The sequence below is a fragment of the Tachysurus fulvidraco genome, chromosome 25, assembly GCF_022655615.1.
Source record: "Tachysurus fulvidraco isolate hzauxx_2018 chromosome 25, HZAU_PFXX_2.0, whole genome shotgun sequence".
In the NCBI taxonomy this organism is placed as follows: domain Eukaryota; kingdom Metazoa; phylum Chordata; class Actinopteri; order Siluriformes; family Bagridae; genus Tachysurus; species Tachysurus fulvidraco.
In genome coordinates, this window is record NC_062542.1 from 10,527,802 (window position 1) to 10,599,890 (window position 72,089).

Consider the following 72,089-nt stretch of genomic DNA (forward strand, 5'->3'; position numbering starts at 1 on the left):
TATACACTCAGTAACCATAGCACCTGCACTTTCATGCAATTATCCAACCAGCCAATCTTGTTGCAGCAGCACATGATATAAATGGTGCAGGAACAGGTCAAGGTCATCAAAGTTAAAGTTCAAATCAAACTTCAGAAAAGAAGAACAAATGTGATCTCAGTGAGTAAGGCATGGTTATTGATGCCAGATGAGGTGGTTGGAGATCCTTGATGATGAGAGAGGTCAGATCAAAATGGCCAAAGTGGTTCAAGATGACAGGAAGGCTAAGATAACCCATATAAACACTCTTAACAACTTGAGGAGGTGGAAAAGCATTTCAGGACACACAACATATCAAACTTTAGGGCAGATGGGCTACAGCTGTTGCCCACACTGGGATCCTCATGTCTGCCAAAAACAGGAATCTGAAGCTACACTTGGCATGGAGATGTGTGTCCGGTTACATACCTAGAAAAGCTGTAATGAGACATGATACCTTTTGCATGTTTTATCAGCGGTCAATAGTATCATCAAAGCTCAATCTCTTAACATTCTGAGTGGGTGAAGAGCAGCGGGAAGGTTAGTAAACAACTGTGTTGGGAGTTTGAAGGTAGCAACATCTTGTTTAATAGCAAATAACATGGGAAATTTTAATTTTATTGCAAAATTTTCAGGTTCATTTCAGACCTTTTGTGTGTTTCTTAGGATGCAGTTGGGCTTTAAATTTTGCTAAATCATGGCAACCATGATCAATGATATTAGTTCTTCTGTGTGCACCTAACAACAACAACAACAACAACAACAACAACAACAAAAAAAACACCTTAAAAATACATTTGTAATAATTTACATTATTTTACATTTACATAAATTCAGATTCTGGAAATTGCTCTCTGTGCACTCCCTCTGAAATGAAACCCACAAGTGAGAATAAAATCCAGAGATCAAAATTGAAATGGTTCAACCACATGTGCAGGATGAACACCAGCTGCCTACCATACAGTACATACCTCTGCAGGCAGCGGCTGACACAAAGTGGCTCAGAGACTGTGGTGGTCAGCAGCAGGACATGAATCAAACCAATTGAAAATGACCCAAGAAATCAGACACTTATCTTCAAAGAAACCAACATGTCACTTTGATCACCAAGTGATCCAAGTACTGTCCAAAATCCTGTGCCACCTACAGCACCTGGGTCTGAGCTCACCCTCATTCAGATGCTGGCTAGAAACCAAAGAATAGTAAGTGATTTAATCTCAAATTCAGCTCTTAGTAAATATGTAGAATCTTTAACTAGATGTTCTTGGTTGGCTTGCTTTTAAATCAGGTATCATTTTGTAAAGATAAGCTACAATCCAACATTGTGGCGATTGTACTTTTTATACAGCCTTGTTACTGTGCACTTTTGATGGCTATTACTATGACTTGAAATTAATTGGCACATTATATATGTGCTGCTCAACCAGGCCCTGAGGCAGCACTGCAGTCCTGTAACATTATCCTTCACATCCACCATGTTCGCAGTTGGAGCCATGTTCTATTGTTCCATCTGTGGGCTGGATCATCCTGTGAATGCCTCCCGTGAATGCCTCTTCTGTTTCAATATTTTCTTATGACAGACTCCTGAATGTAGATATTATACAATGCAGGTTTTCATCAGATCCTTAGGTGCCACTAGAGCACTTTATTATGTGTGAGGCTTTTGCCATTTCACTGATCTTTGTAGGAAGCACACATCTAGGGGGAATAGCTATGGCAAAGAATTCTTCCATCTGTAAAGCACTAACCATTTGTGGAGGCCTTTATAAATCCTTTTGTAAAGATTTTTCAGTTCTATGCTTTTTGACAGATTCACCTTCTCTGAAACCTCTTTTGAGCTATATTTTTATTGAACATCACAACGCTTTCTTTTTGCATCATAACCTGATTATAAGAGATCAATATAGTTTATCATATTTTCAGAAATGTGTTGATGCATGTTGACACATGTATGATGCATTTTTGTTAGTTGATAGCTTGGTATTTATACCATTTATAAATTGAAGGTGAAATAAAATGAATTTTTTTTTTCATTTTTAGCTGTTTGTCAAAAGTCTGGTGTATGTTTTACCAGGCCAACGATCATAGCTGAAGTCATATTTAAACAGGTAAATTAGCTCTGGTACTGTACATTATGACATTAATACTGTATATTACTATATTTATATATAGAATTTTTGCAAACACTTCCTGTTTGCATTCTGAAAAGCTTTCTTTGGAATTTTTTTAAAATGAAAATGCAAAAAAAAAAAAAAAAAAAGAACACACAAAGACTTGCTGGTTTTATTTATCTCTGTCTCTCAGTGTATTTCTCTATTGGTGGATTTATATTATTTTGTGCACCAGAACAACCTGAATATTTAGACCCCAATTATTAATTGTTTGGGACTCTTTTTACAGTCTGTTTCTTTGTGCAATTTGGCCCAGTGTCTCAGTAAAAGGTCATCGATGGCCAATCTGTAATATGTTACTCACTCATTTTGCGTCAAATAAATTTCCGAGACTAATTACAGTTGTGCATTAAGTTGACGACCCTACAAGATTTGTTAATGAATAATTTATAGTTTTGTTTCCAAGGATCTGTGCATTAGATATTGTACATGCCATAACTGTTTATAAGGCATGGAGTGTGAACAAAGCTGGATTTGTTCCTTTAAAAAGAAAGACAAAATATAAGTGAACAGTAACTCTTCACATTGACCAAATAACTAATAATAAACCAAATAAGCCAAACTCTGAACATCTGAATTTACCAATGTTAAAACTATGATTGAGTTAAATGAATGATGGATATGAACCAGTTAAAATTCATAACTGAAGAGAAATAAGTAATATTTTCTACTGGATACCAGAGTTAATTAAGTTTTATTTAATTTGTGTTAATGTGTGTATAATTATTTGGTCTTTAAGTTAAGACAATCGAATCATAAGTTAAATGTCATAAATTAATGTGTGTTATGTCTTATATTATCGTCTACTCAGAATGTGTTGATGTCTCTGACAGTAATCATTGTTGAAAGCAAATAACAGGGTTATACAGCATGAATGCAATACTTAAATATGATATTCTTTATATAATAACAGATCATTCACAAGGATTTGTTTATGCAGATAATCGATGTAACCCAAGAGTAATAGTAAACATGAATAAGATGCTTAAGAATGATAGAACTTTAAATCACACACGCAGTGATATGGCTTATTGTAGGAAGACATCTGTTAAAACATTTATACATTAGTTTGTAGGTTTTATCCCATTAGAGCATCTTGAGGACAGGGAGAAGGAATGGATGGAGCAGTTTATCATTAGTGGGGCTTCATTCACGGTTCATCGAGACAGCTTAGCTATCTGCCTGTGCTATCTGCTGCAGGTTATCATAGACAACCCATCCAGAAACTTCTTCACAGTCTGGGAACTGCAGAGAAAGTGTGTGTTATGGCTGTGTGTGTGGGCATGCATGAACATGCCCAGTTTCCATATTTGCACTCTCTGTTGGATTTGTATCTCAACTGTAATGGCGTTTGGTATTCACACAGAATGTAATGCTGATGGTAAATTGGTAATTTACAAACTTCTTTTCCTTTAAGTATCATTCATTTCGAACATAGTCACTATCATGTATGAATAAAGAGTTTAATAGTCTTATTTACGGTTCATTTTATGCTGTTTTCTTTACAGCTTTATATAAAATGTGCTATTTTAAAATAAAAACATTGACTAATAATTTTTGTATGGACTGAACCACACATGACTGTAACAGTAAAGTGTTTTTAATTGCAAAGAATATGCATCTATACTGTAATAACCACTTTTTTCTTTCCACTCTGACAATTATTATTGACATAGATGTTAAAATCACCTTTGTCATATTAAGTCTGGAGATCAACAGAATTACAGAAACACAAAAAATTTGGATCGTTGTTGCAGGGTACATCCTCATTTCAATTGAAGTACATTTTCTTTTTTCCATTTAACTTCACCTAAGGCACATAAAAGATGCTATTCCTACTGCCTTCCACTGCATTGATTATTTCCTGTGAAGGTCACTTTGTCTGTCAACAGCAAAGTTTTCACGACTGAGAGTTCCCCAAACCCTGCAGCACCTCTGTCATTAATCTCACAGAACAGGCCCATAACTGAGGCTCAGAGCAGGAGGTGGCAGACTACAGAGCGCGTCATGGGACAAGCTGCTCTTGTGAACTGCCAGAATTACTAATGCTTTTTAAAGGCACGCTCATCTTGGCTAATGAGCATTAGTGGGTATGATGAGCTTTTAAAAGCTCTGCACGCTCCATGGGGCTGCTGTAATGAACTCGGCTCCACTCTTTTTCAATCCTGTGTGTACCCTCCTCCTGCTGCACCATCAGACCTGCTGGTGTCCTGCCAGATCCTACTGCAAACACTGAACAACAGCACACTAATCATATCAGTAAAGTTTTAATCACTGGAGTTTTCCTAGTAGAAGTAAGTCAAGGTAACTGAACATGATTTACGAAAAATTATAAATGCTGATTTATACTTGCTCACTATATAAGTGTGTGTATGGAAGAAGGCTGCTGTATGTATCATAAGTTTGTTTGATGCGTCACCTTTACTTGTTCTGAGTAATGTTTATGACTCCGGTAACACCAGTAGCCATGTGACTAATCATATTTACAAATCGCATACTGAAACTTCTTGACCATTATTGAATACTAACACTGACACTTTTTATGCATTAGTCTTCTAACAGTAGTGAATTGGCTTTCCAGACTTTTTTCAATTTGACACACAGATCATGCTTATGTAAGAAAATGTAAAGATAAACATCTCGTCGGTGTGTTTAACATCGCTATGCATTAGATCTATAAATGTTACAGTTTGACTTGGAAAGCAGATGGATGTTTTGGCTCTTTTGGATGTTGCTATTGATCCTCCAGATGTACATAAATACATAAGCACGGGTGTGAACAATGCCATAGCATTAGCAGCTGTATGTATGTGTAGTGAAGTTGAAGTACTTTATACACTATTTGCACCTTAACACAAATCCAGCATGCTGAAGTGATGAACAGCTTTAGCGGGTGCTGGACTGCTCAATACTTAACACAGAACATTATGCTGTATTTGGGCATGCTTTTACGTCAGCAACTGGTCAATGATTATGGGCAAATCCCACTTTTAGATGTTTATGGTAACATTTAATGTTCCATGAAGCAATTCATCACTTACAATGGGCAGTAGAAGTTCAGTGATTAAGGCTCTGGGTTGTTGATTGGAAGTACTGCCCCAGTACTGCCAAGCTGCCTCTGTTGGACCCTTGAGCAGGGCCCATAACCATAGCGTAAGATGCAAAGAAAGAATTTAACTCTAGTGTAATGTACATATGACAAAAATAAGGACTGCTTCTTCATTATAACAGATATTATTACATTCTCTTGAAGTTGATGAGCCAAAAACTGCACGACAAATACTTGTCATGTTACTGAGATACAGCAAAACCCTCAGGAATTTTCTTTAAGAATTTCCTGTGTCAGATGAGAATGTAGTGACACTAGAGACTGTTTGAATACATTTAGGTACTGATATTTTTTGTAGGTTTTGTTTTGTTATATTAGGTTCTTCATTTAGCAGTGCCCCAGTCCAGGGTCTCCCTATGTTTATACCTTATTTATTGAAAAAATGTATGTCCTATATGGGATTATGCATGTTGATGTCACTAAGTGGTATTGCCCAAATAGAAAAGAAAAGAAAGTTCTGTAATGTTAAAGGTCCATGACTGTTGTACGTTTTTATTTTCTATGTTGGTGTTTATAAACCCAGTTGACTTTTTTTTCTACTCACACTGGTAAATCACCCACTGCTAGGTTCACCTTGGTGTTGTAACAAAGCCCTAATGTTATAATTATCACCTTCTTATTGTTCAACAGTGCTGTGATATAAACATCTTTATTTCACAATACAAACCAAGTGAGTTCAAAATTAAATACAAATGAATATTTTATTTGTCACATATACAATCATCCACACTACAATACACAATGGAATGCTTTTCATGGCTGTCCTTATTATAAATAAATAAATAAATAAATAAATAAATAAATAAATAAATAAATAAATAAATAATCACTCTATATTCCATCAATAGCAGCAGTCTCACAGACTGTCAAACAGAAAGACAGAGAAAACAAAATCATACAGGAAATTAGTATAAGGACAGTTTTCTTTTGTCATACTGTACACACACCATGTCTTCTGACTCTGAACATGTAATCATTAACACAAATGTTTGTATTTATAAGCATGAACAAAATTGTTATAAAACTATACAAGGCACCACAAATTACCTACATTTAGTACAGTACTTTGTTGCAAAGCTGTTGTTGGCAGTTAGAGCTTGGAGACTACAGTAAGAATTAATTAGCTTTTTGCAGCATTTTGGTGCAATTATGCTCGTTCCTCTTGGCAAATTGTCTTCAGTTTCCCAAGCATACAAGGATCTCTCTAATGGACTTGCAATTTCAAAATAAATAAATTTAAATGCCTTTTGGTGTTTCCTTCAGTGTCAGAATCAGCCCCATGTTATGAAGCCAGTGCCTCTGTACTTCACTATATACACAATGTTCTTCAGATCACATCTAATGCTTTTAGAGACACTCCACTTTGCCATCTTGTTTTAAAGACTTATCGGGAAGGGCAGGCGATGTTTGTGGTGCAGTTTATTGTTTTTGTTGTGCTTATTGTGTAACTGTTGTTCCTGCTGCTTTCCTTTCACACTGATACTCTTTTTAAGTGACCTTCATGATAATTAATCTGTGATTGACACACCTGTCCAGAGACGATTAGTAGAGGTTAGATAAACTTTCCATCTGCATTTGTGAACTTCCATCTGGGATTATTAAAATGATCGATCTATCTCTATAATTGAACCAGTTGTACTGAAAGAGATGTTTAAGGTCTATGGTATTACTCAATTGCTGTTTAATAATGTTGTCCCTGAGAACTAGAAAGCTCATCCATCTCCCTCATAATTAATATTTGCTGTATTAAATCTTCCCAAGCAATGCCATTATCTTTTATAATTATACAAGGTTCAATTTTCTGCATTTATGTTGAGAATGTAATTTATTTTTCTTTCTATCTATCTATCTATCTATCTATCTATCTATCTATCTATCTATCTATCTATCTATCTATCTATCTATCTATCTATCTATCTATCTATCTATCTATCTATCTATCTATCTATCTATCTATCTATCTATCTATCTATCTATCTATCTATCAGGAGTGTCCCAAAAGGTTTGAATCTCGACAGCATTGCAATGACCACCTTTGCTAGGTGAGAAGATTTGAACCTGTCAATGCTCAGCAAGCTGTACTTGGTGATCATTTATTTAATCTGCACACATCACCATGTGAAAAGCAGATGAGGCTCATATTCTTCTCGCACACTGTTATTAATCAAAATAACACTTTGTTCAGCATTTATTTTTATCTAGGAAATATTCCAACTAAAAAAAAGACAGCATTATAGAGACATTACTGCAATTAAGAAAACAAACAGCATGTGAGGTCAATGAGAGTAATTTGTGCACATTGTACCTAAGTTGGCAAGATGTGTGTGCTATTTGGGGAGAAACATCCATTAATTATCCTTCAAATGTGTGTTTGTTAATGGAATTCAAAACTGGTTATGAACAATCAAGCTGAGATTAGCTTGTGGTTTATGGGCATAACCAATCAAAACAGCAGCTGTTGACCATATATTCTGATGGAGCCGGATGACATTAATAATGACAAAAGAGCTAATTCAAGAGACGATCATACTTCACTTAGTAGAGAGTCAAGAAAACATAAATGAACCTAAACAAACCCAACTAGGTACACTAATATTTAGCAAGAGAATAGATACTGGCTTTGTAGTCTGGCCTAAAAGCTAACGCCTCCAGCATAGATCACAATCACAAACTCAAACATGATTGCCTTAATTGCCTAAACTGACATAACACTCATTTCTCCATCACAATAGTTATGACCTCTATTTGTCAAAGAGCAAAGAGCAATTTTTAAAAAAGTATATTAAATTAATTTAAAATCGATTGATGGTGTTATAAAAATTGGAAAGGTTGTGAGTTCAAATCCCAGGACCACCTATTTACCACTGCTGGGCCACTAAAAAAGGCCCTTAACTGCTTAGTTGTATAAATGACTTAAATGTAAGTCACTCTGGATAAGGGTCACACCATGAAGGTGTGCAATTGTTGCATTCTCCATGATGATATCGAAGCATGTATTACAATACTGTAATATTGGATTGCAACAGAGGTGAACAAATCAGTAGCTCAGGTAATTGGGGCAGGCAAATTTTTTGCTTTTGTTGTTCATTGACTTAGACCAACAGGTTCAGCAGTCAGACAAAAAAAAAAAAACCCTACACATAAATACCTCACATACAGTGGTTAAGTCAGTAGAATGAATTAACACCTATGGGTGAAAATCTCAGAATTAGGAATATACTGTATAACCAAAAAGAAGCGAAGTCCAAAGTTGCAGTCATAAAACTGCTTGAGCTTGCTCATGAGCTTGCTGATCTGCAGGCACAAACATGACAACTAGCCTGTCATGTTTAGCTTGCTAAATATTACATAGAGTTAGCAACCAATTTTTAGATGAGATAAGTACATTTTCAAGCAAAAAACTACATGTACAGCATACATTTACAGCACAATAAAACTTACACCTCCCAGTGGGTGAGCTAATAAATTTAACATATGTCCACTCCTGCACTATATTGTGTAAATGATAATCCCCTCTGGCCGAGTCGTCACAGGTGGCCAATGAAGCCCTTTTGTTTTTAATATCTCTGCTAAAAAAATTGGAAAAATAACAAGATCCCTGAAGCCATAATATTTGGGTTTGAATGGGAACCTTCATGTGTCACCTTTGGAATTTGTGCTTTTAAATGTCAGATGAAAAGGATGAACTGCCAGTGTTTATCTTACGGAAAAAGCCGGTTCCTTTGTGCTCTCTTACTTTCACTGCAATTAATGCAAATCTGCCTCACCACCTGTCTGTGTATGTGAGATCCTGTTTTGACTTCATGCTTGCAGGGAGACATTATGCCTGTCTTCAGATAGAGTCGTTTTTCTCCCACATACATATAAATTAAAACAAATTCCTGATGTGTCCATTGAACATTTTGGCAGGAAAATTATTAGCTTCAAGCACCAAAGTACAAACAACTCAGACACAGAATACAAACATAGGATTATTTATTCTATTATCGGCATGGTTAAGAATTTTTTTTCTTCTGTGTTTTAGCTGTATTGTTGTTCGTACTGCTGTGCATCTATCCATTAAAGGGGCTGTGATTGTCATTTATAAATTGTTAAAATAACCAACAAGAGAGTTTATGCTAAACAAGATCACATGATCAGCCATTAGGACATTCTAGTCTCTTCGTATGGTTTTTGAGCTTTGAAATTTAAACAAAAATTCAGAGATAAAAATGAGCCACACTATCTTCTTTCTTTCTAGAGTGACTGATATAGGGCTTTGTCACTGAAACAGATGAAAATTGTGCATTGTTGTCAGACAGAATTATTATTAAGTAAAATGCTGCGGAAGAAAATAGATCTTGTAGAAAGCTAGATCTTCCTAACGTTCGAAAATACTACAAAAGATTTGTGTCATTTCATAAGATCATGTTCTCGTTCTTATTATATGTATGAAGTGACAGCTGAACATGAAAATGAAAGGATAAAGAAAATTCTAGCAGTAGCTACAGTATGCGTCATGGTTGTGAAATCACTGTACAGTCCTGTCCACTTTGAGGAACACTTGTACAACTGCACATGCATTTATCTCGGCAACCAATCATGTGGTAGCAGCGCAATGCAAAAATCTTGCAAGAGCTTGATGTTCACATCAACCTTTTTTTTTTTGCTTCTGTGTTGGAGATGGTGGAGGATTTTTCCCACCTTACCTCGACTTCTGGATGTGGGTCTGGCCACGTCTTGGCGACTGTTGTCATGTGAACTTTTGCTCGGCTGTGGACATTGCTCGGCCCTTCTGCTCGACTGTGGATGTCGCTCTGCCCTTCTGCTCGGCTGTGGACGCCGCTTGGCCCTTCTGCTAAGCTGTGGACGCCGCTTGGCCCTTCTGCTCGGCTGTGGACGTCGCTCGGCCCTTTTTCTCAGCTGTGGACATCGCTCAGCCCTTCTGCTCATCTGTGGACATCGCTTGGATCTTCTGTGGACGTTGCTCGGCTCTTCTGCTCAGCTGTGGACATTGCTTGGCCCTTCTGTGGACGTCGCTCAGCCCTTCTGCTTGGCTGTGGACGTTGCCCTGCCCTTCTGCTCGGCTGTGGACGTCACTCGGCCCTTCTGTGGAAATCGCTCGGCACTGCTGCTTGGCTGTGGAAATTGCTCGGACATTCTGCTTGGCACGTTATCCCTGCATATAGGTCTGTATTTTATCCGTGACGACACCCCTGACTCACTGAAACTGGAGATACTTTGCAAAAAAAAAAAAAAAAACAGACTACAAATTAACAAACAAATCATGAACTAATGCAAAACAGGTGAACACAAGTAGGTAACAGAGAAATGACATGACAAGGGTGGAAACAACCATCAAAAATGAACATGAGGATTGTTGCTTCATTGAAGCAAAATGGAAAAAACTACAATTATTTGGATAGTGTTAAATATTAACATATTAGTGAGGTATGCATAATGAATTGCCTGGGATGAAAGGTTTAGAGTTCACATTTTGCTTGTGATTGTGTGCTTGATTCAAATTCATATGGTGTACAGCAAAGCCTGTTTTGTCCGCAATGATTGATCATGGGGAATGTTTAACAACAACTCTCCAGTTCAAGCAAATCCCACGGCTCCAGTTTGGATTTCCTGGAAGGCTGAAGGTCATGTCTGGTTCTTCTTTGCACTTACAGTTAATGATTTCAGTGTTACTGTGGCTCTGAGGCTCAGTCGACAGCAGTCTTTTGATCTTCCTGTTTCATGTCTTAACACTGATGTAGAACAACATGGTGGCATTGTTCTTTCTATCTTTTTAAAGGCTCAGTGGGTTTTGGTTGCCAAATGTGGCTTGGTGAGACAGATGTATTTACACTGGTATGACTTGTAGTTTAACTGCATCTTGGCCCATATCCTGAAGTGGTTTAGTTGATGGGAATTAATTATTTTGCAAATGCATCCTAAGTGCATTTACACTTATTAGCTTAAGTTATGTTATTTTTATCAGTTCTATGTAGACACATTGAATAGACCATGTCTAATAGGCTCTCTGTTTTTTCCTGCTACTTTCTGTTAATACAAAAAGACAGCACTGAGCAGTTCAGTCATAATGGGTTATTAATACAAACTACATAAAAGAAGCAAGTACTCAAATTGCCAGTGAGAAGACAACTTAATGTTTACATGCTCTACAGGAAGTCTGTCTCTGAATAATATTTCTTCAGTGAGCATAAGGATTCCCTTTCTCCCACTCTTATTCACAAGATTTAGCATTAGATGTCAATTTTAGCTAGCAGCAACATTATATGACAGTTGTACAGTTATGCCAATGAAAAGGATATCCATCATTAGTTCAAGCTAATATATTTTCAAAGAAAATAATTCCATCCACCAGTGAGACTGACCATCAGCTGGTGTGCGCATGATGGAAGGTGGCGGCTATGGCATTTGCAAATGACTTCTAGAACTTTTCAGCATTGGAAAATAAAATGTTAACAGGTTTGGGGACATAAAAACTGTGAAGTAAAGCAGTAAAGAAATATTTATTAGTATTAGAAATCGTTCTTGTCATTTTTAATTCTGAGAAGATGAAAAAAATAATTCTGATTCAAACAAAGCCATTATTCAAATCTCTCCTCAAGTCAAACTTGTTCTTTAAGCTCTGAAATAGTTGTTGATAATGGTCATTACTTTTCTGAAGTCTAAAGAGGAAATTGAAAAATTACATTGTCATTTTGCATTTTGCAGTATGACACACTGGGTTGTATGCTGAACGGCAGCAGTCGTAATAGAGAACATCAGTGAAACAGCAAGTAGCTGAGGAGGCACATTCATATCACTCATTTCTGGTGTCTATCTCTCAAATGTGTGCAGATCTGTCTTCATCAGCCCTTCACACTGGTAATGTTCATAATAAATAATGATGTGGGAAGTGAAGCCTTGCTGTGTGCAACCATCGGACGTGAGTAAAGCGAACAGGCGGTCCCTATCTATCAGTATTATTGGTGTCAGACTTACATTCCGGGGAGTCTCAGTATTTCCATTAGGCTACGGAACTTTTTACAATCCATCATGAGTGCTTGCCGTTTTAGACTCAAATCTATAACAGCATGAAAACTAACTCAGAAGAATGTTTTTCCACATTTTTTTACCCATCTAAAAATGCCACGGCTCCTTTGCTGAAGTTTTGAATCTTCTTGCCTTCAAATTTACTGCAAATCTTAAGAATAAAAGCAAGCAAACAAACAAGCAAAAACAAATTCTGAGGGGGTTCAATTTACATGGGGATGAGGAATAATTCCATAATTAGCAGGCACTCCACTGTGTTCATAATGTCAGTATTGGTATCACTCCTGTGATAAAAAATAAAGATGACTAAAGATAATGACTTCATTTTTTGATAAAATGACTTGTTTTGATAAAATTCATTGTTGAACACACTTTACAAATAAAATGTAATTAATTAGATCGAATCATATACACTGTTTTACACACACACACACACACACACACACACACACACACACACACACACACACACACACACACACACACACACACACACACACACACACACACACACACACACACATTAAAACAACCTGCTTAATATGTAGGCCCCATTGTGAAACCAAAACAGTTCTGACAGTTCGGACCTCTGTAGTCCTGTAAGTTGTGAAGATCTCCATGGATCATACAGTAATTGTTTGTCCAGCACATCCCACAGATACTCGATCAGACTGTGATCTGGAAAATTTGGAGGGCAAGCTAACATATAATAATAAACCTCCTATTTTAAATATATCTCACCCCTTGACAGGTGGCCTTGTAACAAGATGTTATTCACATCACCTGTCAGTTGTCTCAGTATTAGTGCTGATGTATATATATATATATATATATATATATATATATATATATATATATATATATATATATATATATATATATATATATATATAAATCTAGCTGAAAAAGCACATAATTCAGTGAATTTTATAGCAGTGGATTAACAGAATAGATGCAGACTGACCCATTAATGGTCTAATACTCTGCTAAAACAGACAGTATTCCTTTGATACTTATACCGATACGTGCTTATACGTGAATGTTGTTTCGAGAATATTCATATTATCAAAAAATGGATTGCTCATATCCTGTGGTAAGATACTTCAACAGCAATAGATAACAGCAATGGACATACAGTACCATAAACAGCATCCCAATAACATCTCAGTAACATTGAGATTTAGACACTAGTTTAAGTTTCCAGAAAAAAGGTCCTTCATCTATTCATCTTTACCAGGTGCGATACAGTACATGATAAATATATGCATGCTGCATGCAATGTTTGGTAACACTTTACAATACTGTTCAACAATCCAGCAACTAATTAACAATGCAGGCAATAATGCAGGAGCTATGCAGAAACAAAGCATAAGCAAATGAATAGTTCTTCATTTACAATTATTCGTATAATACTAAGAATACTAGTTAATTACTCAGTAAGTATTTTAATGGGTGTTCACTATTAACTATGTTAGTTATTAATTAAGCTTAACGCAGTACTAAATGGTTCTCACAATTCTGGAGAACTACTATACTTTTATAATAACTACTGAACACACCAACATTAATTCTCTATAGCTAAGCCCTATCTTCCTCCTGGGGATCCATCCATCCTATCCATCCATGTTCTGTAGCACTTAAGCCTGGAGTGTATTCTCGGGGACTCAGGGCAGAAGGCAGCTGACACCCTGAATGTTGTGCTAACTCATTACAGGAGACACACACTTACAAACTATGGGCAACTTATAGATGCCCATCAACCTAAAATACATGTCTTTTCACAGGGAGAAACCCACAAAGCATGTGGAGAACATGCAAACTCCACTGCACGGGACAGAGCCAGGAATCAATCCCCCAGCCAGGAGATGCGAATTAAACATGGCAACCACTAATCCACTCTGCTACTATATATATATATATATATATATATATATATATATATATATATATATATATATATATATATATATATATATATATATATATATATATGTGTAATATACTACCTTAACCAATGCTAATGCCTTGATGTCTAAATTGTAAATCATTATATAAGATGTTATAGGTTTTGTAGAGGAACTATTGGTCTGTTGTGTTTATTAAGCCAGTCAAGGCTTAAAAAGAGAAAACAACAAGAAGTTACCTACAAAAAGGTTGTAATGTAATTTGTAACCAAAACGATCCAATAACATGTTTTTATTATAAAAATATTCTTTGAAATGAGAAACATTAGTAATAAATTGACATGTTTAAGACTGTTCCACATCTCCATTACCTACTGAAGAACAACATGGTACTTCAATCTCTTTTAATTTATTGCTAAAATTAATTTTCATTTGGAAAAAATACATTAATCAAAAAATACATCATTCATCATTTAAAAAATACATTTCGTATAGACAACCTAATGTCAGTCTACAACTTGGAACAGCAGATGTAAAAGTTCTATTTTTATCACTTAAAATAATTCTATTGATATTAATAAAATTATTCTTATTACTTAATATAATTCTATTAATATTAATAATAATTAACTCAACCAGCCATTTAGCATGATGTTTACTCATATTATGTAAAACAGAGAAGGTAAGAAGTGTCAATTAATTATTTTCAACTAAATATGAATTATTTATTAATAATTTAACAATTAATCATTTTCAACTAAATCTTTAATTGTGAACTCCTGCTAATATTACTGAATATTTAACTAGTAGTTATTAGGGGTTAATAGGAATAAATGTGAATGAAGATCTGCTCATTTACGCCTTTTTGCATCCTGCATCGTTCTTGCATAGTTCCATTTGAAATGTTAAACATTATTCTAAAATGCGACCCAGTGTTTGAGTATTAATTTCTTCTTTGCTCTATTCTGCAGAACGTGAATAGCAGGTGACAGTGAATTGCTCTTTCTTTCTCAAGGGGATGTTGAAGATTACACCTAATTGGAGGACTTGAGGGGAATTTAATACCTGATTGCTCTCTAATAGCATAGGCACCTAAGACACACTTAAGCTGCTTTGCCTACACAGAAGAAATCAATAGCATTACTTCTGAGAAGTGAATTGCTTCTCTTGAGCTTTTCAAAGCACAATAATCTACCAGCACAAAAGTGTTTCATGTTTGTACTTTTTAAGAAATGCACTGATAATTAATTCACTATTTTCATTTGCTTGTACACACAAACCAGAAAAGGGTCATCTGTGTTATAAACAGACTAAAGTGCACAGTGTAATAGGCTTAACAATCATAAAATGCCAAAAAAAAAAAAAAAAAAAAAAGATACACTGTTCTGTTCAGAGCTTAGGGAATACTAGATTTTAATGATAAAAAATAATAATGATTAAAACAGTAATGATCATTGCTACATAGCTAGCACACATGAATACACACATGGATACACACACACACACGCACACACACACACACACACACACACACACACACACACACACACACACACACACACACACACACACACACACACACACACAATTAGAGTGGAAGCTGCATTAGTGATTATTCATTTTTAAGCTTGTAATGCTTGACTAGTACATGCTCTATTTCCTTTGCATAGGAAACATCTCAGAACAGAACAACAGAAAATCTCTAAAAGTTTTTTCATGTTCATTACGTCCATGACTGAATCCATAATGTGACTGCTGATGATTTGTTATGGTACTGTCACTGGAACAGGCTACAAGATTATAGACCAAATGAAGCTGAAATGTAAGGTGCATGTCTGGTTATTAAAAAACAAATAGCAATAGTTCAAGTGTAGTGCCTCGACATTTGTAGCAAAATTGCTATATATTTTAAAAATTATGTTAACTACAACCATAATTACCCTAGTTAATAACATGACCTTGCGTACTTTGGAACTTTCACTTATTCGTCTGGACTAAATTGAGGTTTCAGTCACCTGTTCAATACCGAAATGAACAGCAGCATTTTTTTTCTGGAAACTCTGATTAGAGAGCTGTGTTCACAGGAGTGAATCAGGATAGATTTGAAAAGTCATTGTAAGTAAAATGTATTATTTGGCTTCTGTAGTCTGATCCATCATAGTTTTCGGGCACACAGTGTGTATCAACTAAAGTACATTATATCCACTGTAGCTATGAACAATCAGTGCAAGGTAATTTAGCTTGTACAAGACAGCCCCATAATATTTTTTGTTTTGTAACCTATATGTAACATCCTAGGTTACTTGTCAGGTGAAAAAAATCTATGTTCAACTAAACCAGGGCAAATTTTCCCCCAGGACAGCATCACACCAGTGGGCTATATTGGGACTGAAATTACCCTTGAAGATTAAAACACCACTTGTTATTGCTCAGAGCCACTGTGCAAGGTTAGTGCTGGATGCAAAGACTGTGAAGCATGGCTTTAACTCTCTCACTCTGCCACACACACTCTTACGTGCTACTCTACACAGGGCGACCAAAACATCCGGGATGTATGCAACGGGTCAAGTAAGCAATTAAGAAATGACATTGACACACAGAGGGCCAATTAATGAAATCACCAATTGGCCTTATATGATTGCAATACCGGAATGTAACAGTCACTAGTCCAATTAAATTTCAACTTCTGTATCAGAGCTTTCCTCGTTCTTCTTAAATGATGTGAAATAATTGCACATCATAGAATAGATTTAGTATTCCATGCTTACAGCAGGTGAAATAGCAATAAAAATTGTAAAATGTAAAATTCCTTAATAACTACAGTTCAGTCAGCATAGAATAAAAGAATGAATAAAAAACCTAGGATGTTGGACCAAATTAGATTAATTCATTTAGAACATTAATTAAAGTCCTTCCTTCCTTCCTTCCTTCCTTCCTTCCTTCCTTCCTTCCTTCCTTCCTTCCTTCCTTCCTTCCTTCCTTCCTTCCTTCCTTCCTTCCTTCCTTCCTTCCTTCAATGATGCAGCCCTAAACAAAAGTAATTGTCAGTATAATTTCCAAAATCAGTAAACTTTTTACACTGATCTCAACTTTCCACTCACAGTCACCTGCTTTCTAACCCATGCTTGCCTGTAACTATTCATTACTGGCACATATTTGGACTTTTGCTAGCCTTTTGACCTTAACTGCTGTCTCTAAACCCTGGTTATCATGCTTGTGCATTGGCTGTCCAAGTTTGTATTTTTGACCCTTATCTTTCCTGGCATATTGGCATTGTTAAAATAGTACTGAAATGAATTTCAGCTACATCTGCATCAACCTCATCCTTGTCCCTTCTGACCTGAAGATTGAGTCCTCATGTGCCTCAAACACCTGAACATGATAGGTTGGAATTATAGGATCTGTACTCATATTTATTTAGACTTCAAGTGTACTCTATCCAACAGGTCACCGTAGTTCAGTGAAGAGGTTATGCTTACAAATGCATAATCAAATCAGGCTCCTCTTTTCAGTTGCAGCTGTGTGTTTTAAAACACTTTATTTATGTCATCAATATGAACTCATGAGAAATAATGGAAAAAAGTTATTAATAATTATTCACTGTAATACCTATTTATGCTCAAAACCCTGTCTAGGATGTTAGGCCTGGAAATAATATTTCAGATCTCACAATATATATTCGTGCACCACTTTGTGTGTTCCTTATTCTTAGGCAAAGGTTTTTACCAGCTTTCACCTGTGTTCCCTGTTTCATATGAAAGGCCGGTAAAGTAGAAGGTTGAGAGTGTTCAGTCTGCTGATCAATACCTCTGTAATGATTACGAATCTCTCTTTTACTAGCATTTAAAAGCAATTTGCAGCTTCTGGCTGATGTCCAGCATGTGAGGATCAATTTGTGTGATAACCTTTCTTTCACCATTTTTCACTAGCTTCTTTAGCCACAAAAGATGCTGAGTGAAATACTCAAGCACCACTGCTGTTCATTCAGCCTTCAAATGAGGAAATCTGATAATCATCTCACAATAGTGTTGATAAATCAATTTGGCTCATGGTTCTGAACCCTTACAATTGACTGATGAGAAATTCTCTGCTTTTTTATTTATTTATTTTTTATATATTTTCTGAGGTATTTTCACAGCAAAGATGGCCTGATATCTAATGTGGGAGAAAGTATAGTCTACTTCTGCCATCTTTCTCTACAGTCTTGCTCCTGTATCTGTCCATTTGCTGTAGCAGTTTTGCAGTTGTCTAGTTGCTGTTGGCAGAGCTTTATCAGCACAGAGGCCTCTGAAGACCTCGCTTATCTCTTCCACTGCAGTGAGAAAAGCAAGAGAAATTACGGTCGTCCATCATACCAGTTGCTCTGCTGTTTACTGCCTGGGATCAGACAAAAAACCCTGAAAGTGCTTCTTTGTGTTGATCAAATGGACATGAAATGGGTCAGGAATCAGGGGACCTTTCTAAATCCATTTATCTCATTCAACAATTAGAGTGATACTATGCTTTTTGTCCTCTTCACTGAGAGCAAATTATTCACTAAGTTCATCACTCAGTTCACCCAAATCAGTTCCACTCAAAAGAGAAATTAGTTTTTTTTTGTTTCAGAATTGGGCCTCCATTATCAAGGAGGAATGTATGGGATTACAAATAGCCCTATAATACAAATCGTGAAAATCTGCATTCAAACTATAACAGAATAATGCCATTCTAATGCTTGGCTGCTTGGCTGAGGTAGATTTTTATGAATAAATGTGCAAGACCATAAGTGTCACATGATACGGTGAACACTTTTCTATTTCACCACTTGGGAGCTTATAATACATTTTGAATAGCAGTGTTTATATGCAGGTATATCCTACTAATGTGTCCTGTGATATATAAGTTACTGTAATAGAAAGACCAGAATGGCAAGACTCCAGTCAGCTCAGAGAGCAAGCAGTATGAATAAAATTAAGACAGCATGCTTCACAGCTTCTATTTTAGGTCCCCAATTTAACCATATGCCACAGTTTAGAAGCAGATCCATGTTGCGGGAAAAAGGGCAATGATCTAGCAATAGATTAATAGTTATCTTCTTGGGAAATTGTAGTACACTTAACAATTTGGCAGCTTGTTTTATCCAAAGTGACTTACAACTTAAAGAGGATACAATTGAGCAATTGAAATTGAAGAGTTTTGCTAAAAAACCCAAAAGTGGCAAAGAAACAAGCAAAATTTCAAGCAGTAGCCCAAAGCCTTTACCACTAAACCACTAGTGGTAATCTTGCATAACACACAAGCAAGGGTTGCTGTAAGTTAAGGTTGGCCATGGTGGCTTAGTGGTAAGCACATATGCCTCTCACCTCCAGGCCTGTGGGCTCCACCCTTTGTACACAAAGTTTGCATGTGCTTCAGGGTTTTCCATTTTGTACTCCATTTTCCTCCCAAACTCTAAAGACATATGTTGTAGGCTGATCATCTTTGCACATAACAAATGAAAAGTTTGTTGTTCATTTCCTTTTATATGCTAAAATTATGCATAATCATCGTATTAGCTTCCACTGTTATGATTATCACACACAGTTTCAGCAAAGCCAGATGAGAAGCTTATTAAAGTTAAAGAATGTTTGAAGGACATTAGATAGTAGATGTTTATTAACTTCACAGAAGTGCTTGTGCCAGAACCACATGCTTTCTGTAAGCTTTCTGATTACAGTGTAACTCTGGATGGCCTTTCTGTTTCATCATGTGCAGTAGTAAAAGAACTTGGATTGATTATTGACCCCAGTCTTTCACTTGAGGCTCATGTAAATAATATCAATAGGGTAGCCTTCTTTCATTTAAGAAATATTGCTAAAATAAGAAATGCATGATACAGAAATGCAAGTTCATGCTTTTGTTACTTCCAAGTTGGATTATTGTAATGCTGATTGTCTGGCCGTTCCAGTAGGAACTCCAGTTAATCCAGAATGCATCAATTAGTCTGATGCCTTGAAGGCCAGTCACTGCTGCAAAAGATGGCCCCATATGGACAGCCTGGAGGTACATGAGACTGCTGTGGAAAGTAACACTTAGAGACCATGAAGGTGGCTTTCGATTGCTGTTGTCACATTGGTTTTACCCTTAGGTCTCCAGCATTGAAGAATTAATGGCTTCAGCAGAAAGCCATCCATGCTAAGAATGGTTCCATTCAAGGTTTCTTCCTTATATTATCTCATGGGGTTTTTCTGTGCCACCATTGCCTGTGGCTTGCTCATTACTGATAAATAGAAATCTAAATTGCACCCTTTATCATTTATGTGTGAATTTTTATATTTCTCTAAAATCCCAACACAATAAATTGAATTGAATTGAACTCTCAGTAGAGTGTGACTCTGTGTGTGCCCTCAGATGGGTTGGCACACTTTCCAGGGTGTCCCCCTGCTCGTTTCTTGAAACCCCTGGGATAGACTTCAAGATTGGTACAGAAAATAGATGGATGGAGGGTTGCTGGTAGCATTTTATATCTATATAAGCAAATCCTAAAATGAGAAATATTAGAAATAAGGAATAGTTTTTATCTCTTTTGAGCTAAATTGTTCTAATTATGTGGGGTTTTGTGAGTAGGGATGAGTTAGCTGGAATTATGCTATCATTTCCCCTGTAGATTGTTCTGGGGCATTCACTGCACCTGTACAAATTTGTCCTTAACGTAAGCATTTCTCACTTGACTTATTCCCCCTATCTCAGCAGCTTTAGGTTAAGTTTCAGAGCTGGCCAGTGTGCTTGATCAGCACGGCCAAGTCTATAGAGTCAGGGACAGGGAAACAGACTTTGTCCGACCCTATAGGTCATAGATCTACCTCTCTTGCTGCATCCACTGCCCTTGAGGAAGAATCATTACCCAGTTAAGTGATGCAGCACTGTTGTATTTGGGAATAAATCAAGGTCTTAATATGTGGTACTAAAAAAATTTTTTTTCTGCCCCTGACACATTGTGCTATCAGACAGCTTTCCAGCTGTGGCGGTGAACTGGTTGTCACGCACCTTGAATATCACCTTGCTCATCAAAGGTGCACAGCAGATGTATTCTCTTCTGGTGCAAATGAAGTAGAAAAATAGAATGATCACCTGTTATCGTGCTAGAAAATAATAAGTAATGTGGAACTCATTAGCTGATAAAACTCAAATGAGATTAAAGTTGGTGCTCTCAGATCTCTAGTCCTTCACATTCGCTCAATATTTAATTAATTCATTAATTTTTAACTTTGCTGCTTAGCAACCTTTAAGACATCAGATCTCTGCTGATAAAACCATCTCTAAGCAATAGGATGAAATATGTCTGTTGTATAATTTTATGACCTGAATCTATTTTTTTTTTTTTGCTATATCTGTCACACAAGAATAGTTTAATGCTAGATGGATATCATGCATCATATATTTTTAGATTCTATTTCTCTCTTTTTGCCTGTTATGTAACATAAACCAGCTGGTATATTTTGTAATCAAGCAATACCGTGGAATATTTTGGTGGAATTTTAAGAACGAGCCGCTCATAGTTATATACATACCAATGCATCCCTGTATTATTTGAGGTTTTATACTAACATTATACTGTAGAGCCAGAATGGTAAAGGGGACATACTGTACTGTACTATGCCCTCTAATGTCTCCATACTTTATGGTGGTTATAAATAAACTTGATTTTGTGCTCTATTTGTTCTCGCACTTGTTCTCCACTTAATCGTTGAATCCACTCTTTGAAATTTGGTAGACAAAGTTCCCATGGAGACACGTTGGGGATGATTAAAAGCACTGATGGATGGCAACCTCATGAACTTTCTTCACCACCTCTTTTAGTCAGCCTCGCTTCACGTCATCAGTTTAGTTCCTTTTCAAGAGGTAGGACAAGGGCTTTTTTGTCCTTTGAGGAGAAAATCAACATGCATAAAGCTGAGTGAAATAACGTGTACGGGACCATGTCTGCCATGAACACATCTAACAACAGCAGTTTACTTGTGCTTTAAATCAGCCTCTCTTTATATGTTGTCTTTGTACTGTATGCTCTGTATTTCTTTCATTAAGTTTTTAGCAGGTTTGAAGTGATGACTGAGTTAGAAGACTTTGGAAAGTATAGTAAAACATAAGGGCTTGCTAGTTTATTTAAACAGGCTTGTCAATGAAAAAAGAATTTTTTTATAGCCGAGGTCTGGAAGCTCTGTGGTCAACCTTATGGCATGAATGTGAAAACTATGAAAGAAAAGGAAATGAACACAATTTATATCTGGAATAATAAAAACAAGAATCATTAGATAATGATGTAAATAAGTTGATGAAAGGCAATAAATTCATAATTATGTAAGACAGATATATGCTAAGCCACAAGGTGGTGCAAAGGATAGTACTTCTGCTTCAAGGTTCAAGGGTCCCAAGTAAATACAAGTATAACTTTTCTTTGCAAGTTTCTTCTCATATCTCAAAAACATGCCATTAGGTTGATTGGCTACTCTAAATTGGCCCTAGGTGTGAATTTTTCTGCATGGTGCCATGCAATGTTCTGGTTATAGGATACATTGCTGCCTTGCACACAGTGTTTCCAGGAATGGTGCTGAATCATTCATGACTGTTATCTGAGCTCAAAATGCCACCAAAAGGTAAGCACAGTATGTATGTTTTTATTAATTTAGGGAGTGTACTGTCACCAACCACTTCATTAAGAACTTGTATTGTATTAACAGAACTGTTGCTCACTCAATGTTTTTTGTTTTCCACACCATTCTATGTAGACTTAGTCACTCTTGTGTTTGAAAATCCTAAAAGATGATGCTGAAATACTCAAAACAGCCCACCAACAACCATGCCAAAGTCACAGAGATCACACTTTTTCCTTATTTAGAGTTTCATTAACCAAAGCTCTTGGCCTGTATATGTGTGATTTTTTTGCATTGTGTTGCTGCCACATGATTATCTTAAACTGCATGAAAGGACAGTATGTGTACAATAAATATGTTTATACATTTAAGTTAGACAACACCACACAATTAGACTGATTTTACTTTCACATTTACATTTACAGCATTTGGCAGACGCCCTTATCCAGAGCGACGTACAGTACATAAGTGCTTAAATCTCTAACATTGAATACATTAATGCTGGTTCACTAGGTTACATACTTAAGATACCATGAGTTTAAAACATTTGTTCAAAGTTATAATGAAAAAGTGTCAAAGGTTGTTATTTTATTTATTTGTTTATTTATTTTATTGCAACAGATAAGGAAAGAAGTGCTAGTTGAAGTGTTTCTCAACATAGATCATTGAAGGCCTCATGTCAGTCTTCAAGAAAACACAACGCTTGACATCTCCCATTAAGCTGGAGCCCATCTTGATTAAGTGCCTCACTTTCTTATGCCTTACCTTCTTGCAATTCATGGATGGAAAGAGAAAGCGCTTTGCTAGGCTTCGTAAAAGACTTTATTATCTACAAAAAGCTAATATAGGGGCAAATAGAAATTGATTTAAAATGAGCTGTCAAGATGAGGCCATTTGAACAGTAGGCTGTTATTAGACAGAAATGGAGGCAGTTAAAAAACAAAGAATGGAGCTTCTTGTCTCAGATGCTTTCTTGGTGCAGAACAGAATTGCTATTGACTTTTGATCTGACATTCTCTCTTTCTTTATTTTTTTTACACTTATTTAAATTTTCAGTGAACCCTATTGTGCCTCCATTTGTCTCTTTCATTCTTTAAGGGTCAAGCAAAATAGTGACATGTGAGCTTTATTATTGTGGATATTCAGTGAGGTAGGCAAATCATCTTCTTGTTATGTGCAATCAATCGGGTATTATTAAACCAAGAAATCATATTCCACCTTTGACGGCAGGCAAAAAGATCAAAGAAACTTTTTTCTCTGAGTTTTTTTAAATGTAGTGGGAATTCACTTGTAGTCAACTGTAGTCAATTGTAGGGTTTCAGAGACACAGTATTTCGAAAATTGTGTATCCTAAATGTAATTTTTATACTTCTGCACAAATATCTCTAGTCTTCACACAGCTTGTTATTTTTTTAACATTGTTTCTAAATGCTGGAGACCAGTTTTCAATATCTGACTTCAGACAGGCCAGTTAATCCAAGACATGCTGATGCAAATGTTTGTAGACTTTATAACATTTACATTTACAGCATTTGGCAGACGCCCTTATCCAGAGCGACGTACATACAGTAAGTGCTTAAATCTCTCTCATTGGATACATTAATGCTGGTTCACTAGGTTACATACTAAAGATACCATGAGTTTAAAACATTGTTCAAAGTTACAATAAAAAAGTAAAAAAAAATGTTTTTAAATAAATGCTGAAGATAGGGAAAGAAGTGTTAGTTGAAGTATTTCCTGAATAAGTAGGTCTTCAACCTCCGCTTAAAAATAGCCAGTGACTCAGCTGTCCGGACCTCTAGATGAAGTTCATTCCACCTCCTTGGTGACTGAACAGAGAGGAGTCTTGTAGTATACTTGCCTCTTACCCTGAGAGATGGTGGAACCAGTTGAGCAGTGCTGGAAGATCTGAGGGTGCGAGGTGCAGTGTGAGGAGTGATGAGGGCTTTGAGGTAAGAGGAAGCTGATGAGTTTTTGGCTTTGTTGGCCAGCATCAGTGTTTTGAATCTGATGCGTGCAGCTACCAGAAGCCAGTGGAGGGATCGCAGCAGCAGGGTGGTATGTGAGAACTTAGGCAGGTTGAAAACAAGCTGTGCAGCTGCATTTTGGATCATTTGCAGAGGACAGATTGCGTTTATAGGTAGACCTGCCAGCAGTGCGTTGCAGTAATCCAGTCTAGAAATGACAAGAGACTGACCAAGTACCTGAGCAGCCTGTGTGGACAAAGATGGCCAAATCCTTCTAATGTTGTAGAGAAGAAACCGACATGAGCGAGTCACATTTGCAACATGAGAGGAAAAGGACAGTAGATTTTCCATGGTTACCCCAAGGTTGTGAGCTGTGGCTGAAGGGGAGTTCAGATCGTTGTGCAGGGATATAGCAAGATCATGACCTGGGTATGAATCACCTGGGATGAACAGCAGTTCAGTTTTGCTAGGATTGAGCTTTAAGTGATGACCAGTCATCCATGATGATATTTCTGCCAGACATGCTGAGATCCGATCAGAAGCTGTGGTATCTGAGGGTGGGAAAGAGAAGATAAGTTGTGGCTATATAAAGGCTATGTATTAACAAGAGAGTGTTTTACATGCAATGTAAGTATTAAATTACTGGTGGAACATTTAGAACAGATACTCCATTTGGTTATAACAAACAGTGTAGTTAATAATTATCAAGAATGAGGGGTGATGACAGCTCCAGGAATAGTTCCATTGTCCTTTTTCTGACATGGGTTACACAATGTTCTGTTGTTGTCTTGTTCTTGAAAACTTGCTGTTTTTGAACTGCTTATTTGTTGGGTTTTGTGAGTTTTTTACAGCAATACTGTAATATTTAATACTGTAATATTTATATACTCTGGACAATATCATAAACAGACCTCTGTGTATCGGCCCGTTGCTGAACTGAAACAGACCACAATTTAAATAATAAGCTACAAAGTATTTTAAAGTTTAATAACATATAAAGTTTTTTAGTAAAGTACTTTAGTATCTGGTGCTCATGTGTAGGTTGGCACTGGGGTTGTTGGCATTGCTTGCCCACAGCTTCAAGCTTCCCAGTTCCATCCTGAATTTGGGCTAATTCCTCATGAGGAGCACCCATGGATACCATTTAGATTTACATGTAAAATTAAGACATTTGGCAGGTGTTCCAAAACCAGCTTCACTGCTCATTTAGCTTGTCAAAAAAAATCCTAAAGCCTTTTAAAGCAGGTAAATGGAAATCCCACTAGTGACAAGAGCTTTTTTAAGTACTACATACATATTATTACATTATATTGATTATTATGTGAAGGTGAACTGAGGTACACAATATACCCCACCCCATTCTGCTTTTTCCTTGTTTGTCTCAGTAATGTTGCCCTAATCATTTACAATATTGTTCTTGTCAGCTAGTCATAATAAACCATTCTATTTCTATTTTTTCAATCTTGCTATGTTGGCATGTCAGCATGTGAAATATTGCCATGCTTTTGACTTATGTGTGTTGATACATCTGTTCAGTCAGATTGTTTATACTGTACGTAGGCTGCTTTTAACTTGTCATTTACAGTCATATTACCTTTTCTGGTGTTTTATTAATAATGCTTTGACTCCATTTCAACCCCTGTTCACAAAACAAATGTTTTGAGACAGCTCAAAGCTCACACTATTTGCATCATCACATCTGGAATGCTCAGAATGAATTGATGTTTGTGTATTGATCCACATTTTGAAATGGGATCTATATTTGGAAGTAGCTGGGTTGTTTGAAGAATGCTGTAAGAAAAAAAAATTATATATATATATATATATACAATATATACATTTGGATTCATGAGTAAAGAATTAGCACAGATTTAAAGCTATAAAAAATGTTTAATTACTACTTTTATACAATTACTTATAATGAAATTTAGTAAATACAAACCATTTCATATTTTAATTTGTGAATCTAGTGTGTTGACGTCTCACAGATTTATTTTTGGTATAATATGGCAAAAATGAGGAAATAAGCTTAGCGACTTTTAATCAATCAGGAAAAAATCTTTGCATTGAGTGTCACATCAGTTAACAGCAAAGACTCAGTTTCCCACAGTGCACCATGGCTTACAGGTATGGCTGACCTGGACTTTGCAAAGAAATTATTCTGTACAGTTATTCTGATCCATGACCTAATCAAGCCAAGTTTTATCTTAGATATTCCTGTTTTTTTAAATCCTTGCTTAATGTTTACCTGACAGAGATTTTTGTCTAGCCTATGTACAGCTGTTTGCTGTATATACCTATGCCTGTCTCTGACCTGATCTTTCCCTGTATTGAGGATTGTTCGATTTTAACTTGTACCTATTAAATTGATCTGCATATGCATCGGCACCTCTGAGTCTGTTTTCTTACATTAAGCTCTTTTAAATTATAAAACAACTTTATTAAGATGATATAATCCTGACTAATTTGAATAATTATTGGTTGGAATTTTGTTTCTGTACATTTCTGAGTAGATCCACTGGATCCTTTTTGTTTGTCTGTTTGAAATTCTAATGCATTATTCTCTTGTGGCAGTTCAGTGAGTGATCAAAAATTGTATTCTCTCAGTGTTCTCTGCACATGATAATAGTCATTGTTACAACCATGTCTACCAATTCCTGCCTACTTGACAGAGGGAGCCTTCACCCAAATATTGACACTTCCAGGATTCCGTATTCACGTGAATATAAACCGTGACCAAACAACGTGGCTTTGAGAAGAATTGTCACTTCTTCCTGCATTACCAAACTCTTGTTTTGTTTACTGTATATTGTTCTATTGTGTATGACTCCTTGGTTCTTGACTTTTGTATTTGTCAAGAACGGCAAGGATAAAAACCAGACCTAAATGCAGGGATAACAAAACAAACACGATTTATTAACAAAAAATCATGAAACATAGATGGAAAAATTCATGGGATCTAGGAACATGACACGGCGAAACAATGAAAATACAAACTATGCAGCACAGACAAAAGAAGACGAGGACTCCACGATGCCACATTCAACAAAGAGTAAATAAATAGGCAAGGTAATTAAGGGCCAATTAGGAACAGGTGAGTAGAGATGAGAAGAAATATGTGACACAAACACGCAGAGAATGTCCAAGCATGTCCTGACATTTGGGATTGTTTGCTTCACGGATTGTCTATTTTTGTTTACTGAACTCTGTGCCTGGTTATATCGACTTTGCCTTTATCTAATGTTTTGGATGATACTGCCTTGATTCAGATTAAAACTGTTGAACACTGCACATGGATTCTGCCACTCATTCTTTACAGTCATGTTGGGAAGAAGAAAAAAAAAATCAATGCGTAACTGACAATTTTCTTGTATGAACTTTATATGGTTTTATCTTTTACATAATTTGCCAAGGTGTTAGAAATTGGTAAAGTGTAATACATACTATATATTTTGCTGAAACCTTTTCCATTCAGGGCATCCAACTCCACCATGAATTGCCAGGCGGGTTCTACCAGAGTCAAGATTGTTGTTGAGGTGAAGATTCCCTTAACGTCTCAAAGGCATGCTTAACTTTGGGAGTCCAGGTAAATGGGTGCACGGAGGAAGTGAGCTTGCGTAGGGGTGAGGCGACAGAGCTGTATCCTCTGATGAACCTTTAGTAGTTAGATAACCCCAAGATCTGCTGCAGCTGCTTCCTCTTTGAAGGATATGACCAGGCCTTGACAGCTCTTATCCGGTCAGTGGTCCAACTTTATGGAGGAAATATGCTCCTTATGCTGGAGCTGTGGAATTTTTTCACCCTTTTTGGCCTTTACATACAGATGGGTCCAGGCAGGTGGTACAGTACAAGAGGCCGTGGGGTGTAGTGGTGCTGGAAAGAAGGTTGATGTCCCAATAATATGTGTTGTGTGGAGGAAGGCAGGATGCTTGGGCCTTGCTGAAAACTTGGCTTAGGTTGTGATTTATGATGGCAGATTGGTAGGGGCACCACCAGAGGGCAGAGCAGGGTCTGGACAGGTTGGGTTGAGGCTGTGGTAGTAGCAATGAGTTCCCCAGTTCAGGACCAGTCTATGTGGTGCTTATGTTTCAAGATTTAGGGAACCAAACACTATTGGCGCATGAGGAGACGGGATGAGCAGAAATGACAGCCACTCCTTATGTTGACCTTCCATGGACGCTAACAGAGGCTTGTTATAGTGGAATGCCCAATGAAGCACATGGCCATACAAGGAGTAGAAGTCTCGTTCTCGACCCCCAGCCGACTCCTCATCCAGGAGCTCAGTGTCTGTGCTGGATTCGACAAAACTCGCCAGCTTGTGATCTTGTTCACTGATACTGATTTTTACCTTTAGCTGCAGCTTGTAGGGGGGGCAAAAAATGCTGGTTCACCGCTGGGTCCATCTTCAGCTTTGAGCACTGCCTTTTGCTGGACAGGAGAGGGCAAAATGTCATCTTCTAAAAGCTATTCAACAATGGAAAGGACCACTGTGTTGCAGGAGGGCCACCAGAAACATTGCATGGAGGACAGAAAAAAGTATGATGAACACTGGGATGGCCAAACAAGCAAGAGCCATAGCATTAGAAATAATATTAGAACAAACTACTATTAGTACTACTATATTAGTACTATTAGAAACTCTAGAACAAATGTCAAGCTTATACAGTTAATCCATTACATAGCCATTTATTTTGCAACGTATTTTCCATTCACCTTTTGCCCTGCTTTTCCATCACTCATCTAAAAGCGTGGACATTGCTGATGCTTGTGCTTCTGTCTGCGTTCACCTTGTTGTTCCCAAAACTGGCATGAACAGAGTGCACAAAAACATTATTTTATATTTGTCATGATCTTCTTCTCACCTTCAGTTCATTGCTGTTTCCATGGTAACAGTGTGATGTGGATTGAATTTTGTTTTGTTCATATATCTCCATTCTTGTTCTATGATTAGTTTACAATCTTTATGGGGGTCTGTGACTAGTTAAACACTGCTGTACTTGGTTTTCATAGTGAATGCTTGTAAAAACAAGTCTGTCATTACTTCATTGTTGCAAACTGTTGCCTGTTTTCTTGACCATTTGACCTGTTTTGCGCACTTTGCTGAAGCTTTAAAGATCACAGACAGCGAATACATCTTTTATATGTGTTTGTGATGATATTCTTTGACCATGCTGGTTAGAATGTAGGGGTTGCATCATTATCTCTAGCTGACTAATTTTTCCAAAAAGCTGCCGACTATTCACCTTGTCATAAATAAAGCAAAAATGGAATTTTAGTATTGCAAAGTTTAGTCTATTTTATGATATAGTATTTAATCAGGTGTTATCCAACACTTACACAAGTCTGATCCACAACTTATAGGACATACAGTATATGTTCTGCTAAGAACCTGGTGCAAGATACCACAGCACATCTTCAGGGGTATTGTGGAGTTTATGTCTCAACAGATCAGAGCTGTTTTAGCGGCACATCCGAGATCTACATTATATAAAGTGGGTGGTTTTATTGTTATGGCTGATTGGTGTAAATAATTTAGTGAAGAAAAAAATCTGCTAAATAAAATGCTCATAATCAACTTGTTCAAATTATATTCATGCTGGGAAGAGTGGATTTCATTCTGACACTGTGACAGGGAAGTGATTACTTTATACTTACATCTTACTCATAATCTTACACAAAGTAGTGTTGGCTTCCGTTATTCTGAAATATTTCCCGACTACCAAATTATATTTAGAGTGCGTTCTTTATCTTCTGCCTTGCTGGTTTCTCCACCTATTGGCTGACGAGTCCACAGCTCCCACAATGATGACTAGTAAATGTAATTAATTAGTAGACTATTCTGCACAATCCCTATTTGACTGTCTCTGTAAGTGAAACCTTATCTCTGTAGCGATTTTGGCTCGCGAAGCAAGGTAAATATTTATGAGTAATTATAACGCGTTATAGTGACTCTAAATATTTTAGCCTAAATTGAAATTAATGTTAATGGAATTAACATTACACTTATTTGGTCTGTTCGTCCGGCGAACAGGCGTGTAACCTTTATTAATTCTATGAAGGCGGTATCTTCCCGGCCGAGAAAGATTCACATCCCTTTTACTTTATACCGTAATGTAAATTAAATTAAATTAATAGAGCATGTAGTTCAGACCAGATGTTGCAGGTACCTTAAGTTTGTGAGCGATACTCAGAGACAATCACTTGTGGCACAAAAATGAGAATGAGAATGAGACAAAGACAACATAAAACTAACTACACAAACAAACAAAAGGAATAGGGAAAACGAACATGAAAATAAAATAACACAAAAGAAAGTAAAATTGGGGAAAGGGAGGAAGAGACTGGAAAGAAGAAACTAGAGAAAGGAAGGAATGGAATGGCAAGCTTAAACTTCAAAATGAATCACACCCTGACTGGGAAATCGTCACTGGAAACTTAAATTCACCACAAGACACAATACAAGGTTCATACTTAAAATACACATCTAAATTGGTTGGTAAAGGAAACAGTTACTTGCATTGGCTTACTGCACAAGAGTCCGGATGCAACAGAGAAATCTCTGAGGAGACATTTAGGGTGGGGTCAGACGTTCTTCCAAGTTCTCCTGAAGATCAGAATAGTTGTCGTTCTTGGAAGTGAAGCTTGCTGGAACTTCTTTGAAGGAAGATGGAGTCGTCTCCAAGCTGTTCCGAAAGTCTGACCATGGATTAGTGGTGTTTGTGACAATTTAAAGGTTGCGAACTCCACCCATTTGGGGAGATGGCCAATACTATGGCCTGAGATTTCGGAGGGAAAAACTCCCTTTGTTTCAGGTGTCTGTGGGCGTGGTTTAGCTATCAAACTTTTAGATGACTTTAAAGTTTTATCCAAGGTGTATTAAGACGGTATGGCGCCTTTCGTGCTCAAATAAATTACACCATTGTTTGAAAAATGAGTAACCAATAATTTTGTGGTCATTTGGATACTAAACATGAAAGGGAATGACGGTATAAAGGCAGCGGTACATTACATACACAGATCAGTAATCAAAGTGTAACTGATGTTAATACAGTGTTGTGTTCTGACACATGAATAAAATACGCCCCTGTCAGGAAAGTAAGGAGCAAATAATTTTAAGTCAGGCAAGCCTTAACAGAAGAAACACATTACAACAAGGTTATAAGAATAAGAATCTTAGAGTATCTTATATACTTGTTTTATTAGTAAAAGGAATGTCTCATTGTGTTGTGTTTTGTGTGTGTGTGTGTGTGTGTGTTGAGGGCCCCTATGAGTTCATTCAGAGAAGCAGCATGGGGTTAACTGGTCTTTGTGTAGGCTCCAGTCATTCTGGAGCCATTTGTGTGTGTGTAAAACTGGGTTGCTCATCGGTTGATTGAAGATTAGATGCCGAAGTTTAGGGTGCCTTGGACATGAAATCTAAATGACCTGTACCAGACGCTACATATCACTTCATCCAGGATGCCTAAACTGTCTCCAGTTTTAGTGACATGACACACAGCAAACCCTCCCAAAACACAGAAGGCAAGAAACTTCCATCCAATTTAACTCTCATTTTCTGCTTCATTTCCTTTCACCCGCTATTGTTCCTAGCTTTTTCCACAGTCCCTATTTCCCCAGACATCTGTCTGACCCCTGTGATCCCACACACTTCGCCCATCAGGGCAGGAGTGGAAGCAGACGTCCAGCTGGTTCAGTGTGGGTGATGTGTGAGCTGTTAGGTCTAAGGAGAGGTTGCCTGGTTGCAGCAGCTGTCACTCTCTTATTCGCTCTCTTTTGCCTGTCACAACCGAAGCAAAGGGCCAAGAAACAAGGGAGACAGGGAGACAGACAGGCCAGGCTACAGGATAATATCAGCAGGATATGTGCTGCCTGCACGAAGCTGGGAAATCTTCTCTCTCTCTCTCTCTCTCTCTCTCTCTCTCTCTCTCTCTCTCTCTCTCTCTCTCTCTCTCACAAGGCAATTTTTTCACCACTAAGTGCAACTGATTTCCGTTTAAACATCTCAGATATATCATAATTATTTGTGTGAATGTTTGTGCATGTGAGTGTGTGCACAAGACTGTGTGATGTGTGTTAACGGTCAGCAATGTAGTGGTAATGCAGTAATGAAGAAAATTCTGGTCAAACACCTGGTATCGTTTAGAAGAGTGGTTTTAATGATTCTTAAAGAAGGTATTGAAGAATTAAATGCTGTTCTTAAATTCAATATCGATGGGTTTGATTATTTCTTCTGATGCTGATATGAAGTGTTTTAATTGTGGTAAAACTGGGCATCTTGTTCGGGCCTGTCCTTAGAGGCAGAATGTCCCTGGTGTGTCTCTGCTGAGCCTGCTGGGGTTGTTCCCCCTGTGGCTACAGTTCGACAGGCTGCGGAGGTACCCGGATCTGCTGCTGCACAAGAAGCAATGGTGAGTGAGTCCCAAGCCCAGTCTGCAGCCCAGAAGCCTGTAAATGCCTATTGGAGATTATGGAGGCCCATGAGTTAGGTGACATATGGAGAACTTTCAACAAAAAACAAAAGAAAGTACACGTGGGCCTACGCCATTGATCACACTCTCTCCCTGGTAAGATTAGATCGTTTTTATGGTTTTTAGCATCAACTTACTCTTTTTACAAAGTGTTTTATTGTTCCAGTAGGCATCTCTGATCACAGTATGGTACAGTGTACTATCAGTAAAAAGAATGTGAAACCTAGGATACTGCATTTTTAGAGGATGCTAAATTTGATAGTCTTTTATTTGTTCATGGAATTGTTTTAAAACTGAAAAGGCAGCTTTTAGCTCTCTACAGCAGTGTTGGGATGTGACTAAGAGAATTAAAGAATTTTGTCAACAGTAAACTCTCAACATCACAAGAAACATTGTTAGATCTCTGAAAGCTCTGGATATAGAAATAGTGGAACTCCAGCATTTGTAGGCCACAGGAGATTTAGGGCATATTGAAGCACTTGAAAATATAAAAGCCAAAATGAAGAGGGTGCTGGTCCGCTCATGAGTTACAATGAGATGTATGCTCCAAGTTCTTCTTCAGTTTAGAGCAAAAGAATGGACAGAAAAGATTCATACATGTTCTGCGAACAGAATCAGGGGATCTCTCATCGAAGCCTACTGAAATTCGCAAGCAGACAGTAAGTTTCTACTCGAACTATACAACAGTGTGTTGTCAGGGGCACAGATGGTGGAAGAGAGTTTCTCGGTTTGGATCTGCCAAAGCTCTCTGAGCATGCACCCATGGAAATAGACAAAGAGCTGACACTGGAGGAACTTTACAAGGCTCTCCAGGGGATGGAGAACAGAGGGGTGCCAGGAATAGATGGTCTCCCTATTGAGTTCTACAAGGCTTTCTGGGCAGTTATAGGGCAGGACATGCGTGATATCCTAAAGGACAGCTTGAGGAGAGGTAGACTCCCTTTGAGCTGCAGGAGGGTCGTCCTTACACTGCTGCCAAAAAAGGAGAACTGATGGACCTGAAGAACTGGTGCTCTGTGTCACTACTGTGCACTGACTGTAAGCTGCTCTCAAAAGCATTAGCCTCAAGACCATTCACCAGGCACAAACGTACTGTGTGGCTGCTTGTATTTAGACAATGATGATATTTAGACAATGTGTAATGTCTAATTCATGACATATTCAGGAAAATACTGTAGAGCATGTAGAGGGCAGACTGGGCATGTGGAAGCGGATGGTACAAAGGATGTCCTAAAGCGGGCGAATGCTGGTCATCAGCAACCTCACCGTGTCGTCCTTCTGGCACAAGCTGGCATGCGTGGATCTGCAGCCAAACCTTCTAGCCAATATCCAGGACCTGTTAGTGGATTTCTTCTGGAATGGTTTACACTGGATCCCTTAAAGCATGCTCCATCTCCCCAAGGAGGAAGGAGGGCGGGGGCTGGTCCAGCTAGCCAGCAGAACTGCAGATTTCTCCCTTCAGTTTATCAAGAGGTTCCTCACTGGACCAAGAGACAATATGGAAAACAGCAGGCAGTAGATTATTACACACAGTTGGTGGTCTGAGGCTGGACAGGCCTTTGTTTTTAATGGATGCTGGAAAGTTTCTGGATTGCCAGGTCTTAATCATGGGCTTTTTAAAATCTGGGATTTAAAAAAAAAAAAAAACAGATCAAAGGATGTGGAACATTACACTGGCTGCTGGAGGAGCTTCTGGTGTATGGGGGGTGCATGGACATCTCCGGTGTGGAAGGAGACCAAACAGACCTCCAATGGCGGATTTTACACTGTATTATCTCTGTGAACATTTATCTCCATTTTAAACCATGATGACTGTAAATTCTGTTAACAGAAAGAAACTGTTTTTCATGCTTTTATTTACTGCGACAGGTTAGAGTCATTGTTTGAGTTTTTACAGAGCATTTTAGGGTCTTTTTTTTTATTGTAGATTTTACTTTTCAGTGTTTTATTCTTGGTTTTAAATATGTTCAGGTTCAGGTGCCAGCTGATCAATTTTATCTTTGGTCAGGCGAAAATGGCAATATACCTGAGCTGGAAAAAAAAAAAAATTGCACTGAACAATTTCTTCTAGCAATGCGTGAGTGAATGATAGTGTGTGTATGTGCCCTGCAATGGGTTGGCACTCCGTCCAGGGTGTATCCTGCCTTGATGCCCGATGACGCCTGAGATAGGCACAGGCTCCCCGTGACCCGAGGTAGTTCGGATAAAGCGGTAGAAAATGAGTGAGTGAGTGAGAATTTCTTCTAGCAGGCGTAAGACTTCATCAGATTGTGTCTTTTTCTTGGGTTGTGAAATGTAGGAAAATGTGCCTGTAATTTGTGTAAATGTTAATTGTACATTGCAGTTATGTTTACACTTTATTTCATAGCTCGTTAGCTCTGTCAGTTGCTGCTCATCTCTATTGTGAGGTTGTGTTTACTGTGTCTGTATATCTGTTTAGGACTTTTAATAGTTTAGGGTCGGTGACCGTGCTCAGGTATTCTGCCAGTTTATGTTCTCTGTTTAGAGACAGACATTCTAATTTAATTTGTTGAGCTGTTGCTTCTGTCCAGTGTTTCATATATTTTTTATATGTATCCTCTTGTGTGTTTGAATAATTTGATTTGGTCTAGCTGGGCTTTGGCTGGATATGTTTTTGATTGTAAATTCAGCTCCATGACCCGCATTAGTGTTCTCTCAGGGGTCAGCTCGCTCACACTCACTCACTCACTCACTCACACACACACACACACACACACACACACACACACACACACACACACACACACACACACACACACACACACACACACACACACACACACACACACACACTTTTTTAAATCACAGTAAACAGCTACATTTAATATGATACTGTATCACGGGTGTCTGCTTCACAACTCTTAATAACATACACAGTACCAGTGGCAATCTGTTTCATTATTAGTTTCTTCTTTTCACTGATCTTAAACACCTTGTGAAAGTCTACACTGTTTTATTGTATTTTGTAAGAAATGTGCTACAATGAGAAATGATAGTTTTAAAAAAACATAAAACATAAAAAAATACATTTTATTTATTTACATGTCCCTTTCCAGCTGCATATAAAAATCTTCATCATTCATTCATTCATTCATTCATTCATTCATTCATTCATTCATTCATTCATTTTCAGTGTCAGGGTCTCAGCGGACACAGAGTTTACCTCAGAATGACTGAGCGTGAGGCAGAAAGACACCCTGGATAGGACGCAAGTCTGTTACAGTGCCTATACACATTCACTGGCATGTTTTTTAGACAAGCCCAAAACCCACACAGACATAAGTACAAGCCACACAGACATAAGTACCCATACAGACTATAACCTGATCTTAGGATTAAACGCTCCTGCACATGGCCAGCCTAATAATTATCAGTTACCAGCCTAAATTGAAATACAACTGAATTTGCTTGGCCTACTTTAAAGGCTCCAAATGAAACCTATAGGTCTTCTTCAAACTGTTGTATTAAAGTTGAAAGCACACATATGTCTGAAATGTATTTGTATATGGTATCATTACACTTTCCCTTCGAGGAAATAAACACAAGGAAAAAGTCCAAGATTGATGCAGAAGAAGAGCACTGAGCTCTGACCTCAACCCCAGTCAACATTTTTGGGATAAATTGAAATGTTAGCTGGGCACAAGGCCTTCTCACATGTCATCAGAGCCTGACCTCACTGATGCTCTTGTGGATGAATGAGCACAAAACCCTACAGCCAATTTCCAAAATCTATTGGAAAACCATTACAGAAGAGTAGAGGCTGTTATGGCATCAAAGGGCAAATCAAATCCATTTTAATACCCGTGATTTTGGAATAGGCAAATATGGTTAGGACAGTCAAGTGTCTATATAACTTTGGCTAAACGTTACCACACTGATCATAAATGGTTTGGCATAAAGATTCCAAAAATGTCCAAGCTAAGATGGTGTTTAAATGTAAAACATGGAGATGCAAAATAACATCTAAACAAAGAAATAATTTAGATTAATCAGTAATATGCTTTTAACAATGGGGGTGACAATTCTGAGCTTGGATTAATGTCAGTGTTTTTCTTGTTCTCATGTACATGTGGATTTCATCCAGTTTGTCTAATTTTCATTCACTATCCAAAAACATGCAATTAGTAGTGTTTGCTACATTCACATTTACGGCATTTGGAAGACATCCTTATCCAGAGCGACGTTCAATAGTGCTTTAAAGTCTCCATCAATGAATAGATCAATACTGCTTCGCTAGGACACAGACTAAAGAATCCATCAGTCTGAAAACTATGATATGGCATTTTTTAAAATCAACAAATGGGAAAAATATTTAAGCACTAGTTTATGTATTTCAGGAAGAGGTACTGTAGGTCTTCACCCATCATTTTAAGAAGTCAGCTGAACGAACATCATGGCGAAGTTCATTCTAGGTGCCAAAAGTGCCTCAATGGATACTTACCTTGTACCCTGAGAGGTGATGGGACCAGCTAAGCAGTGCTAGAACATCTGAGGGAGCAAGATGCGGTGCGAGAAATGATAAGAGCTTTGAGGTGAGAGGAAGCTGGCTTTTTTGGCCATTTTTGGCTTTGTATGCGAGCATCATTGTTTTGAATCTGATGCATGCAGCTACCGGAAGCAAGCAGTTTGTTGTGGGAGATCTGGGAGAAGGCGCTGAATTTTGGATCATTTGAAGAGGTCAAATTACATTCAGAGATAAACCTGCCAGCAGAAAGTTGCAGTAGTCTTGACTCGGATTAAAAAACATGATAAAAATAGTTAAAGATAAGATAAAAACAGCTGAAAACTTGTGATAATGTAAAGAAGAAAACGACATGGCTACGATTGCACTAGTATTGGAAGCTAGTCGGATTGGACCATGTGCAAAGAAGTGACCATGTCTTACAAACAGTAAGGCACTGTCTTACTACTGTCTTACTATGGCAATGTCTAATATTTCTCTTTTTCTCAGCTGGAACATTTGGCATGTACAGTATTATGACTGTTCTTGAGGTGCCATCAATGATTCAGCATGAACTTGTATTATATTTTCTATTAACCCTAACTATGGCGATTTAATAGACACATGAAAATGCTGATTTTCTGACCAAACATGAATAAAATTTGTGTGATGGAAATGCAAACTTACTGAGGGGAAAAAGAAGTCATGTAAGCCATGCATTTAATTCTGCTATTTATTTTGCAATGACTTTAGTGGAATTTCTTCACAACATTATTTTTATATTTATATATATTTCTATTTTCCCATGATTATGAAACATAAATTAATTAATCAATTAATTTCAAATCAATTTAACGTGATATTTCACTACTCACAATGTATATATATATATATGTCTTTCCTTTGTTCACTCTTGCTGTTTTTGCCATTGTTCATATTTTACTGTTTTTTTTTTTCTTTATTTTTTCCTCTTATTTTATCCTTGAGGATTATCTTTATGCCCTTCAGTGTGTCATTTGCACATACATCTTGATTGTATTCAACTGATTATGGAGAACACAGGCTGTCTTTTGTATGTGATAAATAGAATCTCTTTGAATAAACTCAGACTCTCTGATTCTTTAGACATCTTGCTTTTAGTGAAACTACAGATTTAAAAACGTAATATAGGCAAACACTGACCCCGGTCTTATTAGTCAAAGAAGATGAATATAAAGATGGAACTGTGGTCTTTTGGTTATTATTACAGTATGTTGCTTGTTATTTTCTTGCACAAAATACATGGAAAATCATTTCTAAACAAATTAGTTACTAATGTTACCCACGTGATCTGAGTATCATTTACCAGAACCAACACACCGATCAGTGTGTTTACATGCTGCAAAAAATGTCTGGATATATCTGAGAGAAAATACAATGGCTTTTGTATCAATGGGCATGTCATATAATAAGAAAAGGGGCAGAAAATTTGCTTGATTTGTTTGACATTTTCCTTTCCTATCAGTAATAAAAGTGCTAAAATGTCTACCTGTACTGTAGGTCAAACCCGGAGTCAGACAAAAATATTTTGTGATAAAGTTCTATTGAACTGTAACTGCATGCTAAGATTTTTTTGATGTTGGCACCTCCGCTGTCCATGAACCATAATGTCTGTTATTAATTTGTTATTAATTATGGAGCTACATTTCTGAGTCTTTCAGGACTTAAAAGATTATGACATTTTTCTTTCAAATTCCAACATATGCAATAAGGCTGAAAACAGATCTTCAGGGTGGAATTTGTAAATGAATAATTCTGAAGTCTGAATAATTCTGACAAAATGAGAATGTATGTAGGCCTGGAAATTATGTAGGCCTGGAAAAAGGTTGACTCGGGTCATTGTGAAGAAAGCAAAGAATGAATCTGTGAAATAGTTCACATAAAATGTGTGTATACTGTATAAATGATATGTCAACATTCAACCATCATGTAATCATGTGGTCCTGTTTAGTATTTCATTGCACAGAGTTAAATTGCTCCCTTTACACTGTGTGTAATCTTTATGAATGAAAATCCATATGATCTTTCTGAGGCATAATGTGTTTATAGTGAATTCTATTATAGCTTGGGATGCATGTCAGTAAGCTTCTAATTAAGTCAAGTCAATTCAGTTCAAGAAGCTTTTATTGTCATTTCAAACTGCTTCTCTCTTTCTACCCATCCCGAGGCATCCAGAAACTGTACCAGCTCCGATCGTCTTCCGTGCGATGAAGATTTTGGACCTCCACTGAGATGAGGCCGACTTAACTAAATCCGGAGGCATCTAGAGATCTATCAGCTACAGTTAGAATCTGCTATACTAAAAGATGTGAACTCCATGGGATCCTTACACCAATACAACATTTGTTTGACTGTATTTTTATAATCACACCCTCCAGTGTCACCCATATGAGGATGGGTTCCCCTTTGAGTCTGGTTCCTCCAAGGTTTCTTCCTTTACCAATTTAAGGGAGTTTTTCCTTGCCACTGCTGCCTGAGTCACCTCAGACTTGCTCATTGGGGATAAATACATACATATTGTGAACTAAATCCATCTAATATTAATCTTGAATTTTGTTTTTTATTAATCTTTATATTATTCTTTATATTGACCTTTTGTTCTATGTTTATGTTCTGTAAAGCTGCTTTGAGACAATGTCAATTGTAAAAAGGGCTATACAAATAAACTTGAATTGAATTGAATTGAGGGGTGCACGGTGGCTTAGATGGTTAGCACGTTCGCCTCACACCTCCAGGGTCAGGGTTCGATTCCTGCCCCCGACTTGTGTGTGCAGAGTTTACATGTTCTCCACGTGCCTCGGGGGTTTCCTCCGAGTACTCTGGTTTCCTCCCCCAGTCCAAAGACATGCATGATAGGTTGATTGGCATCTCTGGAAAATTGTCAGTAGTGTGTGATTGTGTGAGTGAATGAGAGTGTGTGTGCCCTGCGATGGGTTGGCACTCCAGCCAGGGTGTATCCTGTGCCCGATGACGCCTGAGATAGGCACAGGCTCCCCTTGACCCGAGTAGTTCGGATAAGCGGTAGAAAATGAATGAATGCATTGAATTGAACTGATGCAGTACATATTGAAATGAAACAACGTTTCTCCAGAATCATGGTACTACATAAAACAACACAGAGCTACATAGAAAAACACAGAGCTAAAGACTGGAATGTAAGTTGTCCTAGGCACATAAAGTGCATAGTCTGCAATTTAGTGTAAAAATTGCAAGACAAAAGACAATACGATACGCTACAGGACATAAAATAGCGCCAACCAGTGTGCAGTCTGTAACTGACCAAATTGTTAATTGTAATTGATGACCTGATGGGAACAATGAGAGAACCACCACCACCCACAGCTTTCATTTCTTCAGTGGCTTTATACAGTATGTGTATTACATTCTAATGTTTTTCTCACTCTGCTGATATTCCAGCTCTCTCACTGGGAGAACAGAGTGTTAACGATGCATTATGGTGTGGGTGCTATTGCCTGAAGCATCTTGATGTTGGTGTGCTAACCAAACTAAATTACAGTCCTATTTTAAGATACTGAATGCAGGGAAAACAGTATAACATTATTGTGTATTCTGCTTGTCATGTATAGTGCTTCTTCTTCTTCTTCTTCTCCTTCTTCTTCTTCTTCTTCTTCTTCTTCTTCTTCTTCTACTACAGAAGACTGCTATTGCATTTACATTTAGGACATTTGGCAGATGGGATTTGAACTTCTAAATCAGTAGTCTAACATCTTAACCATAACATATCACTGCAGGGAGGGCCAAGTCACCCTGGAACCACTCCAAACAGAAAGTTACAGCTGATTTATACGTTTGCATTGAGCCATATTTGCTTGCCTCCTTTCCATCTTCCCCTCCCTTCCATCCCCTGGATATTCATATTTTTAAAAACTCCTAGGGATATTTTTAGTTTCTGCATTGGATCGTTTTGAGCTGAAAGGTCCAATGTCATCCATTAAAATTTTGATATAATGGCTCACAACAAAAACTGATGAAAAATGCTTTTTTTTAAAAAAAGAAATCAGCTGTATTTGCACTTTTAGTTTCTAGGTGTCTGTAATAAATTGCCTTTTCTCCAAATAGCTATAAATTCTAGAAATATAAATATAAATTAACAGCATTTATTTTCCTGCCTTTCATGTTTCCTGCATTTCATCTTTGCTTGGAGATATTGTCACCTCATTGCATGATTTATTTACAGAAGACTACAATCAGAGCGTTTTACAATATGTGAATATAAAGTGAGGCTTTGTGCGGACCGGAGATGTCATTATAATGGCTAATTTACTCCTGTTTGCACAGTAAAGACACACAAACTCAATTTTAAAAGAATACTAAAGTGTAATTTCTTGATTGTTAGAATTATGAATGACAACACTAGTTAAATTGAAGTGCTTCACTCCCTGCTTGACATCGTTATATGCAGATGAATGAATCGTTTAGAAATGCTTTTAGTTCAAAATGACTCGGTATTTTTTATTTTTTATTTTTTTGCCCAGTCATTATTCTACTGAAAGCAAAGTTGGCCCCTGCTGTTTTTCTATTTTGCTTTCTGTTTCTTGGAAAATATCAAGTAAGATGCCTATATGAGAATACATACAGTACATTATAATGTGATGTGCATACAGATACACAATTATGTAAATGCAAACATAATACAGTCGTATGCAAAAGTTTAGGAACCCCACTTCTGGCCTTAACAAGACCTGTGCCTGTGGTCTTCCATTTCCTCACTATGTTCCTCACAGTGGACACTGACAGCTTATATCTCTGCGATAACTTTTTGTAGCCTTCCCCTAAACCATAATGTTGAACAATCTTTGTTTTCAGGTCATTCGAGAGTTGTTTTAAGACCTCTTGGTTGCCATTCTTCAGAGGAGAATCAAAGAGAACAACAACTTGCAATTGGCCACCTTAAATACCTTTTCTCATGATTGGATGCACCTGTCTATGAAGTTCCATGCTTAATGAGCTCACCAAACCATTGTGTGTTCCAATTAATCAGTGCTAAGTAGTTACAGGTATTCAAATCAAGAAAATGGCAAGTGTGCCCTGTCTAATTTCATTTTGATGCATATTACACATTTTCTGTTAATCCAATAAACCTCATTTCACTACTGAAATATTACTGTGTCCTTCAGTTATTTGATAGATCAAAATTAAATTGCTGATCCAAACACCCAAATATTTATAAATGAAAATCATGGAAATAGTCAGGGGTTCCTAAACTTTTGCATAGGACTGTATATAGACCTCACTTGAATGAGTATTGTTGCGTGAACTTAATATTAAATTAGTACAATATGCTGATATAATTTCTATGACATAGAAACATGGAACCACATCACATCATACCACATGAACATGCAACAATGACTCCCAACATACAAAGAAAACATTGGGGTGGGTGGGAGGGAGCATGAACCATCTATACTGTAAATAAACCATGTCCATAGCCGGGCAATAAAGTTCTTACATGGAGCAAGATGACATCTTTCTGGGACAAGGGGAGGGGACAGGAAGTCTGCTCCACCTGGTTTGTTGAGCAACGTCTTCCACTTGGTCATCGTGTGGAGTGGCGTTCTTGACTGGGAAAATGACGAAGCCCCACTTCCATGGGGATGAGATAAAAAGGGTAATGCTCTCCACCAAACATGCTGAGCGGCATCATCCACTTGTGGAGCATCCATCCATCGTGTGGAGTGCAAGAACAGAAGTGGAGGCATCCCTGAGGAAACAGGAACTGGAAGTCCACAATCGGAGTTATGACAACATGTCCCAAGCAGATGATAAACAAGATGTCCTTGCAAAAAATAATCCACAGCCAACTGGGTACCTTAGTCCATAAAGAAGGCATTGAGGTTATCCCGCTGGGTCCATGAGTAGTATGAGTCATTCTGTAACGTTCGGATGACCGGACTCTGTATCCCCACGGTAGTCCAGATCACCCATGAGCAGGAATCAGACCCAAATGCAGGAATGTAGAGAAAACACAGCTTTAATAAACACACTGGACTATAAGCAAAATGTAAACAAAACACGAGATGCAGACGGCATGGTTAACCTGACATGACAAGACATAGAAGCATGGAACCGCATCCAAGTGTGTGGCATCAACATGCAACAATGACTCACAAAATACAAAGACAACAAAACAAGTGTATACTGTATATGCTTTTTGAGATAATTAACATCTAATTGCTTTTATCTAGGAACAAGTGCGATGTTGGGAAACAACAGACAGGTAAGGACGAAATACCGCACACATAAACACAACAAAGCATGCGGTGAGGGAACACATTCAAGTTCCTGACAGTGACTTTAAGGTTCAGGGTTCTTAACAACAACCAAATCTAAAATATGAAGCTTGTATAAGGAAGGGCATAAAGCATAAAACTTGTGCCAAATGTAAATATGTGGCTGATCTGCTGGGGTGACTTGAACAGGGAGAAACAACAACAACATAATAGACTGAATACGATGCTAACAGAAACTACAGTATGTCATGTGCAAAACTTCTGACCCATATGTCGCTATGGGTGGACTGAATTTTGAACAGTGCATCTCTATGCTTGATTATCAAGAACAACATTCAAGGCTTCTCTGAGGTCAATTCTCCAACTTCCAGTAGTTTTGCTTGTTTATGGCATTTCTGGTGGTAATAATTGCTCTGTCCAGATTTGTTGGGTCTTCATCAGCGATCATTTGAAGACTTTGGCAGGAAGGAATTAGTGTTGGGTCTGTGGTGAACTCGGAAATTGCTCTTACCCATTAGTTCTTCAGGAGCTCTTGGTTGATTTATTCCAGTGTGATCAAAATGAGGATGGTTTCCTTCTGAGTCTGGTTCCTCTCAAGGTTTCTTCCTCATATCACAATAGTAACTTTAATTTTAAACTTCACATTTTTTTTTTATTTTGTTTCTACACTTCTGTAAAACTGAATTGAATCAAATTACTGGCTTGTACTTGTCATCTATGCATTGACAAAATCTCTGGATTTTCACCTCAATCATAGGTTGTTGTTTTCAACAATTAGATGTAATAGTTTATTTTGTTTTCTTCCACATGTACAACCTGAATAACGTAAATAATGAAGTAACACTCCTACTGTGGATTTCTTCTGTGGAAGTATTTTCTTCTCCTGGATCTGTGACTCCATATATTTGAACTGATGTCATATACGAAGAAGAAAAGATACCTGAACCACAATTTTGCTTAGTATATACTTTAGAAATATATACTTCTAGTCTAAACTTATTAGAGGCAAATTAGGTCAAAATAATGGTTTCAATGTTAGCTGAAACTTCTACAAGTTCCTAATATCACTTTTTTCTGTGGCAAGTGTAAAGTTTCTGCCAAGGCATTTAACACTGCTGGAGGCAGCTTCAGAAAACCCACAGTTGCTACCTTTTGTGCAAATCTGTTGTGACAGGAAAAAGTCAAACAAATGTAAAAAATATAGGTAGTGTGAGTGTGGGATAAAGAAAGAGAGAAAGAAGGGAATGTGTGCGGTTTTTATGTGAGTGGGAGATAATGTTGGGAATGTCTATGGATTTGAGAGTGATATTTTCTCCTCCTCATCTGTATTCATTGGTATGCTCTCAATGAACACATTTTCCTGAGCCATTGATGACTCAATGAATAATGGATGCAAACAGCTCGATAAAACATTTGGCTCAGTTTGGGCCAGGTACGGTTTCAGCACTGAGAGGTCTCGGGCAGTGTCAAAACTCATTCACCTTAACAGGCAAGAGATCCTTCAATAAATATGCCTTTACTCGAAATGTCAGGCAAATAGAATTTTTAAGCTCACTCTAATCAATATATTCAAAACCGTTAGGTGCCATTTAATCAGACGGAATAAGAGTGCTTTGCGAGATTACTCTGAAGGACTGGTGGGGATATTGGTTATTGCTAATAAAGTGCTAATGTGCATTCCAACCTAATAAAAACACCATGAGGTCATAGACAGATGATGGACAGAATTGATTTAAAGGTTGTAAAATATAACGTGGGCTATTTTGCACGTGTTGTATGAAAGGGTGTGACTGCAGTAAATCCTTTATTCCATTTTGTTGTAAGAACTCAATGTGGACCAATTAAAACTCCACAAATGGACATTTTTTGCACATTACTGCAAAAATGAAGAAATCTAAAAGAAAATGTATAAAACATTTCTATGACTATTCCTCATATTTCTAGACATTTAATGATTATAAACTTATAATTTGCAGTGCATATGTTCTATTGTTTCTCAACTAGCAGTGTGCTACAGTATGACTTGGCTGAAAATACATAAAACACACATTAGAATCCAGCTCTGACTTAATGGTTGAAGCCTTAATAGTTGCTTGATTTGCTAGAAGAATGTGCTTTCTGGTTTCTAAAACAGTCAGATTGATTCTAGTTCACTGGTTTAACAAGTGATGCTTGAGTGTGCATTTTCTGTGTGTGTGTGTGTGTGTGTGTGTGTGTGTGTGTGTGTGTGTGTGTGTGTGAGAGAGAGAGAGAGAGAGAGAGAGAGAGAGAGAGAGAGAGAGAGAGAGAGAGAGAGAGAGAGAGAGAGAGAGGCTGTTTCTTCTTTCAGATAAAGTAAGCATAATGTTTTATTCATCTTCTGGTCCCTACTTTTGCTGTTCTTCTGCCTATACTTCCCACTGCTGTGACAGCAAAGAACACTAGTGCACTCGGAGCTGTGTATGCAAACAATGGAGATATGAATTTACATTCTTTCTGTTTCTCTTTCATTTGCAACACACACACACACACACACACACACACACACACACACACACACACACACACACACACACACACACACACACACACACACACACACACACACACAGAAAATCATACCCTTTTTTCTGTCCCTGTCATACTTTTGCACTTCTAAATTGGTGGTACAGTATATGGATTTTCAATCATAATGTGTACTCCAAGACATCAAGAACTGTTTTGTGTTCATGCTTGTGTGTGTGTGTGTGTGTGTGTGTGTGTGTGTGTGTGTGTGTGTGTGTGTGTGTGTGTGTGTGTGTGTGTGTGTGTGTTTTGTTTTTGCTTACTCATGTTAAGGTTAGGGTAGCATTAATTAAATGTATTAATAATTCTAATCAATAGAAGGTACTCACAAGGATAAAAGGTGTGTGTGTGAGAGAGAGGGAAGGAGAGAGCAAGAGAGAGAGCATGCACCTGGGCATCTTTTAGAGGCAAATTCAGACTTACTTCCTCTGTATAGTCTATCTCCAATATACTTTGTATGTATGAGTGTAAGTAAGGAACAAAATGGAATGCAGGGCTAAAAAAGAGCCTCTGAGTGAGATAATCCCTGCCATAGTGAAATGTTCTTTTCCAGGGATTCACTTGGCCCTGCAGGTGAGGGGCCAAATTGAGTGCTGCGCACTAGTAATTGTGAACACAATGAAAAATCCTAGAGTTCTATCAGAGCATGAATAAAGTTAGCCATACAAAATGTATGGCTAACTTTATTCATGCTCTGATAGAACTCTAGGATTTTTCATTGTTATTGGTTTTACTATTGAAATTACTCTTGTAAATAATAATATCCAAAGAACTGCTATTTACAGTATAGTAATATGTTCTAGAATTTAGGCTTTTGTACAAATAGTAGTACAAAAGTGGTAATATTTGTTGTAGAACTATGTAAAATTGAGACAAAAGCTGTCAGAAAGTCTTGAGAATTATCCAAACCTCCAGCTATTACTACTTTTTCTACAGAAACAACTAGGTTTGAGATAAAATCTGTAAATTCATGAAGAAAATCTAAATGAAGTATTGGGAGCCACACTAATTAGTGGAAATGACACTTGTACGCTTGTTTTTATGACTTCATACATATGATATGGTAATGTAAAACACTTCAAATAAGGTTAATTCCTAACCAGATTTTTGCATAATTCAGAGAATATCATTATACATAAATAACTTCTACCCGTCTTTCTCTGCCCGTTTGTATCCAGGTGGACCAGCTTCATTTAATGCTGCATATTCAAAATGCTGTATAATCTTTCTAGATAGTTTTTTTGAAAGACAGTACACTACATCCCTTTTCAAATGTTCTCATATTTTGTAATATTTGTTTTATTATATTTACAATGCTGGCTTTCTGACTACATTTTTTTGGGTCTGGGAACAGTCTCAATATCCTGAGCCAGAGTGGGCCAAGATAGCTAGTAGGTGGTTGGTTTAGCCTGTTTGTCTGCTCTTTGGCCTATATTGTCACTGACTAACTAGCTAGGCTTGTTCTGAGAATTGCTACAAGGAATAAGAGCAGTACCTTCTGAGTTAGGTGGATGCCTTTCTAGAACAAAAGGCTTGTTCTTGTTATGCTTTCATACATGTAATTAAAACCAAATTAGAGAACTGTAAAGCAGCAACATTACACTGTGAGGCAGCAATGCCAACTACATCACTGTGTCACACCATAATAACTAATGTGTGTAATGATACATACGATACAGACCAAGGTAAGCAAAACAGAGTGGAGGTTTATTGAAGTCCGTGAACATATATATCTGAAAGAACAGTATGAAGCACCACAATGTAGCAGTACACACAAACACACACACACACACACACACACACACACACACACACACACACACACACACACACACACACACACACACACACACACACACACACACAGGAGATATCACAGGAATCAGAGTCAATGAATCCTTAACTTGAGCTCCTTACCTAGTCACTGACTTTTGGTTGACAGCTTCCTCTAGGCAAACTGATGGCTGACAATTAAAACGGATGCAAATTAATCTATAGATCATTCTATAAATAGAATAGATAATTTAATTCTTATATTTTGTTTTCTTGAAACAAACATGGCACACATACTGACACAAAATACAAATACATCAATTTTCATTCTTAATAAATTGTCTCTGAAACTGATATTGCCTTAAAAATATATTTTTTTTTGCATGAAATACATTTGTTACTGTGCATGCCTTACTGTGAGAAAAATCGCATAGCATTCAACAAAGATGAAACCCATAGTCAATGACTTGTGTAATTCAGGTAAAACCTTTTGGACATTAAAAGCATAGGCATGTTTGGGGAAAAAGGAAAAGCAACTGAATATATATCAGTTGCTTTTGATCAATATCAGTGATCCTTTGGAGCTATTTTGAAGCATTCCGGTAAAGATTCATGGCATTGTGTTATAATAAACTACCAGAATATTTAAGCCCCAAACCAGATGGCCTTTAACATAACTTTAAAATGTGATGGAAGATAAGTCTTTAACAAGGTAACAATCCAAAATACATGTTTTATCATTTTCATCTCAACCGTTGGATTTTGAAATCATATGGTGTAAAATGGGCAAAAAGCAAACAATATTAAGAAGCATGAACAATTTTCATTTAGTCTTTATAGAGGAATCTCTGTGTTGTTATTCTCTCCAGGTAAGGCATTAAATATTAATTGTGTGCATCCTGATTATTTTAAAACCAGCATACTCACATTTATTTTGCTTGTTTTCTATTGCAGTGATGGTTCAAAAGGGAAAGCTCTGCCTCCGTGAATAGAAGAACTGGGTTCTGCCAAGCTGCTGCTGCTGGAACCTTGATAAAGGTCCTTAACCCTTTCAGCTCTAGGGCTGCTGTGTCATAGCTGACTCTAGAAAATCCTGGTAACAAGCTGGGAAAAAATGTGAGAAAAGCATCCTGCTGTTTGTGATGAATAACTGGATGCCAGTAAATCTGGAACTAACTATCGAGGGATATCAAAGAATAGATAGCTTGAATCTTCTCCGACTGAATGCAGTTACATTATAATTAATCCTTGGAAAACAAACAACAACAACAACAACAACGACAACAACAACAACAACATAACAGTTTAGGTGCTTTTTTTCCTTCTGGAAAGCTCATCACTTTTTGGGTCATGAAGAGTCAACACCTTAATTTAACATCTTTTTTCAAACATCTGGAATTTATCCAGGATATAAATACACAAACAAGTTCCACAAACATCAGCTCTTGCACAGTTCAAATGATGAATCATATGTTCAAATGATGAGAAACCATAATTTATGAGTCCAACATGATGTAATAGACTTTCGTTTGGGGATTCATTCATATGTGGGTGATTTGGGCATGGCTTACTAAATGGGCAATCAAGGGTGATAAATTTTAGTCATTTTTAGTTTTGAATATTTAGTCATTTAGAATTTTAGTTTTTTGTACTGTGAACACGCACTTTTGTTCTTAGTCGAATATACTGTAGATTGCCAGTGTTACATGGATTACAAGCTGCCATGACTTCTCTATGTGGCAGTTCTTTGTGACACTTAATAACAATGAAATTAAAAGTACACATGTATGCTACACCACTTAGAATGGAATAAATAGTTTTTCCTCTCTTTCTCTTATCCTTTATTACACCAGTACACAACCACCTTATCCTGATTTTTGAGGCTTTGCATTCCTTCTCAACAGATATCCAGTTCCTACTTCTGAGGCCCTTGATGATCCTACTGCTGTCATTTTAAACCTTCAAGCTCCATTGATCGTTGACTATGATCAGCCTTGTTGTTGGCCTGAGGGTTAAACTTGAGCAATCCTGTTCATTTCTATTTCATGTCTGGAGCAAGCATATGCTTATCTCTAAATAAATTAATTAAACTAAGCAAAGGAAGAGAGAGCAGATTTTTCTGACTAGTTACTTTAGTGACACCCAACTTTTTATTTTAGACTATGCTGAATAAATGAATGAATGAATGTTTATTTTTCTCCTCCCACTGGGCAAAACATAATCAGATTCAATACTAGAAGACACAACTTTGATATGTGGATTATACATAGAAAACCGTTATTACCTCATGTCATTTAAGATGTGCCTTAGTCATAATTTATGCATTTTACCATGCTACTGCACCAAATGTAAAAATGTAAAATGAACGTTATGTTATACTTTTCCTAAAACCAATAGCAAGTATAATTTCTCATGACATGTTATGCTCATATCAACATTCTAAACTTTAACTGGTTAGTTGAACACCTGAACCTATTAAATGAGATATCATCAAACACTAATATCAGAGGTTTTTATGAGCTGTTTATCAAAGTAATAAATTCAGGGTACCTCATTCACAAATGAATTTAGAACTATTCATTTACAGTCAGCAATCCTCTTACTGGAATGTTTCTGCGAGGTGGGTGGACACTAGAGAACCCAGCTGAAACCTACACAAACCTGGAGCTGTATGGCTCTACACTAGCGATGACACCCCTACATCATGACTGGATTTGATTGATAGACAATCACAGGCAAACTAAAAATGGAGGCAGTTTTGCTGTGGGCATTACAATTACAGTACAAACATGTTTGTGCATGTGTAAATATAAATGCCTTAATTAATCTTGTCTTGAAAGTCTATTGTGACAGTAAGCACTGCACAATTGCTTGAGTAAGAAGCATACATAGCACACATGAAAATAGACCAGTTCATGCTGTAGCCATATTTATAGTTAAGCATGAACTACTTAGGGAGCAGAGCGCATGCACACCCATGTCTGGAGACAGGGTCTTCATGACCCTGCTGACCTGCATCCATCGATCAAGTCTACTAAAATCTCTGTCCTCATATTTTATCCTCCCACTGGCCTTTCAGACTCAGCGGAGGACGATCAGTGGAGATTTAGGATCTGACTGCTGATTTCCATTGCTCTTGTCTCCCCAGTTTAAGCACATTCTCAGATGCAATCCATCTCTTCTGCTATCTGACAACTTTCTGCTTGCCTTTATTGTCAGCATTTAACTAGGCCTGTTCTAAGACTTGCTACAAGAAATGCTACAAGAAATTAAATCAGCACATTCTTGATTTAAAACTACTCCAGTTGTATTGAAAAAAATAAATAAATAAGTGTGACATGTTTGGTTTGAGACAACATGAATGACTACACACATTAGAGTAGAATTTCTAGTCTTGTTACACTTAAGTATTCTGTGTGTTAGACATAACGTAATGGTGATACCTGCACTTTTCCTATTAACACCCTGCATATGGAGTCCACTCCTTCAGCATTTGTCTCAGGGATGCAGACAAGCAAGTACGCACCTTGTTTAATTATTTCTCCCAACTCATGCTTGACATCTTTGACTACATCCTGTGAGGGTAGGATGTGTCTGCACAGCAGCTACAACTAATGCCCTGACTGTGCAGTTCACTTCCATAAACTTGCAGAGCAGAGCGACTTGAACGGCACTCAACTTTCTGGGAGAGACTGAACCTATGTGCTTCACTTCCAGTTTATTGTGTATTTTAGCCACATGCTAACCATTGTTCCATGTTGTACTGTCTTTTTTTTGTTTGTTTGTTTTTGGACTTTGTACCTGTTTATACCAACATTGTCTTTGTATTTGGATTAAATTTTTTCAGCATCTGCTGTCTCATTAGTTTTTAAAAATAGACAAAAATATTAGAAAAAAAAAACAGCTTGTGTTTGGATTGAAATACAAATTTGACTCTATTATTATTATTATTATTATTATTATTATTATTATTATTATTATTATTATTAGTAGTAGTAGTAGTAGTAGTAGTAGTAGTAGTAGTAGTAGTAGTAGTAGACATAAATTAAAAGCTTTTTCCCCAATATATTTGTGCCTGACTCTCTCTAACTAACTGCGGCTTACTACTCTGGCCTTCTTGGTCTGCACTTTGTCAAGTTGTCACTTGACTGACTTCTAATTACACACACCTGAAGCATCTGGACACTACACATTTGTATCCACTTCTGCCTACTGCTTGTGTCACCAACATGAAAAAATCTATTTATTTAATGATCAAAAGTAAAAATTGTGATGTAGAAATCATTGGTGCATTGTTCAAAAGTGCATTTTCATTTTATGTAATATTCCTAGGATCTCTTATTTGCACTTATTTGTACTATTTTATACAAACCCACACAATTTTATACAAACCTTCAATCAGAATGATTCCCAAGTGTGATGAGACTCTATTTCCATAAAATGTTTCTCATTTTGCTAATATTCAATATAAAAAGTTGAAATAAATAAATATATAAATAAATATATTTTATAAAAATAATTGCTATAAAATAAAAAGAGACGCTCTGTGCCACCAGTACATTTGACCAGCACCTGGTGTAAAACTGACTGGCATGTATGCAATGAGGACTGCATTCATATACTGTATCTGTTGTGCTTTTGATCTTCCCTTCTTTACAATCTCCTTCTGTACCTTTCTTCAGGTGAGATGTAGTTCATGAGTGTTTCTTATTCACCCAGCATCAGGCATCTCAGCATTGATTTCGGCCTGTCAGAACACGAAACACATGAAGGTGGATCACAAGGGGCTTTGACTTGGAAGGATCTTTGTGACTTCATTTGCTTCAATAATGAAAAGTCAGAGGCTCAACAGAAAGGCTCTGTGCTATTTAAATATTTAATCATACAGCTGCAAATATCATACATCTCTTCCTGATTTTTTGTTCATTCATCTTCAATAACTGCTTAATTCTAGTCAGGAGCAGAGTCTAGCCTATCCCTGGAACACTAGGAATAAGTCATGAACACACTTTACATGGGAGGCCAAGCCATCACCGGACACTATGCACACACACTGTATGTTCATACTCCCACTCACCACTACAGGCCGGGCCAGCTATCAGTAACCTAACTAAAACCTGAGCTCAGGATCAAAACTGAGACCCTGACCAGGATAAAGTGAATACAGCAGATGAAGAAAAGAAAAAAATTGGTATTTGGAAGGAATGTCTGATATTCATTTATTTACTAAATATTTTCTCATGCAGCTAAAAATGTCAGCCATTCCTTACAGATTGCATTTTCTTACAACAAAAACTAAAAAATGTCATTTTGAGCTTTATTAGTTTTAGTTTATATGATATATCTATATCTATATACAATCAAAAACACCCACGGAAAAAGAACATTAAATCTGCTGAGGAATCAAACAGATGCTGAGCTAATTTTCTACAGGAAGTGTGCTGATGGTTAGTAGATCATCTATAAACACACTATAGCCCAGGGGCTCAAACTTTACAGTCAGTGACCCTTTTACCTGTATAATAAATAAATGAATAAATAATAGAGTTGTTGTCCTTCGGCTGCTGCCTGTTCAGGGTTGCCACAGTAGATCATCTAATCCATATATTGGATTTTGGCACAGGTTTTAGGCCGGGTGTGCTTCCTGACGCAATTGTCTTATTTTTATTAAGGCTTAGGACATGGCAGTGATTGTTAACCCCTCAGTGGCTGGGCAAGTTCCCATCTTACGATTCAAACCTGGGCCATGGTAGTGAGAGCACAGGATTTTACTGCTTCTGCTGCTGGAACATCAGGGAACAACAGCAACAACAACAATATTACTACTTCTACTACTACTAATAATAGTAATAATAATTATAATTCCACTGGAACGAGTATGGAGTAGTTAGCACATTCGCCTCACATCTCCAGGGTTGGGGGTTTGATTCCCGCCTCCGCCTCGTGTGTGTGGAGTTTGCGTGTTCTCCCCCTGCCTCGGGGGTTTCCTCTGGGTACTCCGGTTTCCTCCCCCGGTCCAAAGACACGCATGGTAGGTTGATTGGCATCTCTGGAATATTGTCCGTAGTGTGTGATTGCGTGAGGGAATGATGGTGTGTGCCCTGCAATGGTTTGGCACTCCGTCCAGGGTGTATTCTGCCTTGATCCCTGATGATGATGATAGGCACAGGCTTCCCGTGACCTGAGAAGTTCGGATAAGCAGTAGAAAATAAATGAATGAATGAATGAATGAATGAATGAATGAATGAATGGAACAAGTATCAGAAGTCAGATCCTTGCATAGCAAAGGAGTGGCAATGGCCACCATGAACCCAGCCTGCTGAGGTCCCTGGGAGGATTTACATCCTCTGCCAGATGGGGGAGCAAAGTTCTCTGCGAGGCCAGTGATCTCAAGGATGTCCTTCTCAAAGCTAGAAGGGAAGCAATGACCTCTTTGAGGCCAGAGGATGGAGCAGCATTCTCTGTGAAGCAAGACGGGAGGCACATCCTCCAAGAAGCATGAGGAGGAAGCAATGAAGCAAGGGGAATGAGTGATGTGCTTAGTTGTGCATGGAGGTGAAGTGATGTCCTTAGCCAAGCAAGGCAGCAGAGCAACATCCCAGTAATCTTAAGAGTAGGGACATACAGAGCACAGAGATGGAGTTATGCCCATGGTGAGGTCATAATGATATCCTCTGTGGGGCAGAGAGGTAGAGGGACATCCTCAGCCAAACAACAAGGTTAGGAGATGAGGGTAGGAGATGGTTCTAGCTTGTAAACGAGCCTTGCAAGAAAAATTGGGGCATGTGAATTGCTGGGCCTGACGGTTAATAAAGCTTGCACTGATTGACACGGCCATGACGCATAACAAAGGGCTGCTCAAATCAAACGACGTTTTGCTTTGATTTATTCACAGTTTTTATATTTGTAAGAATTTAATTTGTTTTCGAATAAACATTTCTGCACTTAAAGCATATTATGTTGTTTCTAAAAGCATCTTCCCTCCATACATTCTTTTTTGTATTAATTAATTATAACACATGCTATAAAATATATTGTTATATATTGTCAGTAGAAGTGTTGACTATATTCTATGTGTGTGTTTACATGGATAATTACCAGGAGAACAGAGCACTTGTGGTCAGTAGAGTGCACTATTAGCCGAGCGTCTGAGCGTATGCAGCTGGTTGGGGTGACATGTGGGTCAGTTTGTTGTCAGGATGTCCTCGTACTGCTTACAGAGATATAACTATGCCGGGTAATGAACTCAATAAAACTGCAACACAAGGCTTTTTTTTCCTGTGCATTCCTCATGCTTATTTAAAAAAAAATTGTACATAATTTTCAAATGAATACTATAATGAAATTAACAGCAAACCAAGACAGATTGTTCCAGCAGTGATTAATAAATGAATCGGCTTCCTCCATAATGAGCTTTAAATGAGATAATTGAATAAAAGCTTAGCTGGAATTGACATAGCTGTGTAATCAATTAAAACTGCATATCACATTATTTATCATCATTACTGTTAGAAAGAACAACAAAAATGTGACCTGGCATACCCTTGAAATGATATATCATACAATTCAAGCCTTGTGATTGGTTGAAATAGCAACTTATCCCTCCCTTTGCCTTTTTGGCTTATGCAACACACTCTACATTAAAGCTTATTTTGCTTTATGGAAGGTTCTCATTTATGATTCATGCGTCTCCTTGATTAAACAGCATTTTAAACCCGGCAAGCAAAGCACACCCCGTCCTCTGCTGATTAAGTCTTAAAGTGTAACAGCACAACAGCCCGGAATTTGAAAGCTGGCAAACATAATCACCAGCATGTCGGCTGAGCTTCCTTGGCATCTCAATTTGTTTATTTACATCTCGAGCCTTTCCTGACATGGTGAAATTGACAAGCAATCAAAGCTGAATAATAATAATAATAATAATAATAATAATAATAATAATGTTATTATTATTATTATTATTATTATTATTATTATTATTATTATTATTATTATTACTATTATTATTATTATTATTATTATTAATAATAATAATAATAATAATAATAATAATAATAATAATAATAATAATAATAATAATAATAATAATAATATCTTCAACAGTTATCATTAGCCGCTTACCAAACATATGGATGGTAAATCTTCACTTCTATATAATGTCATTTAAAGGCTAATTAATTTCCTGCCCCATATATGCAGATGTTTTTTTTTAAATTTCAGAACTTCATAGGATATGTATGGATGATAATATTTTATAAAGTGTAAAAGCATACCATCTCAGCTGGGTTCAACATGCCAGCATGGCATTGGAGGCAGAAGAGATGATCAGTAGAAGTTAGTACCAGCCTGGTGTACAGGTTGCTGGGCTGCAGAATATGTGTTGGACAAAATAATGTCTATGATTTGGCTGGAATTCAGCAGGAATTCCCTATCTGAGTAACGAGCTATCGGCTGGTATCCAGCATGCTTGTGTTAGTTTATCTAAAAAAGGTTCTGGCTTGAGTGTTATTTGCCATTTTGTTGCAATGAATTATTCATGTAAGTGTCTTGTGTTGTTTACGGTGGTCTATGCTGAGATGAGGGGACTAGAAAGAAAGCAAGATAGGAAATGCTGATGAAGGTATGTTCATTTATTCAAAATCTGTATGCCTCATTCTGGTCAAGATTGTGGTGGATCCGGAGCTTATTTTTGGAACACTGCGTATGAGGCAGGATTACAACCTCAATGGGTCTTTTGAAGGGCATCAACATATATGAGCACATATGTTTGCTCTAACCTAAAAATGCACTATACACTTCACAAAAGAAGTTTATAAATAATCCTGTACTAATATCTGAATTAATACTTACTTAAACAAGAACTAGTGACAGGGGATACATAAGACATGTGCTAATCACAAACAAATGAACATGCTTTAGCGAAGAAAAGCTTGAGCCACCCAGAGTATTTATGAATATTATAGTGGGGTTTGAAATGAAATGGATGGAAAATTAAGCAAAACAGGTTAAATTATTTGTATTTATTATTAGTGCATCTTTCTCAGTTCAGTTAGGGGATCCATGTAAATTATAACAATGTAAACTAATCAAAAGTAAACGATTTGATATGATTCACATTTCAATTATATTCATTCATATAGAGCATGGTTTTGATTTAAGTCTTGTATTATTAGACCATATTATTAGACATGTATTTACAAGTATTTATCCAGATAATGCAGGATTATTCATGTACTGTTGTAAAGTATTACCAAAGATAGTGTGTCTTTATTAACTCATCAAATCTCAAATTTTACTCTAACCTCCTTATTAATTCATTTGCTTCATATTTAGCTGAATCGGTTATGTAGGCAGTAATTATTATTAATTTTTGAATACCCTAATTTTGTCATTTCCCAGTTATTATAAACAAGGCTAGTTTGACACAATGGCATTTTAAGCATGCCAAAAGCTCTTAAAATTTCATGCAGAAGCTAGTATTACAGTGGTGATTCATGGTTTCATTAATAAAATCAAGCCACACTGTGATTACTGTCATCCATGCCAATTCAGGCTCCATAGGATTTCCTTCAGTTAAGAGCTGGTTCTGAGCTCGGCTAAACATCGACACATTATTGTCTTTGTGAGCTTTTATTCTAATTCAGGGAATAGTTCACTCCTGACCAGTTTACATCCAGTAATCGGTCCTACAAAGTGGAAAATTTTGACTCTAAGGCCATCCTTAAAAATATTCTTGGTTGCCGTAACCCGACCGAGCCTGTCAATTTAGGACCGACTCAATTTTTTTATTTTTACTCTTCAAACAACTAATACAAAAGCAGTAAAATAATACTAATTATATATTAGTAAGTATTGTAAATATATAAATTGCCTGGGCCTACATACAAACGAAGGCTACGTTCTTTCTTTTAAATAAAAACCTGTGACGTCATCTATGTTTAATGGATGTCACACGATGGCCTGTGCGTTCGTTTTGTCTCATACTCTCATTCACTGTCAGAGTCAACGGTTCGCGCTTGGTAATGACAGCTGCGGCTGCAGTAAACAAAATGTTCGCGGTCACCGTTCAAAGTCATACGGGTTCGGGCACCATAATACATCTAAAAAATTAATTAAAACAGCTCGACACCACTTTAACTTGTCGGTTGCAAATGAGGTTTGCAATGATGCGCCCGAAGGCACGGGTTTAAGACCCAGTCAGTGACATCACGATATGCTAATTTATTTAAATTCATACCTACGTAATCACCATCACCAAAATTGTACTTTTTTTTCATTGAAACTTATAAACCTACCTACCGACCCTTTTTTTTACTGTTACTGCAAACCAAAATATTTTTAAGGATTTGGAATTTGGAATGTCGTACTGTAAATGATTGAATTTACATCTTTGTAATATTTATGTCTAAAATGAGTAGGGTTTCTGATGTGTGGACTACTTAAACACATCATAATTATACAAGGAACAAAGTAAAATCCCATTTGGTTTGATTCTGAACATATAATAATTCATGTGTTCTGGCTGGAACCATGAGGTCTTGGGGTGTCCATAAATCATACGCTGGTCATAGCCATTGCCCTTCATCCTGTCATAAAAAAGATGATCATGGGAATTCAGGGACCATGGGAATGATGAACTGATGTAATAATTGCACACCAGAGCTAATGAAAAAGTAACAGAGCAGCAATTGTACACCAAGATTTCCCTGTGTTTTCCTGGCTCAGCATTTGTTATATTTTCTATCAAGTACATTATTCACATTCATTTGTGTAAACTGGCACCATGATTGACCATGAATGGCAAGCCAATTTTCAATGCAAAGGCTATTTTTCTTAGAATATTACATGCAGCGTAATCAATTTGTTTATTGTTCTGTACAGTTCTTTTCTCTGAATAACCTCTCTCTCTCTCTCTCTCTCTCTCTCTCTCTCTCTCTCTCTCTCTCTCTCTCTCTCTCTCTCCTATTATATCGTACATCTATAATACTAACAGCTCTAAACATCATACTGTACATATACTAGTTGTAATTGATATCAATAGATGTCTTTACCTTTTTTTAAATTTACGAAATATTTCAAACCCATCTTTCCACTGGATATCATATCTATAACAAATACCAAATATTCATGCAGACAATTTCACAATGGTGAATGTGCTATATTCTGTGTAATCAATTTGTTTACCATAATACCCACCTCCTTCTTTAACACTCTCCATCTCGCGCTGTCTTTCTCATTCAGATCACAACCCACGCATACAAATTACACTTACATCAACCACTTGAAATGTAAATTCTGCCACAAAAGTGGTCTTGTCTGCATGAGACTCATCATACAGTGTGCTTAGTAGAAAGTGGCCAGGCAGAGGTCAGTGCTGACAGTTTAATACATTTTGACCCCACAGTTCCACTCAGCCATTTAATTAATCAGAGGCACTGGTATGGTCCAGTGCTGAGGCATAGCCAGAGGTTCAGAGAGGAAAAAGTGACCCGATTTATTCCCCTCTCATTTGTCTGCTAATTAATACCACTCCAGCTGGCCCTGACGCCAAACCTATGAGGGGGCATTTTAATTGGAGAAGTGCCACAGCATGATCCTGGTACAGTTTGCAGTGTCCTGATTTCACTTATGACAAGTGGCAGCAGCAGTGTTTGTGAGTAGGTGTTTGATCCATGCGTAATCTCCATTCTCCGAGTGGTTTATGCAAGCATTGATGGGATTTTGAGAAGCGCTGTGATGAGGGGTTAATAAAGGCATGCTATCCATAATCATGTCACTGGAATAAAAAAGCAAATTACCATATTTCTAGCTAAGTGGAATCATTGAATATTAGAGGAGATGCTGCTGAATAACATCTTTACTATTAGGGACCTGCAATCTGTGAGATACATCCACAGTTTTTTATTTGCTTTCAGGAATTGGTATCCCAATTGGAGTTAATGTTCTATCAACTGTTCTTTTGTATGATTTGTAGTTCTTTTTTTTTACACTATTTTGGACACCAGCACCTTGTATGTGATTAAAGATTATTCCATTACAAAACCATTAAAAGTGAAATGGTTCCAATTGTTTAGAAGAAGCAGAAGCCTTCATGTACATTATAGCACAGTAACCTTCTTTCCTCACATATCCCTTTCAGAAGGCATATGAGAGGGTCAGAGCACAGTTTCAGCTATGATACAACACACCTGGAGCAGAGAGGGTTAAGGTCCATGCTCAGGGGTTTAACAGTGGCAGCTAGGCAGCACTGGGGCTTAAACCCTGATCTTCTGATCAACAACCCAGGGCCTTAACGGCTTGAGCTGCCACTACCCCTTTTGATAACAGCCTCCATTATTCTGGGAAGGCATCACGTTAGATTCTGGAACCTGGATGTGAGCATTAACGTATTCAGCTACAAGAGCATTAATGAGATCAGACACTGAGCTCAGGCTAGAGGGCTTGGGATACAGCCAACTTTCCAAATAATCCACAAGGTGTTCAGTGGGGTTGAAGTCATGCCACTCAAGTTCTTAAACTCCAGTCATGGCAAGCATTATCTTTATAAAGTTAGCTATGTGCACAGGTGCATTGTCATGATGGGAAAGGTTTGGGGCTTCTAGTTCCATTGAAGTGAAATTGTAATTCTACTATGTATAAACACATCCTATATAGTAGTGTGCTACAATGTGAGCCTACATACAGTATAGACATACAGGTGTGGTAGTCAGGTGTCTGCATACCTTTGACCATTAATTGGATCTACTTGTAGTTTTTTCTCCAAAGTCATCTTTGGGAAGAAAAAGCATAAAAGAATGAATAATCCACCCTGCCCACATTCATTACATACGTTATTATATTTCACATGCAAGTTTCCATCATTGTTGATTTGTTATAGAGACTTCAAAATATCAGCCTGAATGGAAATAAACTATAGAGGGTGGTAATTTGAGTAATTACATCAGGTGAATTGATCTCACATGACTGTAACTAATAGCCTGCATGAAGCTACAGAGTGGGCTAGAACAAAATCCTCACTTCCTTACATTCTTACTTTCATTATGCCATTCTGTGTGTTCATCTTACTGCAATTGGTGGTGCTGTTACCCTCGATTTCTCAAATGTGCAATATAATTCTCATTAAAACATGCAATACCTTAAACTTTATATAGATGCCTTTTTTTATAATAAAAGACAGGCGGGAGGTTTGTACCAGTCCTACCCTCTGTTCCCAATAAAGACTGTATTGAAGTGAATACATTTTCCTCACAGCTGTTTCACTCACACCCCATATCTCATGCTCACATTCCTCCGTGCAGTTGTCCTGGCAGGCACTAGGATTCTCCAATGAATTCTTTTTATAGTGTCAACTCTGACGACATTTTCATGTCAAGCCAAACACTCCAGCAACACCAAGTCAACGTGTAATACACCTCTGTTGAATATTACTCAAAACACACATCACTTTATGCCTTCTGACATGATGAATGGTCTCTCATGGACATTTCCTTTGGCTGTACAGTAGATCGTAAAACAACTAAAGGTGACTCATGATCAGAAAAAAAAAACTTTCTCCAGCATAGCTTTTCACTGGCCTTGTGAGCCCAGTGCCCTTATCTTGGGAGTTCTGTGCTCTACTTGGACCTCCATCGGAATTGCTAAACATGACCTTCAACAAGACATTTAAAAATGACCTGAGATTGCTTTCCTTCTCCCAGTAGAATTTTGTCCAACTGTCAGCATATAATACACTGACCACCACAGCTGTTTCGAAAGATGACAGTTTTAGAGAGTACATCTTGTGAACAAACAAACTAGTAAAAAAAAACATTATCGAAGCATAGCCAGAGAGTCCATTGTATTTTAATTTTTTGTTAGATTGGTTAGCAAAAAAAACATTATAAGCAAAGTTATTATATTTTTTCTTGTATTGTTATAGTTATTAGCCTGTTTGATTGGTTACATGAATTGAATGGGTTTAATGGAGAAAGCAATAAAAAATAGCTTGTAAACAATGTCACTTGGACGCTAATGTGTTCTGTCATTGGAAGCTTCAGAAATAAAAAGCTCTATTGCTCCAACAAATAGGCTGAATATTATTGTACGCATTAAAATGATGAGCCTAATAGTCTGAATAGCTCTATCATTTTCATAAACTATATCTGTACTGAGAGTGTGGGGTAGAATTTATTTCACAGTAAAGGGCTCCCTTCTGCCAAATTTGGAGAATTGCTTGTATGCACTATGTAATATTGCCAGTAAAGACCTAAATACTATTCCATTTTGGAAACATACACTCTGAAAAGAGTTTGTTAGTTTATCCCTCTGGAAGGACCCTTATAGTTTTGTAGATTTAATAGTAATCTCTTTCAGGAAGCTAAGAACGCTTTTATCCATGTGAGTAGGAACCAAATATTATTTGATTTTTTATTTAAAATAAAACTTCACCATTAATATAATTAATTTGGATGTATTTTCAAAGTTCATGGGGGCAAGGTAGAATAGTGTTTAGAACATTTGCCTTAGACCTCTGTTTGAGTCACACATCTGCACTGTATATGCATAGCTTGAAGGCTGATAGGTACGTACCGGTACATATTCTCTAATGTGTATGTGCAGTTGTGCAACCCATTCAGGGTATCCCCCAGATTGTGCCCTGGGTCCCATGGGATAACCTCCAGGCTCCCTGTGATCCTGTGTAGAATAGGCTGTACTTTAAGTAATTGGATGTATGTAGAGGTTCATATAAGCATTACCCCAATTGTACATCAGTTCAGATTTGTTGCCCTCCAATTACTTTGGACACTTGAGTTTTAAATGCAAACTAGAGCTTCATGGTTCAGACAGTGTCAGAGTAACTGAGTGGCTTATTGTGCTATTCAGTGCTTGGCATAGTGTACACATCATTTAACCCAAGTTTTTTTGTAAAGCCTCTTTGGGCAGAGATAAAAAGAGTCAAGAAGCTACGAGACAATAAGTGAAATAGGGAATAGTGGGTTAAGAGGCTTTGTGGGGACTTTTGGAGCACAGGAGCACACAAGAGCAACATCTAGGGATATGCTAGGCTTAAATCTTCCTGTGAAAAGAGAGATCAAAACTTTAACTGTGCTTCAGATAAAGATTGATTGTATCTAACATTGTGTGTTGTGTTTAAGTGTCTTTTTGTAATGCTTTTTTTTAATGTTGTGTCTTGTTTGTCACTTTGCCTTCCGTAGCCTTGCTCATAGTCTGTATGATTTACTATGTTGCTGGAAATGAACTTTTATCTTTCTATTTGCACATTTGTGCTTCGTGCCTTTTTTGTTCATCTACACTTACATTCACTGCCTCTGTAATGTCTCAACAATTAAACTAAGTATGTTAAAGTTTATTTATATAATAAAATTGAAATTAGCATTCATATTGAGTATGAATAAATCAGGGGCATCATGGAATATTTTATTTAACTCTATGTTGGTCGCTACCATATAGCTAGAAATTAACTGTTTTAAGTGACATTTCAGAAACAATATGGCCAATTGTTCTTTTAACTGTTCTTTTTACTTCTACTGATTCTAAGCCAAATCTGTTTATGACACATCATCTAGCTGGCTAGTGTAATGAACCCCCAGACACAGATGTCAAAGAATCCATATGCAGAGTTTTATTAGCAGTAGAATCCAGTACAATATTCCAGAAACCTGAGGCAAAAGGATGGTCATGGAACAAGCACAGTTAAAAAAACAAAAACAAAAAAAAAACAGGCAGTAGACAGGCATGCAAGTCCAATAAACACAATCCAAAAGGCGAGAAAAGAATAAACACTGCACAGTCAATACTCAAGAAGGTTAGCACAATAGAAAAAACAATGAAAGGCTTGGAAAGCAGTCAGAACTAACAATACTTTGGGAATATGAATGGGAGTATGAGCTATATATGGGAGTATGCTATATAAAGGGAAAACCAGGAAATGTCCTTTGACCCAAGGTGTGTCACTATTCGGGAGAAGACTCCCTCTAGGGTTTGGGAAGGGACCTTGAAGGAGGGATTGTTCCAGCTAGCTAGTTCACATTATTTTGTACAGTCCTGCTAATGGAGCTTCTAGTTAAATTTTAGATTAGATTAAATTAGATTCAACTTTATTGTCATTACACATGTATAAGTACAATGCAACAAAATGTAGTTTGGCATCTAACCAGAAGTGCAATAAGCAGCAAGTGCAAGATGTACAGTATATGCCTTATGATTGCAGTATTTACAGTATAAACAGGATAATATACAGATGAATGTGCTATGGATATATAGATATAGATATACAAGCTATACAGGTTGGGTGCTATAGACATGAAATATACATGGCGTTATATATTATATTGACAAATATATAGGTGCTACTGGCATAATATACAGAGGTGGGTGATCATCAAGAGTTTAGTAAGGTGACAGCCCTAGGGAAAAAGCTGTTCCTTAGTCCATTGGTTTTTGTCTAAAAGCTCCTGAAGTACCTACCAGAGGGAAGGGCTACAAACAATCTATGGGCAAGTTGTGTGACGCAGACTTTCCTTTGAACATCCTCAACAGCAACACAGCGTTTTCTTTGGACATCCTCAACAGCTGGAAGTAAAGTTGCAGTGATGCGCTCGGTGGTTTTCACCACCCGTTGCAGTGTCTTACAGTTTCTATACCAGACTGCGGAACAGTTAGTCAGGAGGCTCTCAATCATAGAGGGATAAAAGTACACCAGGATAGCTGAAGACAGGTGATGTTTCTTCAGTGTCCTCAGGAAGAACAGGTGCTGGTGAGCTTTCTTGACCAGGCTGGAGGTGTTGGTGGTCCTCTGATACTGTATGTGGATCCCCAGGAACTTAAAGCTGGAGACACGTTCAACTGCTTCAAGTTCCTGGGGATCAAATTGGTGGCCTGTCTTCTTTTTCATCTTTATCTTATGAGATTTCATATTTCATCCCTGAAAAATACTGTCTACATAACTCTACTGTTGTAACAGTTACCAGACTAAGAAGTAGAATTATAAGTAGTGCAAACAGACATTTATTTAGCTTTAAGAATTTGGCATAGACCACTATCAAGTAGCTGAGGGTTAAGGGGTCAGCATGGCAGGGCTGCCTCAAGACTTTCAGATCCGTAGCCAAATGGCTTAACCACTGAACTACCCACTAGTTACAAATTGAGGTGTACACACAAAGTGAAAAGGTGTGGTTATAGAAAATTTAGGCACTAGTAGCAAAATGCTGAATGCTCAAATTAGTGGACTTGAACTAATTGTTGTACAAGTGCACCTTAACAAAGTGTAAAGGAAGCTTCTTGCAGATTCTCGGGACACCTTCGAGCTCTTTATTAACGATACAGCTTGAATGGTTTAAAATGTTCTGTTGGTTACTTGTATTGTAAAAATGTTGCATTACCTCCTCTTGATTTTTTTCTCAGAGCACACATTAAATAGAGCTTTAATTTGACTGATATCAAAAAGCCTGAAATAAGCCCAGATCTCGTGTTCATCAGTAACATTTAGTGTAAGAGTACATAAATACTTATGCACCAATACGGTTAGTATTGAAATATATGGAATTAACATTTACTTAGAACTAATGATGTGATAAGGCATGTACTAATCGTAAACAAAGAATAGCTTCTTAACAACGGCATGAGAATTATGAATTCATGCATAAATAACAATGACTGAGTTATTTGTACGTTTGTTCATTTATTTATTAAGACATAGAAGTAAACTAAATCAAACATGTTCCATCACAACTAAAGCACCAGAATTTCATCTCGTAAGTCTGGCTTTAAATGTTAATTGATCTATAACTGTGAAATGAATAAATGTTACTGTATTAACTTCACCCTTGTGTGTAAAGGAGATGAGTCCAAGGTCTGAGTCCTCGGTGACATGTACCAATACTACAATGGGACTAGCTGAATCGATAGAGTATGATGCAAAACAAGTTAAGAAGAAATTACTAATGCTTATTGTTAGTGAGTAATTATTCAGTAAGGAGATTAGTGTAAATTATGTGATGTTTGTGTATGAAGCTAATCCTAATTTGGCAAATTATATAAAGAATTTAAAATTATGCTTATTTAGTCAATACTTTTTTATACATCGTTTCATTAGTTTACCTCAAAGTCTTAATTCATATACTGACTAAGAATCATGTACTAACATGCTTAAGGTAGTTGATATTCACAAATGAATGATGTACAGTAGTTAAGGTCAGCTCTTCGTTAGTTAGTGAATACATGCTTTAACTCATTTCTAGTTTACAGTTAAATATTAATTTGAGTATTAGGGCATACATTTTCATGTATCGTTACTGTACTATAAGTGCTATCCTTACATCAATAAGAATCACACGGTATCAGAACATTTATATCGGAGTAAATCAGACTTATGCCAGATAACAGTAATAGTATTGATGCAGTCCTACAGTGTAACATTGCTGCCCATGGCTTCAGGGTCTGATCTTGAGCACGGGCTAATTTTAGACAGTAAGTGGATTGGTGTCTCTAAATTGCCTAGTATACCCAATTATGACAAAGTATTTTACAGCATTTATAGCCTCACTTTTTTTTTACCTCAAAGCTGGATGTTTGATGTTTTACATATGTATGTAGTTGTATAATTTTCTTTTTTTCCCACTTTTTTAATCAATTTCTTCTATTTTGTTTTTCATAAATCACTGCACACTGAGAAAACAATTCATTTATACTCTCTAATTTTCAAATAACATGACACTCAGTGGTGGATGAAATCATCGCCTTGACTCAGTCTGAGCCATTTATTAGTGTTTCCACAGACAATGAGGCATAACTGAGATGAAAACCTGTCTCCAGTGATGGGCTCACGACTCATAATTACAGCTTTCTTGCACCTCAAAGATGAAAAAGCATTATTATCAAATTAGCTTGTGGGGGTGGGGGTGTGTGGTGTTTGAATCATCTCAATGTGTTGTTTTTGGTCTGCGTCGGAGCTGCAATCACAGTCCTGGTGTTAGCAGCTGGTGAATTTCAGTCACATTGAATAATGGCAGCATTTATTGGGGTTTGATTGCATGAGGCAGAAAAGGCCAAGGTCTGGAAAAAAGAGCTCAGCTTTTGGATTCCTTCACTGCGTCTGATTTCAACCGGAATGTAGAAAGAATAGGATTCAACGGTATCACAAATACAAATACAAACCTGCCAAAATGTTTTGTATTCAGGTTACAGCTTAAATACACATATGCATCATATATCAAATTCGACACAAAAAGTCCAGTTTAGAATCCCAGAATGAAATAATGTATAGATAGATAAGCAGGAAGGTAGGCAGGTATACAGATAGACTTTCTATCTATTAGCAGGGACTCTTTTCTTCAGAAAGAACAGAGTACAAATTAGCAAAGTGACAATTTGCCAAATATTAGCATTTTGAAATTCGTACATTTCGTAATTAAACACGTTTGAATAAGTCATAAATATGGATGTTGGTAAGATTACAATTATTATGTAATGCCTCAATATGTATATTCATGTCAGAATCTACTCAATGACTAATGTGCATAAACTGATTGTAATGTTTATAAAAAAATCTAATTAATTGTACAGTTAAATAAAAACACACTTCTTAATGCTACGATTTGTGTGTGTGTATATGTGTGTGTGTGTGTGTGTGTGTGTGTGTGTGTGTGTGTGTGTGTGTGTGTGTGTGTGTGCGCGCACCTAATGTGGCAAGCTACACAGAGACAAATGAAAGAGAGAGACAAGAGAAAATATGTGGCATTTTGATCTTCCTGCAACAATTCACCCCAACAGGCAGACAGGTTTCGAAGTGCTCGTTTTTTATGAACTCGTAAGCAAGCCTTTGGAAAAAGCAATTTCACGCTTGAGTATACGACGCTGGAATTCGGCGTTGTCCCTCTGATTAATTCTCTTTTCACCCTGCCCACAAACAAAAGCCTGACAGGTAGGGAAATTAATTACCTGCACTATTATGCAAATAAGTCAGTGAGCCCCATACAGACAGACCAAGATATCTCAGATAACTCAAAATAGCTGTGCTAAGATTATGAGGCAGCCGAGAAACTGTACATGGAAAGAAATTTTCCTAACTCGTGGGTGCAAAACGACCCAGCAGACTCTTGTAGGTTTAATTGATAGCATTTCATTAAATGTGTTGCAGCTAGCCAGAGTTCTTGATCTTTTAAAATACCCCTGAAGGTATCATTTTAAACCATTAAAAAAATCTATGATGAATAATAAATTGTTTAATATGACTTTTTAATGCCCAAGAAACTTCTAAAAGTGTCCTAGGAAATCTTTACTTTCTCTATCTTCACTTTCATAAAGTATGCAAAGAACACTGAATATGCATGACGTGGAAAGTCCCCATGTCCTCCTGCCTTCCCAAGCTAGAGACAATATAAAAATAAATTAAAAAAGTAATCATTAATATAATGAATAAAATTCTTAGTATTACATTAAAAATAGCAACACAAATAACAACATTTAAACAAACAAACAACAATCTAAATAATTGTATTAAATAATAATAAACTAATTAAATAACATAATAAAGCCTATGAATACTCTATTCACCAAATCAGGACATCATGTGGCAAATTCAGACACTGAATTGTGCTTACTGGCTGCTGGGTGGACAAAAGCACTGTAGAGTACATTGTAAGTTAAAAACTTAACTGTAAACTAGCTGACACTGAGCCAAGATAGACTGACATTTCAATGCATTATTTTATTTAATATGCTTGTCTGTCTTTCTCTCTGTCTGTTGGAATTTCTGTCTGTCTGTCTGATTTTCTGTCTGTCTTTCTTGTTTTTGTTCTTTTTATCTACTGAATCTGTGCAGTAGCGCATCTGGACATTTTTTTCTCTTCAGCTGTTCAGCTCATTGTACGTGTACCCAGTCCAGAATCAGATTTTAGTCTTCTAGCCCATGGGTTGTGTTCTGAGATACTTTTCTGCTTAGCAAGGTTGTAACAAGCAGTTATTTAAGATATCATAGCATTCCTGCCAGGTGACAGTTCTCAATTGAGCTCTCTCTTCTAAAATGGGTTTCTGCCTACAGAACTGCCACTCACTCATATTTTTAATTGCTTTTGTTCGTGTTTTTTTTTTTTTTTTTTGCACCATCTAGTATTTGTGTAGCCAGCTGTATGTGTGAAACTCTAAGATCATCATTTTTTCTGGTGCTTGTCTGGCACCAATGTTCACATTTTCCCCATTCTGATGTTTGGTGTGAATATTAACTGAAGCTACTGTATCTGTATGATGTTATGCATTGTGCTGATTGGATAATTGCATGCACCACTAATAACATGCTTGGTAATTAGAAATCTGCAGAAACAAATGTTTAATACTGAAATGAAGAGTTTATATCTTGCCTGATTAACGAAGCTTTCAGATGCATTTAAATATTAATGAGACCATAAGTATATTGTCACAGCCTGAATAAACAAACAAACAAACAAGCAAGCAAATAAATAAATAAATAAATAAATAAATAAATAAATAAATAAACCTGACATGCATGCATATTATATATAAAAGTCACAAAAATCATGAGGAATCAGTATCATACTTTGTATCATTAACTCCTTACTTTGAATTTATTTCTCATCTCTTGTATACCATTTTTTTTACGTGACAAAATGTTATATTGTCCTAAACCCCAGTTTATATAATCAGACTATAATCAGACTAATCAGATCTGTCCAAGAGGAAAATAATTCAAATTAAGTGTATTAAAATGCACTTCAGATTCACTCACACTTATTATGAATTGAAATATTTTTACAACAATTTTTAAGGTTAGTCTCAGCTAAAGTGATATGGTAAATATTGAAAAATGAGCCATAAAGTCTAAATTATGAAAGAAAACAGGTCAAGACTCAATTCGAATTAAGCAATAACCTATAGCTAGTGGAAAGCATACAAGTACCTTGGAGGAAAATGGATTTAGTTTTAATAATATCACCGATTCAAGAATGCATATAGAGCAAGTTGGCTTTTAGAAATAATATCAATAGCAATTTAAAAATATCTGCTTTCTTAAACCTACGAGCTAGCAAGAGCTAGTTGTACAGTACACAGCTTCTCTTTAGTAGAAGGCAGATTTATTTTCTCTAATAGAAACTTTATAAATATAATGTAAGCTCTGTATGCCTGACTTCCACTTTACCCTCTAGGTCAGTGTATGTTCGTGTACAATTGTTTAATGCCTGCCTTTTTTTCTTAAATAACAGATCCAGCTCACAGATGGCTGATGATTGTGTTTCTAGTGTGGGAGGAAAACTTCTAGTCTTGTGTTGCTTTTTCAGCGTAAGGCAGGATGTAGAGAAATATCTATTTATTTCCCAAGAAACTTAAACCAAAAGATTATTCCCTCCTGCTTTATCTAGGGTCTATATGCATCCTTTAAAAATGGTTCCATCTGAAGATGTTCTACTAGATGCATAGGAAATTGTGGAGTTACATCAGACTGCATCGCAATATGGAGTGGCATATAAGTGATATATATACTGTATACTGTACTGCCTGATTTTTACTCCGCACAAAATCATACATTTATCATGAAGTGAATAAAGAAGGTAAAGTGATCATACTGGGACAGTAAAATGTAATAGAAATCAAAAGCACAAGCAAACTATCGAATGGTATTTAACGACTAATAATTCCATATGCCTGACTAATCATTTATTACTGTAATAGTATAATGCATGTAAAGGCCAAACAATTGTTGTTTTGCATTTGTTGAGACAGGATCTTATTTGAAAGGATCTTAAAAAGCTATTAATTTTTTATTTTTTTTTGGAGGGGTAAATTTGGTCAGAGTATTCTTCAAACCAATCATATTGTTTTCCTTACAGAAGAACAGCCTGTTTTTAATTAGCCTGTTTTATATTGTTTAACTATTATGTTCACATTTATTTTTACGGCCCTTATCCTTGCTATGGCATCATCGGGATTTAAGCTGACAAAACTTTGGTTAAATACATATGCTGTCTATTTATTCTGCTTTGAAGTAGTGCATTACTGACAAAAAATCAATGTACATCAAAACCTGATTTTTCTTCAAAATGGCTTTTGCCCCAGCACTTGGCATTGCGCCATCTGATGGGATAATATATAAATATTCCTGTATAAATGTCAAGAAAATAATATGTTATAAGTTTTTACTTATTTTTGTATAATGTTTTTAATTGAAATTGAAATTTAATTTTAACAATACATTCTGTTTTACAAATTGGGTTACAGAGGCACTGATTGAATGTATCTTAAAAAAACAGCAAACACTTAGAACCACATTGTGACTTTGTGTCTACTTAAAGCAAGTGTTTGTTCTTGCAACAAATGTTAAACCCCCGATTGAGCAAGGCTCTAAACGTGCAGCAAGAGGACATTTATCACAGCTCGTACCCCCATCTTAATTAGACGTGGAATGAGGGTAAGAAAAGCAGGCTTACCCAATCACAGTAATTGGCTGCACAGCAATAATTGATATTGAGATGTTTCATTGTGACTCGATTCATTCGGTTGTGTGAATGTATGTACGTCGAGTCTCTTTCATTAAGCTATCACATAGACAGAGCCATTACATGCTCTATTATAAGAAGGTATTGGATTTTTTTATGAGGGGGAGTAATCTCTTCCAGAGAAAATGGCTGATAAGTAAGAAAGGAGCTGAAATTGGCTTGGCCTTTTTAGTATAGCAAGTTATAATGGCACCAGTGTTTGGTGTGTGAGCAGAAAGCATCTCAGGAGACGGTT

General features: G+C 37.0%; 2 protein-coding genes across 2 annotated transcripts; one reads left to right on the forward strand and one right to left on the reverse strand.

The window, feature by feature from the left end:
* Nucleotides 1–6,054: 6,054 nt before the first annotated feature.
* Nucleotides 6,055–14,224, forward strand: LOC125140210. The gene is made up of 2 exons (XM_047808418.1): nt 6,055–10,466; nt 14,112–14,224. Exons 1-2 carry the CDS (start codon nt 9,725–9,727, stop codon nt 14,201–14,203), a joined length of 834 nt encoding a protein of 277 aa, XP_047664374.1. The 5' UTR covers nt 6,055–9,724; the 3' UTR covers nt 14,204–14,224.
* A 10,337-nt stretch (nt 14,225–24,561) lies between these two features.
* LOC125140204 lies at nt 24,562–25,344 on the reverse strand (the record flags this gene model as incomplete). Its single annotated transcript, XM_047808374.1, has 1 exon — nt 24,562–25,344. A coding segment is annotated over one exon (783 nt), but the record flags the coding sequence as incomplete, so codon positions are not given.
* Between the last annotated feature and the right edge of the window lie 46,745 nt (nt 25,345–72,089).

Coding starts and splice junctions, on each gene's coding strand:
- LOC125140210 (XM_047808418.1), top strand. CDS start 9,725: ATGTATGAAGTGACAGCTGAACATGAAAATGAAAGGATAAAGAAAATT. Junction 10,467..14,111: donor CACGTTATCCCTGCATATAG/GTCTGTATTTTA, acceptor GTCTTTTCACAG/GGAGAAACCCACAAAGCATG.